The following is a 72,089-nucleotide window of genomic DNA, read 5'->3' as shown; positions in this document are numbered from 1 at the left end:
CGTCAACTTTTGAATCTACGCCTTCTGGTGACCATTTAAGCGATCGAGAGCATAGAAATAATTAAACGCATTCTTGGGAATGCCCATTATGGGCCATGGAAGGCTTGGATATCATTAAACGACATTTTGCGCTACTTTGTGCGATTAAAGGACTATTTGCGTCAAACTGCAAAAGTATGTCAATTCATATGCTAACGGACCTTCCGGAATATGACCATGAGTTAAACATGTCCTAGTTATCCTTTATATAGCTTAGATATAGGCTTAGAAGTGTTCGGTGCGCAAAAATAAACTTTTAAGCCATGCAGGGACTAAAAGTGTCAAAAAGTGCACAAGTTTGCATTTTCGCGCATATCTTACATTCTGGATATATCCGGACATCCAAAAATTTATGTAACCACTAAAATATTTTATTTTAGTGTTCGGCATGTTAAAATTCCATTCGTCGCGTAATTTGGACCGTTTTTCACGTCCGTTCGTGTTTCGTCGTAATTAGACGATCAACGTGACCGTACGGCCAAACGAACCGACATCCGGCATATTTTTTTAGCATGTTTCATGTCCCCTATGTTTAAACATCATATTGGAGCCTTGAAATGAGGTTAACGGACCTTAAATGTATCAAAATGGCAATTATATAAAGACAGGGACCATTTCAGCAATATTGGCAAACTGGTGGCTGGGCCTGAAGCTTAGGCGGGCCGCGTAAGCCCACCAGGATGCCTACGCGGGCCGCGTAGTCTGTGCAGATGCAGAAAAAACTGGTTTGTTGCTGGTTTGTGTTGAAACTAGGTTCCATACTCTCATTTTTCAATCTATGGGCTTGCCCATTGTATAATAAAACCACTTAACACTTGTTGCCATCTGATTATAACTCCCCTAAACTTGTCGCGATCCTACGAGGTCCCGAAAAGTATATATAGGAGATGGGTTTCATTTGTTTTTCACACCTTTCCTTCAAATCTGCTATGCTCTCTGAATTGAGAGGATCTTGAACTCTTTTGAGAACCTCCTTCAGTCCATAGGACCTCTTGTAAGTGTCCTTTCGTGCTTAGTTTAAATTATTTAGCGTTTATAGCCGAAAAGTCAAGCGTTTTCGATAAACGCTTTGACTTTTAAACGGTTAAGCCATTGTTCGCAACGAACATGGCTACGTGACCGTAATTAGGTAGGTGTTAAACCCTCAAAAGGGCACCTCCTAATTACCACGTTTACTCAGTCAATTGTCGTGTCAAACTTCTTAATAAAAAGTCAAACGAGTCAGTTTTTACTAATAAATTCATAACTAATAATACAGAAGTTATGGAACATGTTTTAACACTTAAATAACTTGGTAATTAATATAAGAACATGTTTAAACATGTTCAACCCGACGGTTTGAGTATAGGCTCGGTTTGGAACTGAAAGTCGCAAAAGTAGACTTTTGCTTTGACTTTCAGTTCTGACCCGATTTAGCTTAGTTTAGATATGCCTTAGGATTCCTTTAGGACTATGTTATAGGTTAGTATAACCCTCTGAGGTTATACAACTTAGATCCTTAGTTATCCTATTCATTTACATGTTTCCGTTATATGCCTAATTATTGACCGTTATGCCCTTTCGACCTTAAAACAAGAATTTTGAAAATGTGAGAGGACAATAATCTTTATTACTGATTTATAAACTTGTCCTTAAATTTTGACATCAGTTTGAGGTCTAGATTAGGAGCTCAATAGCGTAATTAGAAAGCTTTTTATTAATTAAACGGCGTAATTAGCATAAAGCCTATCTAAACCCAATTTTTGATACCAAACTTTTTACCTACTGATATAAAATAATATTTTGGGAATTTTGAATATTTTTATTTATTTTTAGGCTGAGCATAACATAGGGTTCTAGCTTTGATTCAGTAATTGTCGGTTTTGCCCTTTTGGCCTATAAAATGAGTTTTACAAATCATTTGATATCAAGCCTTTTTTATACTAATCCTATATGATAAATAAAATAATTTAAGCCTTCTGGAATGATAAAAATATCAGCTTTTCTTATAAAACCCGGAAATCGCTTAAAACCGTCTTTTTACGCGTTTTAAACCATTAGTATGTATTAAAACTATTTTTATCATATAAGACTTGATACCTACTGATATTTTTAGTAAATTTTTATACCTTAACAGTAAGCAAAAGTTTTAAACTCAGATTTCCAGATTTGACCATTAAACCTTATGTGAAATTACCAAATTGCCCCTTAGGTGCATAGTTTGGTTATAAACAATAAATTTCACATATATGTAATACCCTACAGATATAACTTATTAAATTAAATATTTCTACTGATCAAATCAGACCTGAACCTCAGATTTATATTTAATCTCTTTTATTGCCTTTAAAATGACCAAAATACCCATACGGGGCATAATTTGAGTTTAAATCCAAATTGGGCATAATGGAAGGTATCTTACTGATATCACAACATATTTAAGGCATATTAACCAAGGGAAACCTGTATATGACTCTTATGGTTACCCGTTACGCATATTTCGTGTTCGGATCGGTTTATGTAACTAGTTTGCATAAATTGACCGAAACGGGTCAAACCTTATCATTTTTGCCTAAAAATCCAGAATGTGTTTAGTTTACCCATATTATACAAGTCTCCAAACTTGTCGGGTCTAAATCACATTCTATTCTGGTCTTCGCTTAATCATGCGTTTTGAACCGTAAACCTTTCCTTAAAACTAACCGGTCTAAGTTACGACTTAAATAAGACCCGTTAGGAATCTAATAGGTTAATAAACCTTTGTTCCAGATTAAGAGCCCCAGTAGAGGTACTTGTGCTTGCTGATTAGGATATACGGCTGAGTATAAATTGCATTTAAGCTCAGGTAAATACTCTTAACTTATTTTCCCTATACGGGCTTGGGATACGGTATTATAATAATACCGCTTGGTCGGGTTATTGAATGTTTAATCGTATTGTGATTAAATTATTGAGGTAACCCGTTTTAATCTGTATTGTTTGAAATAAAAGCCTTTAGGGGTTAATGACCATGTCCCGCATATCCTTGGCATCATTATAATAAAATGGCCACGTCTTAAGCACGGGGTGTAGGCATACACCTGATAGTTGCATAAGGGAAACGGTATCTCACTCTCCTGTGGGCCTATACTTGTGGCGTGTCTGTTAATCTTGACTCGGTTTCTAACATCGGGCCCTGAACGTCTAACGAACATGTAAATCTGTATACAAGATTATTTTAACTTATTGTCCCAAGTTATAAAAAGATATTTGTGCCTTGTGCATTCAAATCAATTTTCTAAAACATTTTCAAAATGAGTCAGTTAATTGTATTTACCAGTGTAAACTGACGTATTTTCCAAAAAGATTAAGTGACAGGTACTGTACGTAATTCGCTGGGAGCTCAGGGCGTTAATAGGGAATCTTGCAAGTTCTAGATGCCTAAAGTCTGTTGAACAGTTTTCTTTTATTTGATCCGCCTGTGGATCCATCTTACATTCCATTGTAATATTTGATATTACTTTTGAATCGGTTTGTAATATATTTATCTTTTGCTTCCGCTGTGCATTGAAATTGTGTTGTTTGACTATGATGATATCAACTACGTCACGATACTCCCCACCGGGCCCACCGGTAATACGTGGAATATCGGGGTGTGACACGAACATGTCATCGATCCTTGGTAATGGGTACCGATTCTTAATCGTGACCTTGTTCAATTCACGGTAGTCAATGCACATACGCATTGATCCGTCCTTCTTTTTGACGAATAAAATCGGTGCTCCCCATGGCGATGAGCTTGGCTGTATGAATCCTTTCTCCAATAATTCTTCTAGTTGTTTCTTCAGCTCTTGCATTTCAGCGGGTGCCAAACGATAAGGTGCTTTGGCAATCGGTGCCATTCCTGGTAGCAGATGGATTCTAAATTCGACTTCCCTATCTGGCGGTAGCCCTGGTAATTCTTCTGGAAATACATCTGAAAACTGAGACACTACTGGAATGTCTTTTAGTTCTTTTCCTTTAGTGTTAGTGATTATAGAAATCAAATACACTATAGATCATTTTCTTATATAACTTGCAGTTTTCATCATAGAGATGAATTTAGTGGATCTAGATGGTTTATCTCCTTTAATTGTGATCTTTTCACCCCTTGGTGAATTTACTTGGATTGACTTTTGATCACATAAAATACTGGCTTTATTGGCTATTAACTAATCCATTCCTAACACGACATCAAATCCTGTCAGATTCATTGGGTAAAGATTTGCAATAAATTTTTGAGTAGAAATTTCTATTCTTGCCCCCTGCAAGATTTCAGAAATCCTAACGGTTTCTCCATTTGCTGTCTCTACTAGACATTCTTGTGGTAGTTTAGTTAATGATTGATTTAGAAGTTTGCAAAATGAAGTATTTATAAAACTTTAGTTTGCACCAGAGTCAAATAATACTTTAGCAAAGATATCATTAACTAAAAACGTACCAGCTATGACGTCTGGAATCATCTTGGCTTCATCTGCAGTTAGAAAAAATGCTCTAGCATTTTTAGGGTTCTTGTTGTTCACAACTGGAGCCAATTTTGGACAGTTTGGCCTGATGTGACCTTTTTCTCCACACTTGAAGCACAGTCCATTACTAGATTTCCTCTTGCAATCTTCTTCCTTGTGTCCTGGTGCTTTGCAGAAATTACAGTGAGTGGAGCATCTTCCCGAATGCTTCTTTCTACAGGTTTTGCAGTATGGTGCAGAGGTAGAACCTACATTCCTACGGTTGGAATTCCCAAAACGGAATTCTTGAGTAAGCCTTTGAGTTAGGTTTCTCCTCTGATCTTCTTCTCTAGTACGCACTAGTTCATCAGTCAAGGTATTGGCTAATTCTACAGCTTCTTCTATGCTTTGAGGTCTAGCTGCCTTGACTACATGCCTAATCTCTCCAATTAATCCCCTGATGTAACGGGAGATTAATACCGGTTCAGGTTATGCAAGGGTTGGTACTATTCTAGCATATTCAAAGAATATAGTAGTGTACCCCTTACTATCTACCCCGGTCATTCTAAGGTTCAGAAATTTATTCGCTATTTGTTCCTTTTCATTGGGAGGGCAGAATTTCCTTTCTACCATATTTTTGAATTCCTCCCATTCCATGTTGTATACCCTATCACTTCCCCTTGACTGGAGGATAGTGTTCCACCATTCTGGGGTTGAGTTCTTAAACAGATTAGAAGCAAACATTATCTTATCTTCTTCAGCACACTTGCTTATTTTTAGAACTGCCTCAGTCTTTTCTATCTAGCGTAGAGCTGCAATGGGTCCTTCATTGCCCGAGAATTCTATTGGTTTGCAGGACCAGAATTCTTTATAAGAACAACCATATGGCATGGTTCTTCTTGTTTGGGGAATGGGCACTTGAAGTACGGGTCCATTGTTCACGCTGTGTTCTGGTTCAGTTGATCGCTTACTACTATGCTTGCTTTTATTTTCCGCTTCCTTAACATTTTGAATAATAAATGGCATCGCATCTATGATTCCTTGTGCCACTATATGTTGAAGGGCACTATTATCCACTTGGTTTCCATTGTTATTGTTGTTCGGATTCTCATTATTCAGGTTATCGTTATTCGAGTGGTTATCATTCTGGTTTTCCTGATTCACTTTGTTGTCCATCTGAATTTTTAAACATTTACCACATATTAATATCACCAATAGTATATGAATATAGTCAATCACATGACACGCACTTTGGTCAAAAGCGTCGAGCATTGCGACTTTACTCTATTCATATACTATGCGTCTATTACACACTAGTACTGAAATTAAATTACAGTATCGATTGAAATTTGAAACTACACTACTAGTAATAGGCATCCGACATACACACATATTTTATTATTATATTATATTATTATAATTTCTACCATCTCCACCATCGTTTCAAGGATATGGATTCATCCAAAAATCCATATTGCGCTCGTCATATTTCCATACGAGACGCTCTCCCACCTGTCTCATTCTTTCACTACTCTCTAGAATTTCCTCACCAAAAGTCCTAAGTTCTTGTACGTTGTCTGCACTCATTGGGGGTGCAGGTTCTAGGACTAGGTTAGGAATCTGGGGTGCGGGTTCCTGGTACGGGGCCTGGTATGGGTAAGGATTCTCTAAAATCTCCCTAATGAATGCATCGTTATCATAATAGGGATCTAGAGGATCTAACCCTGGATAGGCTCCTAGGTTGGGCATGGGCATATCTTCATGTATCGGGTAGCGTTGCACATAGTCCATGTTGCCGTCCCACCATGGGTCGTAATTTGGGTCTAAAGGATTTGGTGCAGGTACCCTAGGTATTTCCTCCGGATTAAAATCATGCATTTTTACTTGGTTTTCATGGTTTTCTATCTCCATGGGTTGGTCAGTAATTGGTGGTTGTGGTTGGGGTGCTAACATTTGCTCCAGGTTTGGGTCAGCTGCAGTGGTTGCTAAGATATAGATATTAGCTATACCCCTATTAAGCATATCCTGAGCATAAGCATCGGTTTAGCTTTTAGCTGCGGCTAGTGCTCTCTGGTCTTGTAACTTTTTCATACGCTTCCTACGCTCGTGTGCTCCCCTACTGAACCATCCCCTCTTTTTATGAGGAAATGGCTCTTCAGATTGAGCCTTAAATATGAATATTCCTTCTTCTGTATCAGCAGAGTACCCCGAGAGGGCAGGCTGAGAAGAGGCACCTTCGCTTCTAGGCGAACCAGACAATTGACGGCACGCGTCAAATGGTCCTTGGTCGCTCATACTGTAAAACTAAAAAAAAAAGTCAGATAACACATAACAAGAAAATACAATTATGCACGTATTCCTATAATTTATTTCCTAACACTTTAAATTTTGATGTCAGCTGAACACTTCTGTGGCTGAATCAATTTCTTAGCTCTGATACCACCTTCTGTGACAACCCCTGTGTGACAACCCGAGTTTCTCAAGGTCTCTACTCGACTTAACTTATCACTTATTTGCAATAGTGTGTTTCTTAGATATATTGATGTATTAATAATGTGTTGGTGAATTTTGAAACAATAAAATGAGCCATAGCCGAAATCACCCCTCAGCCGAAAACACACCCCACGAAAACAAGAAGTGTTTTCGTCACCCACACCTTAACGAAAACACAAGGTGTTTTCGTCCACCATGTGTCCAACGAAAACGGAAATGGGCTTCGGCCCAGTAGCGAGCAAGATATTAACCTTTTTACGTTAGAATTATAATCAGTAAACCCTAGAGTCTCTTTCTCCGAGTGATGGCATTAGCGATTCCTCCAAGCTTCCTCTAGTGATCAATCGTTCTTTCTGTTTCGGTTAGTTGTACTGTTGTTTATTTGAGCATGACTTTTGATAAATAATTGCATGTCTTGCATATGTATATATATATATATATCTAATTAATACGTTCTGTGCTTTGAAAATACATGTCCATGGATCTTGTAATATTATTAGACTTATTTGATTGATTCGTTAACTAATCTGGATGTAGGGTCGGTTGTCAATATGAGGCCGATGTATTGTAACAGGACTCGTGAATAAAATTGATGATACTGGTTGTCTAAATGTTAGCAGATTAGGGTTCCTGATAATCACAACAACTTGCTAATGCTGAATAATGGTTGAATGTTATTCATGATTGTATGATGATTGCGGATGTCGAATGATAACTGAATGATGACCGTATGATGGAATTGATGTTATGATAATGTAATTGTTAGTCGGATCAATAAGGTTCCTCCGGTATAGTAATTGTTAATGATGATGTTGAGGTCCCAGACGAAAACACAAAAATAGACGAAAACACAAAGTGTTTTCGCCAAGCATTAAGTCCGACGAAAACCCTTGGGTGTTCGTCCAAGGTGATTTCGTCCCTAGGTGTTTTCGCCAGAACAGGGATTTCGTCATGTGGTGATTTCGCCAATGAGGGTTTTCGCCCACTAAGTGTTTTCGTCTAATGACCTGTAACTCTATAACTCGTATGTTAAATCGGTTAGATGGTTAACCCTGTTAAGTATTAACTGTGTTAAGTAGGTCAAGTGTGTTATGTATGTTAACTGGGTTATGTTAACTATGTTATGAATGTTAAGCTCATTATGTATGATAACTCTGTTAATTTTGATCTAACTCTGTTATGACACACTGACTATGATAAGTGTGTTAACTCAACTATGCATGTTAGTTCTATTGATCCTAGTTAACGCTGTTCACATAGTTAAGTGTACGAAGACTGTTAATGAATAATTGAGTTAAAGTAAACTGAGGAAGCCTATAATGTAAAATTTGAATTTCATGAATCGATTTACTGCTTATGGGTTACATGATGATAACTGTCAAACACACCTTGTGACATAGAGTGTATATGAAACCTTACAAACATGTACTGATTGTGTATACGTGCATAACTATAGGACTTGACTGATTTCTTATGAGCACATAGTTTAGCATACCGAGCAAACCAAGGTGAGTTCACACTCTTACCAAGGCATGGGATTCCCGGTGGGTTGGGAATGAGATTTGTATGACTACCCGTACTTTCATCACTACTAGACTACTTACCACTGTCCTCGGATTGGGAAGGACGCCAGTGCTAAAACCTACGTAAAACCTACGTACCATTGTCCTCGGGTTGGGAAGGACACCAGTGTTAGAACCTACGTAAAACCTACGTACTATTGTCCTCGGTTGGGAAGGACACCAGCGCTAAACCTACGTACTCGCTACGTACTACTGTCCTCGGTTAGGGAAGGGCACTTACGTAAAACCTACGTAAACTCATACTTATCACTGTCCTCAGATTGGGAAGGACACCTATAGATACAACTAGTCTAGTAACATACAACATGGGAAGCCCCCACTTATTATTGTAAAAATTTAGAGAGACAAGGATAATGGGTAACGCATGGTTATGAAACGAACTTACGATTTCTGAAACGAACTCATTAACTGAACAATCAACTGTGAACTCGCTCAACTTTGTTGTTGACTCTCTGTTACATGCCTTGCAGGTCTTTAGGTACTTATGGAGCTTGCACAGGGAGGCGCGGTCGTTGTGGGACATGGACAGTGGATGCCATGTTAAAAACTTTATGGCATTTTGAACTTAATACTTATGTTGGGTTTTACATTTATGCTTCCGCTAAACACTTAACTATGTTTTAATTTGGACACCTTTTGTATTGATGGGTTGAACTTTATCTATTACTTGCAATGTTCAATATGATTGGTGGCTTGATCCTGGTCAGTCACGCCTCCAAGCGGTGTTATTCCGCGAGTGGATTTTGGGGGTGTGATAGATTGGTATCAGAGCCATTGGTTATAGTGAACATGGTTTTAAGAAAGGGAAAAAGTTTTTGTTAAAACCAGACTATAACCTGTACAGTGCTCAACGATCCACAACGACACTTTGCTCCACGTGCAAGACTCAACACTATAGGTGACATGGTTATGTTAATATTGCCTACTTATTAGTACATAGAACTTTGCTCATAGTATGCTTAGATAAACGTAACAACTGTTGCTTGAAAACACATGTGTGCTTACTCTCTTCTGTCATCGCACTTTCGTGAACCCCTCTCACTCATGTTTCCTTTGGTATGAAGATAATGAGTGGACGTATCAACATGACTCAAGCCCAGTTGACGGCTTTGATCAACGAACAAGTTGCTGCGGCACTTGCAGCCGCTCAAGCAGGAGGTATACCCTGCAGTCGCAACTCACTCTAGGATCTTTAGATCCTACCCTTATAGACCAACTCTTATGTTTAACCTTGTCCTGTTCTTATACACAACAGGTCAGAACGCTCAGCCACCTGTATGCACATTCAAGATGTTCATGGACTGTCGTCCTACTACTTTCAGTGGCACTGAAGGGGCCGTTGGACTCCTCCACTGGTTCGAGAAGCTCGAGTCGGTCTTCGAAATGTGTGAATGCCCTGAGGCTCGCAGGGTGAAGTATGCCACTGGTACCCTCGAAGGCATTGCGTTGACTTGGTGGAACGCGCAAGTCCAAATGTTAGGGCTGGCAGCTGCTAATGCCACCCCATGGAACAACTTCAAGGAACTGATAAAGCGAGAATACTTCACTCGTGATGACATCCACAAGTTGGAAGTGGAGTTCTTTAACCTGAAGATGACAGGGTCGGAGATAGAGGCGTATACGAAAAGGTCAAACGAACTGGCCATCTTGTGTCCAACTATGGTGGATCCTCCCATCAAGCGTATCGAACTGTACCTCAAAGGCTTAGAACCAGAGATTCAAAGCCATGTGACCTCTGCTAATCTTGCAACCATCCAGGATGTTACTCGTCTTGCTCATCGTCTCACAGACCAGGCAGTGGAACAGAACAAGCTACCTAAGCGTATCGGTGCTACTACCACTACTACTTCTGCTATTCCCAGTGACAACAAACGGAAATGGGATGGAGCCTCCAGCAAGGGTTCGACTACAGTTCAGTCCCAGGCACAGCAGCGAAAGATCGATGACTACCAGAGTCCTGGTCAGCAATCTTCTGGTAGTCAAGGGCAGGGTGGATATCGAGGAAATCACCCAAAGTGCAATAGATGCAACAAACACCACAGTGGTCAGTGCAACAAGGGTCGTTGTCAGAGGTGTCTCAAGATGGGTCATGAAGCCAAGGATTGCAGGAGCTCACGACTTACAAATCAGAATCGTCAGCAGCAACAACAAGCACCGTAGAATCAGCAACAACAACAGGGCAACAAGGGATGCTTTCATTGTGGCGCTGAAGGTCACTTCAAGAGACACTGCCCGCAGTTAAATCAGAATCAGATTCAGAACAACAACCAGGGAAACGGGAACAATAACGGGAACAACAATGGGGGAAACAATAATGACAACGGTGCTAGGGGTCGTGTGTTCGTGCTGGGTCAGGGTGAAGCAAGGAATGATCCTAACTTAGTAATGGGTAAGTTCCTTCTCGACGACTTTTATGTTACTGTTTTATTTGATTCGGGTGCCGATACCAGTTATGTATCTCTAAAAGTTAGTCAAATGCTTAAACGCACACCAACTCTTTTGAACACCAAGCATGTCGTAGAGTTAGCAAATGGTAAAAGTCTAGAGGCCACACACATAGTTCAGGGTTGTAATCTTGTCCTCGCTGGTCAGACCTTCTCTATCGATCTCATTCCTATAGTTCTGGGTAGTTTCGACATCGTCATTGGGATGGATTGGTTATCCCAACAGCAAGCAGAGATCCTATGCAAAGAGAAGATTGTTCGTATTCCCCGTTCTGGTAAAGAACCTCTCGAAATTCAAGGCGACAAGAGTGGTGCTGTGGTGGGCATCATCTCATTTCTTAAGGCCCAGAAGTGTTTGCGAAAGGGCCACACCGCTATTTTAGCACTTGTTACTGACGCATCAACGAAAGAGAAGAGATTAAAGGATATTCTAGTAGTACGCAACTTTCCTCAAGTGTTTCCTGAAGATCTACCTGGGCTACCGCCTCATTGCCAGGTCGAATTCCAAATTGAGCTAGCTCCTGGAGCAGCGCCAATAGCTCGAGCGCCTTATCGTTTAGCTCCATCAGAACTGGAAGAACTGTCCATGCAACTGCAAGAGCTCTTGGATAAGGGCTTTATCCGTCCTAGCTCTTCGCCATGGGGAGCTCCAGTATTATTTGTGAAAAAGAAAGACGGTACTTTCAGAATGTGCATCGACTACCACGAACTCAACAAGGTGACCGTGAAGAATCGCTATCCACTTCCACGCATCGATGATTTGTTCGACCAACTGCAAGGGTCGAGCTACTACTCGAAGATTGATCTAAGGTCAGGTTATCATCAACTGAGAGTCCGGGACGAGGACGTCTCCAAAACAGCATTCAGAACTCGCTATGGCCACTACGAGTTTCTGGTCATGCCATTCGGGTTAACAAACGCGCCTGCAGTCTTCATGGATCTTATGAACAGAGTGTGCAAGCCTTACTTGGATAAGTTTGTTATTGTATTCATTGACGATATCCTGATCTACTCTAAGAGTCAGGAGGATCACGAGCATCATCTACGGCTTATCTTAGAACTCCTTTGAACAGAACAGTTGTACGCCAAGATTTCAAAATGCGACTTTTGGCTTCGTGAGGTCCACTTTTTAGGCCACGTGGTAAACGGGAATGGGATTCACATTGATCCATCAAAAGTTAACTCCATCAAGAACTGTCCTGCACCGCGTACACCAACGGAAATCCGCCAATTCTTGGGTTTGGCGGGCTACTACAGAAGGTTCATCAAAGACTTCTCGAAGATTGCAAAGCCGCTTACTCTACTGACTCAGAAGGGGGTCACCTATCGTTGGGGTGATGCTCAAGAATCAGCGTTCCAACATTTGAAGAGCAGACTTTGTAGCGCACCTATTCTCTCATTGCCTGAGGGCACAGACGATTTTGTGGTTTATTGCGACGCGTCAATTCAGGGTCTTGGTTGCGTGTTGATGCAACGGGATAAAGTCATTGCATATGCGTCACGTCAACTTAAAGTTCATGAACGAAACTACACTACACACGATCTAGAGCTGGGAGCTGTTGTTTTCGCACTCAAGATATGGAGACATTACCTGTACGGTACCAAGTGCACTATCTACACCGATCACTAGAGTCTCGAGCATATCTTCAAACAGAAGGAATTAAACATGCGACAGCGACGATGGGTCGAGTTATTGAATGATTACGAATGTGCCATCAAGTACCATCCGGGCAAAGCAAACGTTGTGGCCGGCGCCCTCAGTCGAAAGGATACTGTACCTAAACGCGTGCGTGCGTTACAACTTACCATCCTGTCTAGTCTTCCTGCACAGATACGAGATGCTCAGGAAGAGGGATTGAAACCAGAAAACGTCAGGGCTGAAGCATTACGCGGCCCAAGGCAACGATTAGAACAAAAGGAAGACGGCGCCTACTATGTAACAGGACGCATCTGGGTCCCACTCTATGGCAATTTACGAGAACTTGTAATGGATGAAGCACATAAGTCTCGTTACTCGGTACATCCTGGTTCGGATAAGATGTACCACGATCTCAGAACTACGTATTGGTGGCCTAGCATGAAAGCCCACATAGCAACTTACGTTAGCAAATGTTTGACTTGTGCAAGGGTCAAGACCGAATACCAGAAACCATCGGGCCTACTCCAGCAACCAAAGATACCACAATGGAAATGGGAGGAAATTTCCATGGATTTTGTTACTGGCCTGCCTAGATCTCAAAGTGGGAATGATACTATTTGTGTGATCGTGGATCGACTCACTAAGTCTGCACACTTCTTGGCTATCAAGGAAACAGACAAGCTCTCTACTTTAGCAGACATTTACTTAAAAGAAGTGGTTTCGAGGCACGGGGTGCCCACCTCTATTATTTCCGATCGTGATGCGCGTTTTTATTTCTGAACTGTGGCAAGCAATGCACAAGTCCTTTGGCTCACGATTAGACATGAGCACAGCTTACCACCCGCAAACGGATGGGCAGTCTGAATGCACCATCCAAACTCTAGAAGACATGCTCCAGGCATGTGTAATCGATTTCGGCAACGGCTGGGAAAAACATCTCCCGTTAGTGGAGTTTTCGTATAACAACAGTTACCACACCAGCATCCAAGCCGCTCCATTTGAAGCATTGTATGGGCGTAAATGCCGATCACCTCTTTGTTGGGCAGAGGTGGGTGATAGTCAGATCACGGGTCCAGAACTTGTAGTAGACGCAACGGAAAGAATTGCTCAGATAGGACAACGAATGGCGGCAGCTTGTGACCGTCAGAAAAGCTACGCTGATAAGCGCAGGAAACCACTCGAGTTCCAGGTTGGGGATCGGGTGCTAATCAAAGTCTCACCTTGGAAAGGTTAGTTCGTTTTGGCAAACGAGGCAAGCTCAATCCGCGATATGTCGGACCGTTCGAAATCATTGAGAAAATAGGCAAGGTGGCCTACAAACTAAACCTACCAGCAGAACTCAGTGGAGTTCACAATGTATTTCACGTGTCAAATCTGAAGAAATGTCTATCAGATGAGACCCTCATAGTTCCTTTGAAGGAGCTCACTATCGACGATCAGTTGCGATTCGTCGAGGAACCGGTTGAAATAATGGACCGAGACGTTAAGGTCCTCAAGCACACTAGAATACCTCTTGTTTGAGTTCGTTGGAACTCCCGTCGTGGCCCAGAGTTCACCTGGGAACGAGAAGACCAAATGAAACTCAAGTATCCCCAGTTGTTCGGGAACAATGCAACCACTACTGAGGCTGAAGCTACTGCTGAATTTCGGGACGAAATTCCAAATCAACGGGGGGATGATGTGACACCCTAAGAAAACCAGGAAACAACACAACTAGCTTCCTCAGTAACCGCACGCTAAATTTCAGGACGAAATTTCTTTCAAGTTGGGGATAATGTGACAACCCGAGTTTCTCAAGGTCTCTACTCGACTTAACTTATCACTTACTTGCAATAGTGTGTTTCTTAGATATATTGATGTATTAATAATGTGTTGGTGAATTTTGAAACAATAAAATGAACCATAGCCGAAATCACCCCTCAGCCGAAAACACACTCCATGAAAACAAGAAGTGTTTTCGTCACCCACACCTTAACGAAAACACAAGGTGTTTTCGTCCACCATGTGTCCAACGAAAACGGAAATGGGCTTCGGCCCAGTAGCGAGTAAGATATTAACCTTTTTACGTTAGAATTCTAATCAGTAAACCCTAGAGTCTCTTTCTCCGAGTGACGGCATTAGCGATTCCTCCAAGCTTCCTCTAGTGATCAATCGTTCTTTCTGTTTCGGTTAGTTGTATTGTTGTTTATTTGAGCATGACTTTTGATAAATAATTACATGTCTTGCATATGTGTGTATATATATATATATATCTGATTAATACGTTCTGTGCTTTGAAAATACATGTCCATGGATCTTGTAATGTTATTAGACTTATTTGATTGATTCGTTAACTAATCTGGATGTAGGGTCGGTTGTCAATATGAGGCCGATGTATTGTAACAGGACTCGTGAATAAAATTGATGATACTGGTTGTCTAAATGTTAGCAGATTAGGGTTCCTGATAATCACAACAACTTGCTAATGTTGAATAATGGTTGAATGTTATTCATGATTGTATGATGATTGCGGATGTCGAATGATAACTGAATGATGACCGTGTGATAGAATTGATGTTATGATAATGTAACTGTTAGTCGGATCAGTAGGGTTACTCCGGTATAGTAACTGTTAATGATGATGTTGAGGTCCAGACGAAAACACAAAGTGTGTTAACTCAACTATGCATGTTAGTTCTATTGATCCTAGTTAACGCTGTTAACACAGTTAAGTGTACGAAGACTGTTAATGAATAATTGAGTTAAAGTAAACTGAGGAAGCCTATAATGTAAAATTTGAATTTCATGAATCGATTTACTGCTTATATGTTACATGATGATAACTATCAAACACACCTTGTGACATAGAGTGTATGTGAAACTTTACAAACACGTACTGATTGTGTATACGTGCATAACTATAGGACTTGACTGATTTCTTGTGAGCACATAGTTTAGCATACCGAGCAAACCAAGGTGAGTTCACACTCTTACCAAGGCATGGGATTCCCGGTGGGTTGGGAATGAGATTTGTATGACTACCCGTACTTTCATCACTACTAGACTACTTACCACTGTCCTCGGATTGGGAAGGACGCCAGTGCTAAAACCTACGTAAAACCTACGTACCATTGTCCTCGGGTTGGGAAGGACACCAGTGTTAGAACCTACGTAAAACCTACGTACTATTGTCCTCGGTTGGGAAGGACACCAGCGCTAAACCTACGTACTCGCTACGTACTACTGTCCTCGGTTAGGGAAGGGCACTTACGTAAAACCTACGTAAACTCATACTTATCACTGTCCTCAGATTGGGAAGGACACCTATAGATACAACTAGTCTAGTAACATACAACATGGGAAGCCCCCACTTATTATTGTAAAAATTTAGAGAGACAAGGATACTGGGTAACGCATGGTTATGAAACGAACTTACGATTTCTGAAACGAACTCATTAACTGAACAATCAACTGTGAACTCGCTCAACTTTGTTGTTGACTCTCTGTTACATGCCTTGCAGGTCGTTAGGTACTCATGGAGCTTGCATAGGGAGGCGCGGTCGTTGTGGGACATGGACAGTGGATGCCATGTTAAAAACTTTATGGCATTTTGAACTTAATACTTATGTTGGGTTTTACATTTATGCTTCCGCTAAACACTTAACTATGTTTTAATTTGAACACCTTTTGTATTGATGGGTTGAACTTTATCTATTACTTGCAATGTTCAATATGATTGGTGGCTTGATCCTGGTCAGTCACGCCTCCAAGCGGTGTTATTCCGCGAGTGGATTTTGGGGGTGTGACACCACGATCCCAAATCCCCAGGAACGGGCGGCCGCGAGCCAGTTTCGGTGGTATCATGTTATTGTCTAATCTTGCAGCGGATTTTTTCATCTGGACCGTAGTTAGGAAATATTTTATCAGAGTAAAATACTACACTTTCACAATATTAAACACATGGGTAAAACCCAAGTTTTCAGTACACACATTTTCATAGGAATACACCTATTTTTATTTAAGAAAAACATCTATTTCTTTTAGGTAACTTTATTGCCACTTTTCCAAGCCTTCAGTGCTGTCCAGCTGGCTTCTATTTGGCTTTCACATATTGTTACCTGAAATGCGTTTTAAAAACATTTTGTCAGTGGGAAATACTGGTGAGTAAATCCTAGTTCAATCAAGTTTTAATAAAAACCATTGTACAGTATTGAGGGCGATCTCGCAATTACATTTGTTTCCAAGATATAACAATTAACATCCGTGGTACTGTCATACTCAACTTGTGGAAATGTTACCCCTCCAGTAACAAATTTTGTATTCAAAACCCCAACATACTCACGATATTTGTATTCTTACAAATACTCAATAACTGCTTAATATATATATATATATATATATATATTTAATTAAGTGAGGTTTTGTAAAAACAGTTTGCAAAAAGGATTACTCACATTGCTGCTTAGATTATCCGTAAGGGTTTTCCTGCTGATAATCTAAAAATTACACAAATGCACGCGTTTTAGTATAATAACCCATTTTAACATTACTAATACCCTCCCCGAGACGGCATTCCAACGACTACGTCGGGCAGAACCACGACAGCCGTTACGGAACCCTAGATCAATTGGGCAGAGTATCTAATACGTCTCCAGGGGTTATGATACTTACATCGGAGCAGAACATCGCTATTTAGGGGGGTATAATACCCGTATATTATGCCTAATATTCAGAATTGAGAGAAAGATTTCGATTTTGATCGATTCTCGACTGAAATCCGATGGCCTCTATTTATAGTGCCTCACTTCAACTTTTACGTGGCCCGCGTAAATGATAACAATGGGCTACGCGGCCCGCGTCAAACCCAGGTCAACGCGTAGCTCGTCCGGATCAGCGACTAGACTTGCCACGATGATGACACGTGTCATCACCGGGCTGCAGCACAATTCTGTATCTCTAGCGGCCCGCGTAAGACTCTTAAGAAGTCTACGCGGCCCGCGACAAACTTAAAAACTTGATTTTTAATTATTTTTGATAATATTTAGGGTATTCGGGGTCCGTTTTTACGTATGGGGTGTATTTTTGGACATATTGGGATATTTTAAAATATATTAGGGTGTCGGAATTAATTTGAGGGTGTCGTTTTAATTGAGGATTGTTATACGCGGGCCGCTACAACCTTGATTTCCGGTTAAAAATGTTTTAACTTTGGCAGTATTAGTCCCTGGTCCCTTGTAACTTTATATAACTTCATTTTTGGCATAAGAGGCCCTTATAGTTAGTTTGTAGAGGATCATGGGAGTATAACCAAACTTCGTTAGGCCCGGTTTCGTTACAAGATCACCGTAAACATAAGTTTCTAAACATTGACACTTTTAACCCAAGTTCTTGAAAACTTGCATAACGATCTCGAAACCACGTGAAAATGATATTACTTATTCTTGAGAGTATATTTGAATATTACAAAGCCTCGGGTTCGATGAAAGGTCACTCAGAGGTAAGAATTAACATGTTGACACGTTTAACCCCTGTAGTTTATAATCTTTCGATTATTTTCATAAACGGTTTCTTATATCCAAATTATTACTTGTTTAAGAATATATTCTTCGTGTGCGGTCATTCAGAGGCACAAGTTTGGCATGATGACACTTTTAGCCTCTTTGGATTCATATTTTCATCGTTTGTCAACTTTAATCATTCAAACTCAATCTTTCACATGATTAAGGTTTAGGACACGTGTCTTCACATAATTGGACACATTTTTTCGTGGTGTGGTGTGCGACTCACATGCGAGTGTGCGACCACACCATAGTGTGCGGTCATGCAGTATGTGCTAGTACGATGTGCCGTCTAACATGTACCCTATAAGAGTGTGCGACTAGGCCAGTGTTCGAATCGAAGTGTGCGGCCGACGAGTGTGCGACCAGCCTATGTGCATTGAGCAGTTGTACGACATGCAACCCTTGAGTGTGCGAGGTGCCATTGTGCGATCAAAGGTGTGCGATCAGTTACTAATTGCCATAAATCACGGAAACAGTTACATCACTTCCATCTATTCGATTAAATTAATCAATTATTTGCAACTTTCCAAAGATTGTATAAACCCTAGTTCTAAACCGTTTCATCTTATCAACCTAATCATTAACCACAATTAATCAACATGATTAACATTCCAATCGGATCAACCATACAACTATGCCATCGAGTTCATTCATCTATCATCATTCGTGACCAACATCAATAACAATTATCTAAACTGATCCGTGAACAATCAAAACATTATCAACATGCAAATCACCATATTAAATCCATAAATGGAATTGAGAGATAATTTTACATCTAACTTATAATAAAAGACTCCAAATATTGTCAGATGACATTCTTTCCTTCAACCTCATAAATTTTATTTATATTTGTTTAATATATTTTCTAATAATATTAATAGCTAATATATAGATATCACTTATCTTTATCAAATATTAATAAATAACTTCAATTAATGTCACATAACATTTTCTCATTCAAATCTAATATCTAATAAATTATTAGTATCTCTTGAACTAATATAAAAAGAATTAATAATTCACAAATATTAAACTAATCAAAGAATAAAAAATAAATTGAAACCGTATCATGTATTATGCAGATAATAAATAAGTATTTAACTATTAATTACCTAGAGTTTACTCTATTAATATAAGATAGTTTATTCAAGTTTTACAAATTTTTTTTTTTTTTTTTGTAATTTATGGTGTTGTAACTCATGTATAGGATTTTATTTTTCTTTTTTCATTTCTAAATCAAAACTTTTCTTCTTTTGCAATATAGACCCTTTGTTTTTCCTATTTGACTGGCCCGTTGCAACACATCTATTTTTCTCCGTTTGACTAGTTCGTCGCAATGCGCGGGTCCTGGATTGACTTAGTTTTTTTTTATGTTTTACGCTTCGGTTTAATTTTTCTGCAACGAGCGTGCATGATCCAAAGATTTTACGTCTCCTTTTCGCTCGACATTGTTTTTTTTCTAATTTTATTTATTTTGTTTTTACGAGTTTTTTCCGTTGTAAGTGATCACTGACAGTGATATAACATTGGTAATACTTGACACAATTTTACAACGAACCGTTGCAACGTCGGAGCTTAATAGTAGTTATTCATATTTTAATTTGTATTATTAATTTGTCATATGATATATAATATTCATAACCAAGAGAGAGAATCTTAAAATTATATATACTTAAGTGATAGTGATATCTATTTTATAACTATAATCACACTCACTCTTCGATTTTCTTTACTTAGAGAATTATATTATACTAATTTTTTAGGAGAAAAAACACACGGTGGAACAATAATCTATTGAAAAAAAGTACACCATTGTTTTAATACACTTGAGGTCCTTGTGGATATCGTCTTGCTAATTAACAACTTAACAAGAATATCAATTGTCTTACTTGGTATTGTTTTTTTAAGCTAGGATTTAATATGTTTTGGGGTAGCTTAAAATGTAGGTATGTCAATCGTGTCGGGTTGATGGGTTAGCGGGTTGACAGGTTGTGGGTTGACGGGTTGAAATGTTCAACTCAAACCCGACCGATATTTTTATTCGGGTCAAAGATTTTAACCCTAACCTGACCCACATAAATTCGGGTCAACCCGAACTTGACCCGTTTAACCCGTATTTTTAAATGAGTCATACAATTTGACAATTTATAAACGAGTTGTTGGGTTTTAAACGGGTTATCGATAATAAATTTAATGATGAGTATGAGTGTGACAAATAAATAATATAATGTGTTTTTATATCTAACCCTGTAAAATAGAATCAGAAAAAACAAAAACAAAAATATAAAAGTTTTTTTTTTCTAAATAGTTAAACGGATTAATGGGTCAACCCGCTTTTATACATGTCAACCCAAACCCGACCCGCTTTTACTACGTGTCAACCCGAACCCGACCCGTTTTTAAACGGGTCGTATTAGTCGACCCAAACCTGCTTTTTCATGTCAGGTTGACGGGTCGTGTTAAGAATTGCCGCCCCTATTAAAAAGTATACGACTATTTCAATTATGTAGCTATTCTTAAATTAAATAACGTTTATTTGAAAAAAAAAATGAAACTATGCAACAATTATCAATCACTAAGGTCATCCAAGAACTAATTAATGAAAAGAAGAATTAAAATATTTTTGGTGTTATGTCATGATAATAGGGAATAAATCATAGAATCTATACTATATAATAAAAGAAACCAAGTTTGGGACACATGTCATTCATTGAAACCATCTATTTTTTATTTTTCTTATCTTTATCTCCTACTTAATTATAGATGATTAATATTAATTAAAAGATAATTATAAAATTAAATTTAAACAATTCGTATAGGAGATAATATAATATTTTGAAATATTTATTAGATTTCAAAAAATATAATTATTAATATAATATACAGAGTTAAATGTCATTTTAGTCCCTGTGGTTTGGGTCATTTTGTCAGTTTAGTCCAAAGGTTTTATAATACACATGGTTTATAAAGATATAATAAGACCATGCGTAGTGGTAAGGGTGAATAATGCCCCCACCCTTAGGCATTTTCCGCCAAGTTGCAGTACAGTCAGCAAGGGGCATTATTGGGCGTTTTTCTAAAATGGGTGTAGGGGGGATGTGGGCATTATCTTAAAAGGGTGTAGAGAATTAAATAAAAATAAAAAACCCAACAAAAAACACTATTGGCCAAGAAAAAAGAAGATTAAATGTGATTGGTGCTTCAAATTTGGGCAAAACGTTATTTAAAAAACGCCTAGGGGGGAAATTGATCAATAACGCCCAATAATGTCCAGGGGTGGGGAGGTGGCGTGATTGGGCGTGTTTTGTGGCAAATTTTGAAAAAATAGCGCCTACTACGCATGGTCTAAGATATAACTTTTTATTGATTGGTATATAAAGTTACATGTGCTCAACCCATACAATACACGAGGTTCTTAAAAATGTAACTTTTTTCATTATTTAATATATAAAATTAAATTTACTCAACCCGTACAATACTTAGGGTTCTTAAAGATATAACTTTTTATTATCTAATTTATAAAATTACATTTATTCAACCCATGTAATAAATGAGATTTTTAAAAATATATTTTTTATTATTTAGTATATAAAATTATATTTATTCAATCAGTGTAACAAAACGAGGTTTTAAAAATATTTTTTTTATTATTTGATATATAAAATTACATTTATTCAACCCGTATATTACACGGGGTTCTAAACTAGTAATTGTATATATTAATAATTCTAAGAGAAATATTCAAGGATAAATATGGAGCAATCACCAATAAAAAGAATCTATACATATAATAAAGTAAACCTGTTTTGGACAGGTGTCACTCATTTAGAGGGTTCTTAGACTTTTTTTCCCGCTCAATGCCTCCCTCTAATTGATCCCCGTGAGTTTTTTTTTTTTTTTTTTTTTTGTGTGCCCGATTCCGATTAAAGAGATAGATCCGACCCGGTTTTCCCCTCTTGCCTTAACTGGATCCTCACAAACCCTAACCAGTTTCTCTGCCTCTCTACCCTTATTCTCTTTCAAATCTCTGATAATCTCGTGGAAGATGAATCCGATAATCTCAACCGTCTTTCAAATCTCTGATAACATCTGCAGGTAAGTAATCTCCACGATTTGTTTTATATACAGATTGTTTTTTTTTTAATATTCGTAATCAAATCAAGAGGTCAGGTTTAGGGTTTAAAGTAGTGATTTCATATGTGTTGTTGAGGAAGATGATGTCCTATTTAATTGTTGTATTGGTTCTAGCATTAAAATGACAATTAGTATTGCCAAGTGGACTTTCAAATGTTTAAGGATATAGTTTTCTAGCAAAGTGTTTGTTTCCTTCGGTAATATGTTAAATACCCTACTTTTATTATCATGTTTTGAAGGGGCTTTTTTCCCATGGTGCTCTAATGATATGAATACCAGAACCAGAGGCCCTTTTGGTACCATGAGATAAAAGGCTGATCTGAGCCACGGTGCCAACAATAGCCTTGAACATTGTTGCAAGGCTACTGGGTCTTCTTAAAGAGCAGCCGTCCATCCGATCATTGCAAGGATTAAGCGGATAAATCGATCAGATCCTTCTGTTGTTTGATTTATTTGGATCTTGTACTCACCCAAAATCCTAATCCTCATTGTAAACCATCATGATTTTGGTAGCCAACATCGCCATAGATTTTGTTGTTGAAATGATCTCTATCTCATCTCTTTCAAAATTTTCCTCCCAAAACATGATCATAGCATCATCAGCAACATAATCATGGTGGATGATCTCGAATCTCTGGAGACCGTAAGTTAATTGATTTAAAAGGTATGGTTTCTCGGCTGGTATCGGTAAGTCGCCGATATAAGGATTTTTTTTAATGTCATGCAAAATTTTCCACAAGGATGATCTACGAGAAGCAAATGATAAGTAGAATCGTTCAAATAGTGGACCAGGCATTTTGCTATTTGTAACCATGATTTAAGGTTATAGGAACTTTTTAACCTGTATATGGTTTTTTAATGCAAATTAAAGATCATACTTGTAAAAATGCAGAAGAAAAGTTTAAAACTTTGACAAATTGTAAAAATATAAACATGGCATACTCAATTAAGTAAAAAATAAATGATATTATAAAATCAAGAAATCCTTTTCATAGTCAACTAATACAAAATTGATGTTTTTTGGTATCAGTCAAAGCCAAGATTTTATTATTCGATGAAGGCGACTAGAGGGAGTTTAACATCCATTCTCTGGAATTTCAGATATGATTATTGAAGTAGGCTTTCTTTACTACAAGATTGTAAGTTTTTTATTCATTTTAGGATAAGTAAAATGCTAATCACTTGGCATTATGTGTATGATACTGTAACTTCAATAATTACTGATATGCTTCAACGAATCGATCATTTATTTATATGTGAAGTCAAACTTGAAGACTACTTTGGACTGGATGTGGTGTGCTTTATATTTACATTCATCAGGAAGATGATACGGGCTACTTTTTTTCTAAATAGTGACAAGGTTTTCATATTCTAGAGCTATTTTTTTTTTGCTTCACCGACTTCATGTTCCCCTGTGTATATGTGTGGTTAAGGTTGGCAAAAAGGGGTGGCTCGAAATAGGTTTTTGGGTCAATACGGGTCTAAGCAAAATGGGTTCTTCACGTTAAAGTGTGGTTTTGTGTGCAGGCATGTTCAATAAGCTCGCAAGTCGAGGAATATGCCCTTTTACTAATGCAACTATACTTTAAAAAGTGATCACTTGCTTGAACCATCGTACAAGGTTTTTGTTTCAAATAAAGTATGAACATGCAAACAACTTCATTTTAAAAGAATCAGTGAATTTGACAGTTTTATTCATTTAAACTTTAACAACCACTTTACAAAAATGAGAATAGGTGTTCAAAATATTCAACTGTTACATTTAGCATGTTGTCATGAACTAAAGATTTCTTTTGCTATTGTTTTGGAAAGACTTCATGGTTTTGAGTGGATGCAGCAATACAGGAAGCTAAACTTTGGTCCTTGTGATAATTATAAAGCTAATGCGAAAAAATATCCATTCTAATAAGACACTATAAGTATACATTGGCTTACTTAGAATTAAGACATCCGTTTGTAATTCTATTATTGGTTCTTTTAACAAAAAATGGATGAGTAGCTAAAGTTACAGTATGAATGAGTTAATTTGATTTTGTGTTCAATTTAATCATATAACGGCCAGCTTGAAAAGGAACAAGTCAAATGGGGTGTGGAGAGTCCGAACTATTCTAAACCCCGAAGTACAAAGGTCCATGGAAGCGAATGTTTGTGGGTTATAATTTAAAGCTTTTTAGTATTTTCATTTGTTAAACCAATTTCAATTAATTGCAATTTAAAGCTTTATAAAATTTTTATTTGTTAAACCGCGTGTACACGCGGGCTCTAACCTAGTCTTATAATATGATTCGATCACCACTATCCATTTGCTGCTGATAATTTTGATTCGATCTTATTTTAAGAATATTCAAGTAATATTACCACATATAATAAGCAACATTTTGTTGCTTTTGTTGTTGTACCATAGGTATAGGGAGTGTTTCAAAATTTTCATTTCCAATCCAAAGATTTTTATCTTTTATTTTTATTCCGTTAAGTTTTTAATTTTAAACTCAAAGTTTTCCATTATTTTTAATTTAATTCCAACACTTTTTTATTTTTAACTTTGGTCACATATACTTTTCATCTTTTGCAAGTTTTTCGTTTTACGTTTCGTTTAAAATTTCACGAGTTAACACGCCGCAACTGTGTGTCTTTGTGACTCAACGTTTTTTGTTTGTTTTCCCATTTGACATGCCCGTTGCAACATGTCTATTATTCTACGTTTGACAAGTTCATCCAATGCGCGGGGCCCTAAATCAACTTAGTTTTTTTCTTTCTACGTTTTACGTTTCGGTCTAATTTCTTCACATTAACACACCGCAACGTGTGTGTGTGTGATTCAACGATTTTACGTATGTTTTTCGTTCAATGTTATTTTTTCTTTTTTTTTTTAATTTTATTTTACGAGCTCTTTTGTTGGTGGTTGTGTGGCATTGAGGATACCTGGCATGTTTTACAAACGTATTTAAGCTATTACTTTTTTTTACTAAAAATAATTTGTTTCGAGTTCACCCTCACACCTCCTTTACTTAAAAAACCTATTTTTACGTGCATATTTTTATGTACGTGTCGGTATGATTTCGATTTGCTCTACGTTTTGACGTAAACTTTTTTTCTGGAAACGAGTCAGATCAAATATAATACTTTTTGTTTCAAAAAAACATCTTTTATGTGCATATTTTATATACGTTTCGGTATAAATTCGAGTTGACGTATTTTTCAACGTAAATTTTTTTGGGAAATGAGTTAGGTCAAATATAATCTGTTTCTGTGCTTATTTTAATGTTTCGTTAATTTTGTTTCGTACCAAGTGGAGTCAAATTGTGGTTTCTTATTTTCAAAAGTTCTAATTAATCTCTTTTGGTTATAGGTGTCAGCTTTTCCGTTATACCCGTTTCGTTTTCTATGTATAAGTTGGATCCTATATAATACGTTATGATTGTACGATATAAATTTGATTTACTTTATGTTTTGATCTAATTGTCATGCTTTTATAGGTTACATTGAGTTTGATCATATATGTCGAAATGCACGTTTTCATATGGTTAACGCATCACATAACGTTTAAACTAACCCATTCGATGTTTGCAATGTACCCGCGCCGCAACGCACGCGGGTGTTATTCCTAGTTGATATTTATTTTACAACTATAACCACACTCCCTCTTTAGTCTTTTATGAATCATCAAAACCGTAATAGATTAAAAAACATGTGTCATGAAAAGTAAAAACCTTACACACAACAATTAGGGATCAAGGTTGGAGTGGACTCTATTTAATTTGATCCTATGGAAATTAAAATCAAAAGTGACGATAGGAGTTTAAAGGACGGTGATTCACGATGAATGAAGAATTGATACAAAGGTGAGAGATGCTAGTCAAAGTGAATGACTTGTTGAAGAAAAAGTTTTTTTTTTTTTTTTTTTTTTTTTTTTTTTTTTTTTTTGATGAACTTGTGGTAACAAAAAAAGCTTACGAGGCCAAGAGTGGTGTATAGGATATGGGTCACAATTTTATTAATAAAACCAATAAAAAAACAATAAAGATACTCTTTTTAAACATTTAGGAAATTGTAATACATGAACCGTGTACAAATTCAAACGAAAATAATATGAACTACAACATATTTAATAAATCAATCGATTCAAACCAATATCTTCAAAAGATAAAGTCTTCAACTTGATCTTTAGTAACGTATTCTTGTAGCGTCCTTAGCAAGATCTTCAAAATATAGAGTAATCAAATTTGTGCTCGAACAAGGCCTTCTTGTAGTATTCCTTGCTCAAGAAAGAACAAACGATGTTGACGGTGGTGGCTGAGGTACGTGTTCAACACGCTTCCCTTAAAACAGATTCCACGCCTCTACTAAAGACGACACGTATGTTTCCCAAGGTACAACAGCCGAAACAGTCTGTACTGTCGGAGATGGTCACGCGCCCGAGGTTACATCGGATAAATTTATAGTGTTAGAACTTATGGAACGAATAGGATGTGATGGTGGTGGAAAATGAGTAGAGAGTACTCCTCTCTCTAGTTAGTCTTCAAATGCTCATCGTTTTCTTCATGCATATATGTGTATTTTTCTTGTAGTTTTGTTCATCTCAAATGAGGCAGATAGCCTACTATTTTATAAGAATTAAGGATGAGGGAAAAGTCTCACTTAATTAGAGACATAAAAACTTAAATTAATCGAGAAATAAAGACTATACTTAAAAAATATAAAACTCTACTTAAGAGTTTAATCTTTAATTCACCATATGATAAGTTTCATTAATATTTATAATTTATTAAATTATAAATTCATAAAATATTCATTCACCAAATTTCCAACATGGTGATAGCATGAGGTAGTCGAGAACAAATAAGGGCGCTCGGGTTCTTGAAACGAATCAACCGGGAACGACGAACAAGAAGTGTAATGCTCCGCATTTTCTATAATGTAATATTTAGAAAGTTGTATTCGCATTTTATTTTTAGAAACTTGTATTCTTACTTCATTTCAATCCTTCTAATCTCGAGACTTTGATCATAATGGAAATCGTATTTTTATATCAACCTTGTTTAATCATACATACATGCATAATATGTAATCAGTCGCGAAATACACGTTTTAATTTAAAACCGAGACATACATCGAGATTATATTTTCTCGGAATCACATTCAAACATGTATCATACTTATAATATACATGCATACACCTTTATAGCATAAAATAACCAACAATACAAGTGCAAGGACTAAAAATGAATATTTCCATCTCATCGTCCACTTTCTTTAATGTCCTAACCTCCAACCAACTCATTTAATACCCCTCCTAACTCCCAACCACCTTCATTTAAACACCAACCACTTAACTCTCTTATAAATACCAACCCTAACACCTTCCAAACACTTGCACCACCTCCAAATTACTTCCAAACTCACTCAAATCTCCAAGATTTTCACATTTGGGCAAAAAGTTTAAGAACCAAAATTGGTAACTCCGGTGTTCCAACAACTCAAGACTCGTCAAACTCACTAAGTGGAAATTTCTTCGCAAACTGTCAGTATACATGACCCTTTTTTTTACTTTTACACTTTTGGGTGCAATACGTTTATTACTCATAGACATACACAATCACATACTTTATGCAAACACAAACAATCCAATCATACAAGCTTAAATACGTGATACTTGATTTGTATTCTTGGAACATTCTTATGTGATTTACTTGTCACTAACTTCGTACGAGCCTCCCCTTAACATGTATAGCGCTATACGAGTAACGCACCGGCCGTATTCTTGAGGTCATGTTAAGTTAAACACAAAATGGTCTTATCGTTGCTACGATAAGATTACGGTAATCAGAGGATTGACTTGTATAATTGCATGCCATGTTTACATTAATCTAGTTAACTATTTTGTCATGCGGATTGTTCAAACTTTTATATATATGCTAGTACTCAAACTTGTATGCTCGCCAATACTTTTGTATTGAACTATACTTTAAAACGTATTGCAGGATTTTGATGATGATGATGACGCACAAAATCTAGTAGGATGCCTAGAAACACACTTTAAACTTTAAATAGTTGTTGTATTTTATTTTGTTTCAAACTTGTTGTAATTCTATTTCAAACAATGTACTTGATATTAGTAATGAAATGAAATTTGTTTATTAAATACTTGTCATATTTAGTGTTATGAAGTCTCGAGCAATCTCGTTCGTCTCACTCCGATGTTTTCGCCATCGGTTGGGGTGTGACAAGAAGCATGACAAATAGGGCTGGTATGGAACCTGATCAAGAGAGCCTAGTAAATTCGATCAAAAGAAGTGATCAAATTCGTAACCAATTGGGTTATATCCGTACGAAGCTATAATTCGATCAAGGAGAAGATCGAATCTGTTAGTAGCTGAGTTGAAACTTCTGTGTGAAGACAAGGAGAATATCAACCAAACGAAGACTTAACCCAGTGAAGAAGAATTAGATCAGAACTAAGTCCGATTAAGATTAGAAAAGTACTGAGCAGGCGAGACCGTTTTGGGTTGTGTGGAAGCAACTAATCTCGTCGAAAGCGAAGACGTTAATCACTCTATTCAAGTGATCAGAAGAGGTGCAAAATCTTGTAATTTGATCGATATGTGATCAAATCCAACAAGATCTGTGCGAGTAATCAAGAAAATGTAAATCTTGTAATTCGATCAAGGAGTTATCGAATCCGGCAAGATCAGTCACACATTAGTTGGTATTTTTGTGGGAGTTTCTACCGATATAGAAACCCGTTACCACAAAGAGTTTATACCAAATGTCAAGGAAGAGTTCATAGTCGAAGAACAGCGGATCAACCTGTGTTGTGTAGTTTGATCATTCGACTCAGATTTACTCACAACATGTGATTGTTACGATCAGATTTTCGGACAAGATTGGATGTGAAGCGGGTCCAAATCAGAATTAAGGAGGTAAATGAAGAGATATTTCTGATTTGAAGGATTATACAGAAAGTTAACAGATAATTCAAGTTAGTTAGAGATAAAAAAAATAGTTTGGTTTATTTCTTAAATTAGTTTGAATTGTCTATTTATTAGATAAGTATATTTGATTAGTTTATTTAATTATTTTAAAAGAGTTTGAGTAGATTTAGAATTAGTTTAAGTTTAGTATAAATACAAGGTTATGTGTTCAATTTTATTTGTCAAGTTAAGTTTAATAATAAAGAATATGAGACATGTGAGTCTTTAAATCGTTTGCATTTGGTTTTGTATGTTCATAATTGGAAGTCTGAGCTAACACTTATGTGGGTTTTTTTGGTTGAATGAGGTAACACCCCTTTCACCACACCATGGTTATATCACACCTCATATAAGATTTATTAATCTATGCTAAATAGTGTTGTCGAAACATTGCATCTAACTCACTCTTAACATTGCCTTAAAAAGATTTTCATCACTATTCATAATTTAAACATTGTATCACTATTCATAATTTTTAGCGTTGTATTAAACACGTAAATATTATCTATTCTTATGTTCCTGTTAATTGTAACTACCTATTAAATGCATTTCAACCCTTGGATTAAGCTGAGAACAAATCGTGACCGTAATAATTCATCATAACCTTCTAGAAGGAGAAGTTGTAAGGCGGTTTTTCATTCCACTAATTTCTCCCACGTCTCTACGATCACAACTACCCTAATACCCCCCACATCAGTCATTAATGGATGGAAACCCACTTCTACACTCCCAATTCCTTCTTCCTCTCTGAATCCCTATTCTATCGTTTGTAGTTCGTTGAGTTTCAGAAGAAATCGAGGATCAAAAAGGTAAGAACGATGGAGGCTTGTCAACCGCCAATAAGAAAGGAAAGTCAGCAAGGCAAGAATCCTATATATTCCAGTCGTTATCAATTTAGAATTTTTGTTTTCTATTCTAGTGTTATTTTTTAGTTTATGTAATATTATGATGTGTGATTATAGGTTTGTACGAGAATGGGTTATCAAGAAGCTGAACACATTAATTTCCCCATGAAGCCATGTTTCCTCTGCTAAAATCCTCAGTTTTTTGCTTTCCTATTGATTTTGTTTCAATTGATTTATGGTGAAACTGAATCCAAATCGAGATCCTTCTCTATTTTTTTTTTTTTTTTTGCTTATTTGAATGCTGAAGGTCAAACGACACTTAGTTGTCCTCATCTGGTGGCTTTGGAGTTTGGGTTATGTAGAAAAAACTCTTTGCGTTATGTATTCGAACGCCAAGTTCACTATGGACTTCCTTCTGTAAGTTTCGGGCCATGTACCAAATCATCCACATTTAGTTTGGTAATCATGCTACTGAAAGGTCATGTGTTAAAAATGAACACATGGTGTTTCAAAATCCCTTTTTATACTCTTTGTGTCAAGGTGGGGGTGTTTATGTATGTGAATGCCTGTTTATTGCTTATGGTGTTGACTATCAATGTTCATGACTGAGTTATGCTAACCTTTACATAATAGCAACAAGGATGGATTTTTCTTTGCCATTGTATTTAGGGCAGTTGTGGGAATATACGGATTGACACGACTTCACCCATGTCTCTTGGCCTCATGACAGACATACTATTTAATGTGAAGGCCTGAAGAATAAGGTTGCTGGTGGGAAGCGGGTGGAATACGCTGAAAATGTAACAAGTGCAACATATCATACGCTAATCGGCTTATGGTACGCGGAGCAAGAATAGAAAAAATGTTGTTTTCCCTTTATGAAGTTTAATTCATGGCGTTTTGTTTATAGGTTAATCTTTTGTTTAATACGGTTTCTAATAACTATATAGGATCACTGATGGAGTTATGGAGAGTATTATCATTGATTGATGTGTAATGCTTGAAATTTTCAGATACGGCTCAAGAAGTGGAAACATTGATGATGATTGTGGATCAAACCATAGAAGAATACAATGCAGGTTTGAAGTGGCATCGTTTTCTTTTGAGTTTCGTATGGTGGGGGTTCACTACAGCCGTGCATATGATATTTTTTTGGCATTGCTTTCATTGAGTCAAAATAAAAAATATTTGGTACATGTCAAATCAGGTTGAGGACAAACTCTGTCCAAAAATTCCAACTATTTTTTAAGTAGTGCATCTTTTGCACTTGCTACGGTTGAAGAAGTCTCAAATTGACTGCTTTTTATGGTACTAGTAAAGAGGATTTTCGGGCCACTACTCCCATTCCTACTTACTCAGAAATGGTATAAAAGTATTATTAGAACTTCTGCTCCTATACTTATAATTTTTTTTTTGTTTTATTTTAATGATATGTCAATTACTAAATATACATGTTTGCTTTCTTTTTTAAAAGAAAACTACTATTTGCTGCTTACAATAGGTAAAATGTTGATATTTGTTTCAACTATACTAATTCATTTGTTTTTCTCACCGCAGCAAGATACTCAATTGATGCATTAAATATTTCAACAATCGTCAGTTAGTGGTTAGCGTGGTATGATAACGGGAAGGTAATGAGCTTTAGTTATATATTCTTTCGATTTCATATATGTATTCAAGTAATTCCCTGAATATCTTAATGATATCCGTCACAATCTCAGGTGCAGGACACGAAGTGCCATTGCATCTCCCTCGGCAAATTTTTATCCTTTTCAGGTCATTTTTGGAGAACAAAACAATGCAAAGAAGCCAGACTCCATCTAGGTTCAGTTTACTATTTGCGTAGAAAGCTAAAACCGTATAAAAATCACTATTTATTGGGTTGCAGAAAAAGAAATAAGGAAATACCCCTTCATTCTTGCTTCCAAGTGATTAAGGAATTCAATCTTGCTTCCAGAGATGGTCTACTCAAGACTTATATTTTTCTTTCTTTGTAAGGCCTCATATCTTTTTTGTTTGTGAAAGTAATTATCTGCAAGTAGAACATAATAAGAAGGAATCTACTTATTCTTATTTGCTCTTATAGACTTATTTGACACATTTTGTGATTTTGTTTATAATTGAGAGAAAAATCTTTTTTCATAGTATTACTATAAAGTATCCACCCACGGGACAGATGTAAGACTAATGTCTAAGGTTATTGTATCTTGATTCTCATTCTTTTATGTTATAATACCACTAATATACCTGTCCACCGGACGGGTATAGAACTAGTTATTAATATCATTGTCATTGCATATCAACTCTATACTTTTCCTACACAAGATATAGTTTATTGAGATTTGTCATCAGGAAATGTCATCTACACAAATGTACATGACCAATAAACATACCTATATAGTTATATGGTATTATGGATGCTTAAAATCCTTAAGCTTCAAATACTTGCTGTAATGAAATCAAATATACTTGCTCAAAATGTAGATGACAAATAAAGACACTCACAGCATCCACATCAAAGTGTCAAAGCACTTGGTCCGGAATCAACGAGAGAGTACGAGAGTTTAGAGTTAGAAAATACAGATTACCTTTTTTGAAATATTAAGTATGGTATTCATACTTTTGGAGTAGCTGACATGACGAAGGTGATCCTTTCTGGACTGGTTGTTTTCAGGCAGTTTTTGATGTAGGTCCCAAGTTAGTTATGAAATTAAAGATTCTCTTAGGTCGGGCTTGGAAGAGTAAGGTCGGACCAAGTGTCAGAGCACTTGTCCGGAAGAAGATGGATCGGTCCGTATGCCTTGGTTTGGTTCGGGGACTTGACGTTGACTCATCAACAAACAACAATAAAAAAACTTCAAAACATGCATACGTAAGGTCCTTCGTATATGGTATAAAGAATTGTTATATGTATTTCATCTTCCAAGTTCGAGGACTAACAAGGAATTAGAAGCCAATTCCTTTTTGTCATATGTTTGGTCAATTTACAAACATTATTATAACAATATAATAAGAGTACACACTTATTGCATTATCCCAAAAAGGACTTCAACATGTGCCTTTCCAAAAGTTTAAATCAACCATTTGACGGATAATATTGGTCAATATTCAAATTCAATAAAAGAACTTCATATACACAACTTGGATGAGTTTTGAAAAATTATTTGGTTGCTTTTTGTTTTATATTTTTTATCTAAACAATAATGAAAACTAAATTTTCATAAACTTTTAATTGGGTTTATTTAAAAGAAGTTAAAAGGTGTGTAAAGTTATTAGGGCCGTTCAAATCGCTCGTCGCTCGCTCGACGCTCGTTCGGAAATTGCTCGGAAAATGCTCGTTCGATTTGACGCTCGGTTGTAAACGAGCCGCTCCGCTCGGTTCGGTTTGTAAACGAGCCAAGCATGAGCAAAGGTCCACTCGGCTCGGTTCGGCTCGAATTATTATTTTTAATTAGTATACACATACACATACACATACTCATACTCATACACATACACATACTCATACTCATACTCATACTCATACTCATACTCATACACATACACATACACATACACATACACATACACATACACATACACATACACATACTGTCACACCCCAACCGATGGCGGAAACATCGGGATGAGACGAAGTGTGTATAGATTGCTAGAGACTTCATAACACTATGTGACAATATTTAATTAAATTCAAATTTCATTGCAATACTAAATTGTCATACAACATTTTAAAGTAGAAATAACAACATTGTTCAAATTTCAACATAACATCAAAAGATAAATAGATTAAAGGTGTGTATCTAGTCCACCCTACACTTGTTTCATCATTCATCCATACTTCATTAATCAACCTGCAACATGTATTAAAATAGAGTTTCAATGCAAAAGCAAAGGCGAGTATACAAGTTTAATTACATAGCATAATAGAGTAAAAACTCAAATCCAACATGATTCATAATGTGTGAATACTAGTATGCAATTTTGGCGTACAATATGATCAAACCCGAGAATACAACGCATAAAAGAGCCTAATCCCAAAAGTTTAGCGGGGTGGTAATGTTTAACTTAACAATACCCAAAAGTATAACGGGCGGGGCGTTAATCCTATAGCGCTATAATTGTTAAGGTGGGCGAGCAAAGTTAATGAGCATATAACGTTCCAAAGCATTCACAAAGCATACGAGAATAACAAGTAATTCATATTAGTTTCATGTTTAATCATGGATAGAGTATGTTTCGTTTGAGTTTAAAATGTTGTTTGCATAATCATACATGTTGCATCCCAAAGTGTAAGAGGGAAAAGGGGATCGAGTATACTCACGGTGGTTGCAAGCTTTCCTACTTGAAATCCCGCGAGTAAGTTGGTGGATGGATTAGTTTGGAGCACCTAGTCCTTCTACACGAGGAAACATAGGTGTGTGAGTTTGGCGTTTAACGAAAGATTATGGATTCGGATTTTAACATAGCATAAAGTATAATATAAAAATAATCATCTTTAACTTTATAACCCTCATATGACACTATGTAACCAATATGGTTGTAATGTTTTCATGGGTAGTGCACCCATTAGAATCATATTAGGGTTTTAGGTCTTGGATGATATTCTACTACTTTAACATATAAACACAAGTTCAACATTAAAGGTTCGAATAGGTATGTATATATATCTAGGTTAAGTATTACATATTATTTAGTCCAATAATTCAAGTAGGAGGTAGAAGATTAGAATCTTCGTTTAGGCACCTCTTAGTGTCATGGATGTCATGTATGGGGTAGGAAGACCAAGCTTCCATTTAGGTACCCCTTTGGTGTTCACCACTTCACTTGATGTAAAAACAACCAAGGAGGGTCACGAACTAAGGTTTGTACAAGTATGTAAATGACCTAAGCTAAGAGAAATCATCAAATCATGTGAGGATTGTATGTTGGACAACCCAAGTTGTTCCATAATCACTCATTCATCAAGGTCTAAGCTTGACATGACTTGTGGGTTAAATACCCTAAACAAAACAGAAAGTTTATGAGGTTTAATCCTCTGATTTTAAGTGTCTCAACCTTGTTTTTAAGCTCAACTAACCATTCATTTGATTATGAGCATTAGGACATAGGTTTGAGATGAGTTAGACTCATGTTTGATAAGTATAAACAAGTTTTTGAATAACTTAAAACAAAACAGAAAGTTTTGCTCCTTTTTAGGGCAATTCCGAGCATGATTTCTCCAAGGAAAAACCAAGGAATCAAACCCAAGGACATAACAAAGCAATAGGAAGAAGAACCAAGTGATTTGGTTGAGAAATGAGCAAGTTACACTCACTTTTGTAAAGATGCAAGAATCTGTCCAAAACTCAGATTTACAGCAGATTAAGAGTGATTTTGTGAAGATTAGAGAGTTGTGAAATTGTAAAATGGGTTGGAGAAGGTGGGTATTTATAATGGAAGAGGTTAGAGGTGATTGGAGGTGATTAGAGGTGGATTAAAGGTGATTGGGTGGGTTTAAGTCTGGGGATTTCGTGCACAAAACTGAAGAAACACACATTCTGCCGAAAACAGGGCCTAGCGTGACGCGAGGGACCTTGGCGTCATGCGGCGCCTCAATATTGACAAGTTTGATTTTGTTACACTTTAGTCCCTGAAGTTTATGTTTGATCCTTTTTGATGCCTTTTTGATAGTTTAGGGACTTGTTTGGACATAAAAGCATAGTATAAGGTGTAATCAAGCACGACGATCATAATCAAAGTATATTTGAGCGTATAAGTGTCATAACCAAGTATCGTTTACGTTCAAAACACGTTTCATGCATAAGTTTAGTTTAATTACAAGTTTAGCACATAGTTTCCGAGAATAACGTTTAAGCATAAATTGATTCACCAAATCGAATGTACGAGCATATATAGAGTGTGCACAACATAAATGTAACAAAATACAAGTTTCATTAATGATCCAAGTCTCAGTTTTACAACGATTACAAAGAAAGAACGATTACAAGAATACAAGGTTTCCAAAAATAGAAATACGAACAAAACTTTCTATAAATGGATAGTACAAAAGAGCCGGGCGTTACAGTCTCCCCTCCTTTAGGAAATTTCGTCCCGAAATTTAGGAAGAGGCAGGGAAAAGGTGAGGGTACTTGGTTGATCGAGAAAACATGGATGTTGAGCGCGAGGAAACAATAACGGAAAATAAAATCAACGTTGATGGACTTGCCATCAGAAATTTTGACTGGAATGACATAGATTCAAGTTTAACAAATACAAAGTTTTACGCGAGTATAGAGGTAATAAGGTTGTTTAGCGAAAAAGCGTACCCTCAACGTCTTCATTGTCGTCTTGGGCTTGCTGTCGTTCTTGATTCCATAGAGGACATTGAGGACGAAGATGAGTAGTGTCTCCACACTTGTAGCAAGCGCGTACCTTATTGACTGACTCTGCGTGTTGAAGCTTTCGTTTCCTTCCCTCGCCACCATTTATTTGGGCTTCATGGTCAGTGGTAATCTAGTTGGCTATCTTGGTGGAGGTTGCAACCTGCTTATCGCGAATGCGATTGTTGTTTAGGGAAGCGGCCAAACGGTAGGCAACTTCGATACTATCGGGTTTGGCTGCCTTGATCGTATCGCGCATACTAGATGGTAACCCATTGATGTACTTCCTTATCTTGCGTTCAGGGGTCATAACAAGGTGAGGGACAATGAAGCTGAGTTGTTTGAAACGGGTGGTGTAAGCTAGGTTCTCATCTCCCACTTGCTTTAGTGCCCAAAATTCTTCCTCAAACTTTTGTTGCTCATGCGGAGGACAAAACTCATCCATCATCAGGGCCTTAACTTCTTCCGTTGCTAACGCATATGCCAGTTTGTTCGAACGGATGTTCCTTTCGTTCGTCCACCATTCGAGAGTTCGGGCTTGGAATACCCCAGTCGCACTACGCGTTTTGAGCTCTTCAGGGCAATCGTTGTTGATGAATGTGATCTCTATGCTATCAAACCACTCGAGCATGGCGGTCACCCCATCATTGCCAGTGAATGGTTTGGGATTGCACGACGAAAAGTGCTTGAAGTTGAACGAGGCGGGCTTGCGTATTTCAACCTTAGAGTCGACGGAAGAGTGAGGAGTTTCGGAGGATCGAATCTCGGAAATGACCTTTGGGACGACACGCGCAAATTGATCGGCCATGAAAGCCATCATCTTCTTCGTGGAACGGGACCTTGACTTCTTAGACGTGTTGGAGTGACGAGTAGACATCTAAGATTCAAAAGAACGAATAGGTGAGACTTGATCATAATGTTTATTTAAGAAAATTGTTTTCATAAAATGATCGATATAGCATAAAGTGTCACATAGCATAAAGGGTTCAAATTGATTCACATAGCATAAAGGTTTAAACGTCTCATATAGCAAAATCGTGAATTTCACATAGCATAACGTGAATAAATGAAAGCATCGTAAATTTAGTTTGTTCACGAGGGATTATTATTGTTTGTGATTGCGATAACGTGCGAAATGATTAAAACAAAATTTTGAAATGAACGAACGTTCAAGTATAAAATCACATATAAATTGAGATACATAAAAGAGAGGCTCAATAAAACATTGGATTGTTTCGGGTAGAGAAACGTTGACTATTCCAAAGTGGGTCGAAAGTTCTTTCGAATTAGAGAAAACGTGCTTTGGCCTATAGGTAAGATACTCTCGTCGAGAAGCGATTAACGGTATCTTACCCTTCCGGTTACTACACATCTCTAAATGATTGAAACAATCGGGACTTTGGCGAGATTGAAAATCGAGGAATGGGACTTAATCGACGAGATGCGGGTTTCACCCCTAACTTGACGATTTCGTACCCCAAATGTGGTTAGTACTCGTCGGGTCAAAATAAAATTTCGACACTTTGACGAGGGTCCACTAGAGTTGAAATGGAAATTACCATTAAGTTGTGGATTTCACTATACAAATTTACAAGCACATCTATACGTACTAGACCAACCACGCCAATAAAAAATTAATAACAAATCTGAAAGTTAAACCCTAAACCGATAAACGACAGGCTGCTTATCGCCTCAATATTTCATGTCGTTACCCTAAGTCGATCGTCTCTGCTCTCAACGTAATTGTTCGTGCAATATGATCATCGCCTCGTCGGCCACAACATTGTTATTCATAAGAAAAATATTATACCATGAAATGTGCATGTTTTTAAAGACATAAAAACTTGAGACCAAACGTTGTCACCGTCTCTCTCAGCAAATTTAAATCGGACAACATGGTTGTCCAAATTGCTCGAACTTCGCTCGACGCTCGCTCGGAATATTTACTGCTCGAAAAACGCTCGCTTGATTTGAGGTTCGGTTTTAAATGAGCCGCTCCGCGCGGTTCGGTTTGTAAACGAGCCAAGCACGAGCAAAGGTCCGCTCGGTTCGACTCGGCTCGTGAACCCTAAAAGTTATTCATAAATTATTTTCCTTGAATATTGAAGTTTTTTTTAATGTGTTTTTTTTGAAAAGTAAACTTCATTAAAACACAAGCTTCTGCCTCAAACCAAGGCAATTTGAATATTGAAGTTTTTTTTAATGTCTAATAAATAAATTAATAAATATGTTAAAATGGTAAAAATTCGAGCAAAAACATAATTAGTTTAAAGGACAAGTGATATGAGGTTTGACTAACAGAGGACACCAAATTTTGGTTGCGTTAATTTTCTCCTCAAAATTATATAAAATATAATTACACATTTCTGCTCAAAATTATATAAAATATAATCACACATAGTTTATTTAGTTAACCCATGGCATTATAGCCTAGTGGCATCTTGGTGGTGGGATAAGGCTTATGATCATTAGACTATCCACATCAAGGATGTTTGTATTGTAGGTGATTCTTGGCCTATGTGAAGGGCATTTGTGAGAGGGATGGATTAGTGGGTGTTGTAAAGGATGACATGGAGGGTGTTCATTCTTAAGGATTCTTGGGGAAGAATTATGAAGAATGGGGGAATGGTGGGTCCTTTTTTTTTATTTAGTTTAAATTTAATAAAATAATTATAATAAGGTTGTTTGTGGGAAGGATATACATGTTATTGTTGTGGGTAAAGAGTGGTTGTGGGAAGAATAAGTGAAAAGCTGATGTCGCATGCTGATTAGGCTGTTTGTAGAAATGATAGCCTTTCACTTATGCGGATAGTCTTAGGTCATGGGTTCGATTCCCACAAAGGGGGTTTTTCCTAAATTTATTGGGTTTCCTTCTGAATTGGTGTATAGGCATTATTATCTAGTGGAGATGGATATGATCGGGTGGTTCTGCTGGTGGCGCGATGATACTCCAGTGGTCCGTAAGTGATCCAAATTTGACGTAAAAAAAATAGTTTATTTTTAGTTAATTTACAACAGAGTATGCGTATTAAAACCTTTTGACTTTTGGATCTACTTTAAAGATGAGCTATGAGGATCGATATGACTTTTTAATCTACTTTAAAGATGAGCTATGAGGATCGATTTTAGAAATATATTATTTGTAAAATTGTTAATAAACAAGTTACTTTCTTTTTAAAATGTTAACACTAAGGGTATCACGCTACTCAAAGTGCTGACATTGAAGTTTTTAATTTAAAATTCTTTTTTATGGTTTTATTTAACATAAAATTTAGTTTTTTTTTCCGTAATGTCGTAAGTACAAAAGAAGCCAAATCAAAGATGATGATTATGTAAGAGCAAACGGATGTATATAAAAAAATATCAAACGTACAAATAAAGAAAATATCATTGTTTTTTTTAATCACAAACTAACTTAATCTTAAATAGTCCTATATATTTTGAATCATTTTAAACGTTCACCTTTTGGATAGAGATGACATATTTTATCACCACGCCATGTGAGTGATAAACCTAAAAAAAATCCTTAATTATCAACACTTTACCATCAGGACATGTTAGATTATACCAATTTCTAAAAAAAAAAAGTTTTCTGAGATCATGTAACATTCAAAAACGACTTTTATATTTTACCATTTTTCAAACCGGACCCTATGAACTCCCAAAAGTCCAAGGCTAAGGCTAATTAAATTAGCAGCAGCACGCCATTTCCCAACACAAATTAACCTTTACAAACATTCATTGTCAACCACTTTAACCCTCCCTCGCGAATTAACCAATAAAACGTGACTGTTGACAACACACGAACAAGGGCGGCCACAACAGCCCTTGTCGTCAACGAAACCAGCTAACAAACCGCCACCTCAAACACCCCTTTTTGTAGCTGTATTAAAACCCCACACACAACCAACCTTTTCCATTTAAACCACCTCCCCTCCCCCTCCTTCTTTCAATCACTCTCTCTTCATTCTTTTTCTTTTCTTTTCTTCCAAATGGAGTCTCTCGTCACCGTCTTTGTTCGGCTACTGCCGTACATTCTTTCCTTTGCAACATTTCTCATCTTCATTGAACAAATCAATTACTTAAAAAAGAAACGCTCGGTCCCGGGGCCGAATTTAGTGTTACCCTTTTTCGGCAACGCTATATCACTAGTACGTGACCCGACGTCGTTTTGGGATCTTCAATCCACCATGGCGAAATCCTCCGGGTTAGGATTCTCAACCAACTACATAATCGGCAGATTCATTGTTTTCATTCGGTCAACTGAACTTTCCCACAAAGTCTTCAATAACGTTCGGCCAGACGCTTTCCACCTCGTCGGCCACCCGTTCGGCAAAAAGCTATTCGGCGAGCATAATTTAATTTACATGATGGGTCAAGAGCATAAAGACTTACGACGTCGTATCGCTCCAAATTTCACTCCTAAAGCTCTTTCTACCTACACTGAGCTTCAACAACATATCATCCTCAAACACTTGAAATCATGGGTCGATTCACCGGATTCCGGGTCCAACCCGTTTCCTCTCCGGTTACTCTGCCGGGATATGAATTTAGAAACGAGTCAGAACGTTTTCGTCGGCCCGTATTTAAGCGGCGAGTCGAGAAAACGATTCGAAATCGATTACAACTTCTTCAACGTCGGGTTGATGAAATTGCCGGTGGATTTACCGGGTTTTGCGTTTCGTAACGCGAGATTAGCGGTTTCACGGCTGGTGAAAACACTCGCTGTGTGTGCAGAAGATAGTAAAACGAAGATGAAGTTAGGTGAAGAGCCTACGTGTCTCGTTGACTTCTGGATGCAAGACACACTTCGCGAAATCGCCGTTTCCGAAGATTCCGGCGAGAAACCATCGCCGCACACCTCCAGCACCGAGATCGGCGGCCACCTGTTTGACTTCCTGTTCGCGTCGCAAGACGCCTCAACTTCGTCACTACTCTGGGCCGTCACGTTGCTCGATTCGCATCCGGAGGTTTTATCTAGGGTTAGAGAAGAAGTCGCCGGAATTTGGTCGCCGGAGAGTGATAAACTAATCACTGCGGAGGAGCTGAGGCAAATGCGGTACACAGAAGCGGTGGCGAGGGAAGTTATCCGGTACAGAGCTCCGGCGACCCTGGTCCCACACATCGCCGGAGAAGATTTTCCGTTAACGGAAACCTACACAATCCCCAAAGGTACAATTGTCTTTCCGTCGGTTTACGAGTCATCATTCCAAGGGTTTATTGAGGCGGACCGGTTCGACCCGGACCGGTTTATGGAACACCGGCAAGAGGACCGGGTTTATAAGAAGAATTACTTGGCGTTTGGAGCGGGGCCCCACCAGTGTGTGGGGCAGAGGTATGCAATTAATCACTTGGTTCTCTTCATCGCGATGTTCACTTCATTGTTTGACTTCAAACGAGAACGATCGGACGGTTGTGATGAGATTGCTTATGTCCCCACCATCTGTCCACGTGACGATTGCAAAGTTGTATTGTCACTTAGATGTAGACGATTTCCATGTCTCTCGTGAGTGTAAAAACATGTTGGTGGTTTGTGTTGGAGTTATACATTTGTTGGATTGTGATTAGGTGATCAGCCATGGTGACTTGTGGTTATTTGTTACATGTGGAATGCCCCGTTATTATTAATTTTTTGGTTAAATGGATTGATGATTGTTTCAATAAGATTCTAGAATTTCATTATAGTATTATCCGTCTTAAAATGTTTTTTATTTTATTTTTTTGTTCAACTTTAGTATAGTTTTAAGCCATCACGAATTCTTGTTTATCTGGACTTCTGGATGTTTCTAATATTATTTTTATTTGTGGCTAACAACCTTAATTAATATATATTGGCCACGCATTTAATGAATTGTAGAGTTGTTTGTAGTCATGATTATACCACATTAAGATATTGTAGGGTATTATTTTGCGGTATAAGTTTCATGTGTCTTGGGAACTTACTAGTTAATTACAAAAATATTAATTGGTTTTAGTGAGTCTACTTAATTAGATAAATTTAAAGTTTTGGTCTATTTATTGATGCCTTACCAATCACCAACACTTTCACAAGTGGCTTATAGCCTAGTGGCATCTTAGTAATGAGATAAGACTTTGTGACCAATGAGTCCTGGTTCGATTCCTATAAGAGGATTTTTCCTATATTATTGTGTTTCCTTCTAAATTGGTGTATAGACATTATGCCAAGTAAAGATGGATATGATGGGTGGTTCTGCTGGTGGCTTGATGATACTACAGTGGTCCGTCAATGATCCAAATTTACCGTTAGAAAAAACCAACACTCTCACAACTGTCGGCTTCTGTCATTGCTAGTTGCTACGCTGCTCATGCCTCTCTAATTTTAATTTTATTTCTTCATTCACTCCATACTTTCGATTTCTTTATCGTTTATTTATCCCCGACTCTCTTTGGTTGTTCTATTTTTCATGCAAGTTTGAATATGTGTTAGGAGAGTGTTTTTCAAGCTTATGTTAAGTGTTTTTATTCCGCATGTTTTTAATAGGTTATTAATTTGTTAAATCAACTCTTAGTGTGTATATGTGTTTTTTAAAACATGAATATAAGTTCAATAAAACCGGAAATAATTTGTAATTGGAATACTTTGCATCAGTGTTGGAAAAATAGGGATTAGGCGACTGGTCGGTGACTAATTGCTAGTCGGACTGCCACTTACTAATTTTTTGATAATTGGTGAATTAATCGCTAGGATTAGCCCTATTCGGCTCTGGTCGGCTGGAATATGGCCCTAGTCGGTTGGAAATCGGATCTAGTCAACCGGAAATAGGCGATTCCTTATTTGGAAAGTATTGTTGTAATTCTATTTTTGAAAACTTGTATTTGTATTGTACCTTATTTCTTTTCAACTTTGTAATCCAGGACTATTGATCATAATGAAATTCGAGTATTTTATTCACACTTATGTTGTACATTTTAGACTTGTTTACATGTTCATACTGAAAATCAATGTTTTAAACACCATTATACATGTTTTATACTTGTGCATTACACGATTATACTTGTTACATCGAAAACCGGCTAAAATACGCGAAATAATCAAACTTGAACCTTCGAGCAAAGGAGACAAGCACCTTCGCACGAAGAGACACTCTCTTTGTGCGAATGGCCATTCGCTCCAATCCCAATCGTCCAAAGCCACTCGCACGAAAGGCCCTTTCGCTCAAAGTCACTTCTCAGCTTATCAATACGTGCCTAACCCCATTCATTTCACCTTCCCAGTCACCCAAGACACTCTCAGACGCTCTGAAACTTCTTTCACGAACAGAAGCATTTCAGGTCATCTCGGTGTACCAATCCTCAGCTATTCGGATCCCGGTTTAGTGAAAACTACGCAAAACCGTGAGTATACTCGATCCCATTTTCAACTTTATACACTTTGGGTGCAACATGTACAATTATACACAAACACACAATCACTATTAAACTTGTTACAAATCACACTCTATCCATTTTTAACATAAGACTTGTTTTATACTTGTTAATCTCACATGCTAAGTATACTTGTGTCTATTTGCTCATTAACTTTGCAAACATACCTTAACAATTATAGCGCTATAGGACTAACGCCCCGCCAGTATTCTAGTGGTATTGTTAAGTAAACTATGTTAGACCATCTTCGTTCCGACGATGTTTGGTAATCAGGATTGCGTTAAACTCGGGTTTGACATATAGCTTACACTTGTTTAGTATGTTAGTAACAGGAAACTTTTTTCATTATTATGCTATGTATTAAACTTGTATACTCGCCAACTTTTTGTTGATCATTATTTTAATACATGTTCAGGTCGCTAGTTGATGACACGAAGAAACTATTTAGGGTGGATTTAGATACACACCTTAAAGATGAACTATTACTTTGTTTCATGCTTTATGTTTGCTACTTGATGTATTTGAATTTTGAACAATGTATTCCATTTTAGTACTTATGAAATTTGGATCATTTAATTATTGTCACAACTAGTGTTATGATGTCTCAAGCAATCTTGTTTCCGTCCCACTCTGATGTTTCCGCCATCTGTTGGGGTGTGACAGATTGGTATCAGAGCCATAACTATAGGGAATTAGGAAAAGTTGCTATGCTTTTGACCTAGTCTATAGTTTAGGAACATCTCTTGTTTGTGCTTAAAACTATTTGCATTCTCTCTTATTTGCTTTTCATCTATTTATTGGTCTCAAATATACATGTCTTTCCTAAGGCAAACACAATACACATGTGAAGACTTGAAGACACTCTTATATTACAATCGAAATGACTCACCAAAATAGGGGTGATTCCCACATTTGGTGACGACTTTCAATCTGCAATACATGTTATTTTGCATGAAATTTCGCCATCAAGTCAGGAGTGATATCAATATCTTGATGGGAATTTCCGTTTCATATTCTAGTGGATCCTTATCGACAACTTGAGATTATATCTTGTTTCGTTCGATAAGTACCAACCACATTAGGGTACGATGTTACGAAGTTAGAGGTGAAACCCACATCTTGATAACTAGTCCCACTGTTCGATTTTTTCAGAGTCGCCAAAGCCTCGAAATCCTTAAATTGATAGGGAGATGTGGTAACTGGAAGGGTGATTACCGTTAACCGCTCCTCGGTGAGAGTATTATACCTATTAGGCGAAAGCATGTTACCCTAACTCAAAAAGGATCTCGATCACTTTGGAAAAGTCTTAGTTTCATTCCGAGACATTCCATGTTTCATATTGAATCTCTTTTATGTTCTATCAATTTTAATGTGTTTTACATTTGATACGCTATTCATTTCAACGTTGAAGACACGAGTCGCACTTACCTTGCAATCTCAAACAATAATAATTCTTCGTGAACAAATTAAATTTACAATTCTTTTATCATTATATGATGTGAACTACTTTAAACATTTACATGCTACGTGACATATTACATGATACAAACTAATTTTTCCAAAACATTATGATCAAGTCTCATCCTTTCCTCTGTTTTGATCCTCTAGATGTCTTCCAACCGTTTTTCCAACTCCAACAAGGGATCCAAGGCAAACACCAATAAGAAGATGCTCGCATTCATGGCCAAGCAGATGGCTCGTGTGATACTTGATATCGTGAGCAAGGTTACCTCAACCAATACCCCTAACTCCTCTGTCGATTCCAAGGTCGACCAACCCAAGCCTGTTTCGTTCAACTACAAGCACTTCGCTGCTTGCAAGCCTCAACCCTTCACTGGCAACGATGGTGTTACTAAGATGCTCGAGTGGTTCGATAGCATCGAAGCGACATTCATCAACAGTGAATCTCTTGAGAACCTGAAAACCCGAAGTGCTACTAGTGTCTTCCAGGCGAGAGCTCTCGACTGGTGGACAAATGAGCGCAACATCCGCTCCAATGAAGATGCCTACGCCCTCTCTTGGGCTTAGATTAAGGAAATGATGATGACCGAGTTCTGCCCACCCCACGAGCAGCAGAAGCTTGAGGGAGAATTTTAGCACCTCAAGCAGGTCGGTGATGATAACCTTGGTTACACCACCCGTTTCAAGCAGTTAAGCATCATAGTACCTCATCTGGTTTCAACTCCTTAGTGTGCTATCAGGAAATACCTGCAAGGTTTACCCTCTTCTATTCGCGACACCATTGAAGCCACAAGACCTGTCACCATTGAGCTAGTCTATCGCCTAGCTACCAGCCTCAATAACAACCATGTGAGAGATAAACAAACCACAACCCCCGTCACTACCAAATTCGTTAACCAAGCTACCACCGAACCCAAAGAACCCAAAACCCAGTCGCGTGATAACAAGGGTAAGGAATGCGAGTCTCAAAGCCAGAGTTGCAACACGATCACACCTGCTGCCAACCTAAATCCCCCACAAGAACCCACCAGAAAGCCTTACACTGGGACTCATCCTAAGTGTAACACCTTCCATTACCATCACCCTACCAACATGGCATGCCGCCATTGCACCAATTGCAATCGGTTTGGGCATGTAGCTGCGATATGTCATAATGTTCCCACACCACAAGGCAACCAACCCTAAACCAAAACAGTCAAGCTCCTGCCAATAATGTTCGAGCATGCTACAAGTATGGAGACACCACTCACCTTCGACCCCAATGTCCTCAACTCAATCAGGAACAACAATAGCAGCAAGTACCACGTGGTCATGCATTTAACATCAACACGAATCAAGCTCAGAACGACAATGGAGCGGTGAATGGTAAGTTTCTTGTAAATGACTTATATGCTTCTTTACTATTTCATAATGGTGCGGACAAAAGTTTTGTATCCTTTGAATTTGAATCAATGTTAAATTGTACACACTCTAAACTCCCAAAGTCATTCACTATCGAAGTTGCCAATGGCAAGTCTATTACCGTTGATTCTGTTCTTCGTGATTGTTTCCTCACTCTTGACGATCATGTATTCCCTATCGACCTCATACCCATGCAATTAGGTAGCTTTGATATCATAGTAGGCATGGATTAGCTTCGTAAGAACCATACTGAAATCGTTTGTCATGAGAAATTCGTTCGATTGCCTCTTCCTTCTATTGACACCCTACAAGTTTATGGCGACAGACCTTTAAAGGGACTTAGACTCATGTCATGCACACAAGTGAACAAGTACTTACATAAATAGTACTTTGCCTTTTTGTCACACCCCGATATTTCCACATATTACCGGTGGGGAGTAACGTGACGTAGTTGATATCATCATAGACAATTAACACAATATTATAGCACAGCGGAAGGCTTGGTAGATAATTACTATTACAAACCATAATGTCCGAGTGTTCGAAATAAAAGAATATACAGACTGGTTGTAATAGAGATCCACAGGTGGATCATAAAAACAAATACAAGAAACTGAAATAACAGACTTCAGGCATCTAAGGATTTGCAAGATCCTCTAATTTGACACCAAGTAGCTCCAGCCTAATTTCGAGAGGTACCTATCACTTAGTCTTTGGAAAATACGTCAGTTTTCACTGGTAAATACAATTAACCAACTCATTTGAAAAGAGTTTATGAAAATTGATTTAGGCGCACAAGGCACAAAACCATTTATAACTTGGGACAATTTTTATTAAAATCTTGTATACAGATTTACATGTTTGTCATACAAATGGGGCCGGTTTGGAAGCCGGTCATGATTAACCGACTCACCACTATAAAACCCACAAAGGAGTTATCCCCAACATGTGGGTTATTTAGCATTTGCATCTGTCAGGTGTATACCTACACCCCGTGCATAGTAGGAATGGCAATGGGCCGGGCTTGGGCCGGGTATTGGTAATCCCAAGCCCATACCCGGTTGTAATTTTTTGTCCCATACCCGGCCCGTTACCCGTCGGGTATCGGGCATACCCGCGGGTATCGGGTATACCCGTTAGTTTTTTAAAAATACCCGTTGGGACAAATGTGCAATTTTTACTTTGATTTTATATGATTTACTATTTTAATGACTATAACAAATGAAAACATAATTAATAACTTACATATCATATCCAGACCATAGATACTAAACTAAATTAAAACAATTACTTAATTAAGTAATTGTATCATGACCACCTAATTGCATAAAACATCCACATAATAAAAGGTTATAGCCTCCATATCCAATATACATGTTTAAAAATAAGTTATATGTTCACTAAACACTTGCCAAATCCATACCCACATATGACTATAGAGAAGGTAATAAGTACATGTACTAAGTTTATATATATGGAAATCTATAATATGATAGTTTCGAGTATTATTCGGGTAAATGGCATGGGTATCGGGCGGGTATCACTAAATCCCATACCCGTACCCATACCCGAATTTTTCTATTTTTAAGCCCGTACCCGGCCCATACCCATTGGGCTTCGGGTATACCCGGCCTGTATGTTTCAGGTTTCGGGTATACCCGCTGGGCTTGGGCTTTTTTGCCATCCCTAGTGCATAGGTCGTGGCCATTTTCAAATGAAATGAGCCGAGGATATCCAGGACACGGTCGTATTAACCCCCAATGTTTATGTTATCAAACAATACAGATTAAAACGGGTTATGCAATCTATTAATGACAATCCGATTAAATGATTCCATACCTGACCAAGCGGTATTAAATTATACCGTATCCCAAGCCCATATAAGGGAAAATAAGTTAAAAGTATTTACCTGAGCTAGATGTGCAAAGATGCTACTCAGCCGTATAATTCCTAAGACCTTATGCAAATATCTTCTACTGAAGCTACTTAATATGTATAGAAGGTTTATTAGCCTATTAGGATACTAACGGGTCTTTATCTAAGTCAAAAACTTAGAACGGTTAGTTTGAAAGATACTTTACGGTTCGAAACGCTAGATTAAGCGGAGACCGGAATGGAATGTGATTTAGACCCGACAAGTTTGGATACTTGTATAATATTGGTAATTAAACCCATTCTAGATTTTGAAGATTTAATGATAAGGTTAAACCCATTTCAGCTAATTCATGTAAACTAGTTACATAAACCGAACCGAACACATAAATGCATAACGGGTAACCGAATGAACCATATACAAGTCCCATATGTTATTATGCTTAAAATATGTTAAAATATCAGTAGGATGTTAACATATATGCCCAAAAAGTATTTAAAACCAAATTAAGTCTCGTAAGGGTAATTTGGTCATTTTGATATTTATAAAAGAAGTTTAAAAGTAAACTGATGTCCTGGTCTAAAACATTCTGTAAAAATATTTATTTTATGATGTTAAAACAGTAGGATATCATTCATATGTGTAGTTTATCGTTTATGGCCAAACTATGCCCCGAAAGGGTATTTTGGTCATTTCACATATGCTTTTAAGGTCATAATTGGAAGTCTGAGTTCATGACTTATACCTACTATAAAAATATTAAAAATTATTTATAAATTTAGTAGTTTACAAGTCTTGGGTGCTAAATATGGTTTTAAACCATACTATGCACCTAATTAGAGTAAAAATCGTTAATTGACGATATATGCGATGTTTATGTGACTCTGAGATTTTGATCAGCCTTGAATGTTTAAAATATTTTATTTTTCATATCAAATCAGTAGAAAAAGGTTTGACATGTTAGTCATATGTAAATCACATTTTATTAGCAAAAGGGCATTATTGTCAATTATGGAATTTATACAAGAACTCTAAGTTATGGTCAGTATATAATCTGACCCAACATTCCAAAAATCCCTAAAAATGATATTATAACAGTAGGTAATGATTTTTGGGTCAAAATCTATGCTTAACCATGAATTATGCATAAAAGCGTAATTTAGTCTTTGTAAAAGCTAAATCTGCGATAATTTGCATTACATCAGTTTGAGACCAGAAAACAATGTCAAATTAATTTAGACATGTCTATATATTAGTACTTAACTTATTTGTAAGCTCACATATTCCAAAAATCGCATTTTAGACTATAAGGGCATAATGGTCAAAATTAAGCATAATAACAAGAACATGCATATAATTCAGAATATTAAGTGACCAGGTAATATAACCTCAGAGGGTTATACTACAACATTATATGGTCCTAATGGAAGCTTAAAACATAAAGGATTTAAGCTTAATCGGGTCAGAACTAAAAGTCAAAGCAAAAGTCAAGCTTTTGCGACTTTCGGTTGCGAACCGACCTTAAACTCAGAATTGTCGGGTTGAACATGCTTAGACATGTTCTAATAATATTTACCAAGTTATTTAAGTGACAAAATGTGATTCATAACTTCTACATTATCAGTTTTAATTATTATTTGAAAATCTGACTAGTTTGACTTTTTGACTAGTTACTTTGACCCGACAATTAACTAAGTAAACGTGATAATTAGGAGGTGCCCTTTTGAGGGATTAACACCTACCTAATTACGATCACGTAGCCATATTCGCCTCGAACAATGGCTGGACCGTTTAGGTCTAAACAGAAAGTCAAAGCGTTATTACAACTTTGACTTTTGGTCTTTAAATACATAAAAACCAAACTAGAGTGGCTAAGGACACTTACAACAGGTCCTTGCACGAAGATTGAACTATGGTGGGCTCCCTCTTGATCAGGAATCCCAAAGAAAGCTCAAGAATGCTCAAGCTAGTGAGATAGAGTGAGAATTTTGAATGTGCAAGGAATGTGGCTGCCCAAAAGAGCCTATTTATAGTGCATGGAGTCTTCCTAAGATCATCACAGGTGTTAGGGATGTTGTAGGATGGCTCCAGGTGTCCAAGGTGGTATTAAAAACCATCAACAAGCCATAGAATTCAAATTAGTTTGGTTTGGAGCTCAAGGAAGATGACAACCTGCAGATGCCATGCACATTCTGTCGAAACAGAGCCGTCGTGTCGCGCGACGGCATAACAGGGACGTGGTCGCGCAGCGTGACCCTATAGGGTACCAGCAAAACAAGTTTGAAACTTATCATGTTCAGTCCCTGCACCTTTATATGCAATGTAACTTTCATTTTTGGCACTTCTAGTCCTTATAGTTAGTTTGTAGATGATCTAGGGAGTATAACCAAACACCGTTAGGTCCGGTTTCGTTAAACGATCACCAAAAACACTAGTTTCATCTCGTTGATGCTTTTAATCCTTATTCTTGGGAATTTGCGTAAATAACACATAACGATATCGAAACCTCGTGAATTTGTTATCACATATTCTTGGGAGTATAATCGAACATTACGAAGCCCTGGGTTCGTTAAAAGGTTACTCAAAGGTAATAATTAACATGTTGACACGTTTAACCCCTCTGTCTTGTAAACTTTCGATTACATTCACAAATGGCTTCATACGTCCGACAATTTACTCGTTTAAGAATATATTCATCATGTGTGGTCAATCAGAGGCACAACTTTGGCATGTTGACACTTTTAGTCTCTTTGCATACGTATTTTCATCGTTTGACAACTTTAGTCCTTGTAATTCAATCTTTCACATATTTAGGGTTTAGGACACGTGTCTTCACATAATTGGACACATTTTTACGTGGTGTTACATCCTCACCGCCTTAAAAGAAATCTCGACCCCGAGATTTACCGAAACAAGTGAGGGTACTTTTGTCGCATAGTGGACTCAACCTCCCACGTATATTCAGGGCCTCTACGAGCATCCCATTTAACTTTCACTATAGGCACGTGCTTCCTTCTGAGCTTTTTAACCTGTCGATCCTCGATCGATATAGGTCTTTCAACAAACCTCAGCTTTCATCAATCTGTACGTCTTTATCAGACATTGCTAGCGATTCATCAGCTAGACATTTCTTTAAGTTACAGATGTGGAACACATTGTGAATTCCACTAAGCTCCTCAGGCAAATTTAGCTTATAAGCTACACTGCTGACACATTTGATGATCTCGAATGGTCCGATATACCTTGGGCTTAGCTTGCCCTTCTTACCAAAACACATCACACCTTTCCAGGGTGATATATTTAGTAAGACTTTGTCACCTACCTCAAACTTTAGAGGTTTTCTCCTCTTATCTGCATAGCTTTTCTGCCTATCTCTGGTAGCTTTTAGGCGATCACGAATTTGAAAACTCTTGTCCATTGTTTCAAGGACTATATAAGGTCTGAGTTTTTCCAACTTTCGCCCAACAACCAAGCGTTTTGCATTTCCTCCCATACAATGCCTCAAAAGGCATAGCCTGTATACCAGAATGGTAACTATTGTTATAAGAGAACTCAATTAAAGGTAGGTGGTCATCCCAGCTACCACCTAAGTCAATAACACATGCACGAAGCATGTCTTCCAACGTTTGAATTGTACGCTCACTTTGTCCATCCGTTTGGGGATGGTAAGCAGTAATGAAATTCAAACGAGTTCCTAATGATTGTTGGAAACTTTTCCAGAAATGAGAAGTGTATCTAGTATCTCTATCGGATATAATAGACACTGGCACTCCGTGGAGAGATACAATCTCATCCACATACAACTGAGCTAGCTTATCAGAGCTACGAGTCTCCTTTATGGGTAAGAAATGAGCTGACTTAGTCAGTCTGTCAACTATCACCCATATAGTATCGTTTCCATGGCTTGTTTTAGGTAACTTGGTGATAAAATCCATGGTTACCATCTCCCACTTCCATGTGGGAATTTCCGGTTGTTGTAGCAAACCTGATGGCTTTTGATGTTCAGCTTTAATCTGAGCGCACGTCAGACATTTAGCTACATGTGTGGCTATAGATTTCTTCAAACCTATCCACCAATAATTGGCCTTTAAATCTTGATACATCTTGTCACGTCCAGGGTGAACTGAGTATCTGGAGTTATGAGCTTCTTGAAGGATTACATTTCTAAGTCCTCCATGAATAGGAACCCATATTCTACCATTTAATCTAAGGATTCCATCTTTGCCAAGTGTCAACTGATCAGCAGTTACACCTAACTCTCGTTTGGAAAGTTAGCTTCCAATACAACTTCCTTCTGAGCGGCCAACAACCTATCATTCAAGTTGTTCTTGAGTTCGATACTCTTGGCATTAATCCGTATAGGTTTAATCCTTTCTTTTCTGCTTAATGCATCTGCGACTACATTCGCTTTACCAGGATGGTAGCGAATTTCACAATCGTAGTCATTCAAGGTTTCCATCCAACGGCGTTGCCCCATATTGAGATCCTTTTAATTGAACAAGTGTTGGAGACTTTTGTGATCTGAATATATCACACATTTGGTTCTATACAAGTAATGTCTCCACAACTTAAGTGCAAATACAACGGCACCCAACTCCAAATCATGGGTGGTGTAATTCTTTTCGTGCACCTTCAATTGTCGTGATGCATAGGCAATCACCTTGCCTCTTTGCATAAGTACACAACCCATACTGGTGTGTGAAGCATCACAGTAGACAACAAACTCTTCTACTCCTTTGGGCAATGTCAACACAGGAGCATTGCTCAATTTCTGTTTAAGGATGTCAAAAGACTCTTGTTGTTTAGGACCCCAATCAAACTTCACATTCTTGCGGGTCAGAGTAGTTAACGGTGCAGCTATCCTTGAGAAGTTCTCAATGAATCTTCCGTAATAACAAGCTAATCCCAGAAAGCTGCGAATCTCTATAGGTGTCTTAGGTGCTTCCCAATTCATGATTGCTTCTATTTTAGCGGGATCCACTTGGATACCATGCTCGCTCGAAACATGTCCAAGGAATTGGACCTCGCGAAGCCATAATTCGCATTTGGAGAATTTAGCAACAGCTTCTCCTTTTGAAGCAATCCTAGGATACACCAAAGGTGTTTCTCGTGATCAATTTGATTACGAGAATAAATAAGTATGTCATCTATAAAGACGATGACAAACTTATCTATGTATGGCTTGCAGACTCGATTCATGAGATCCATGAATGCTGCAGGTGCGTTAGTGAGCCTGAAAGGCATCACTAAGAACTCATAGTGGCCATATCTTGTTCTAAACGTTGTTTTAGGTACATCTTCTATTCTAACCTTGAGTTGACGATACCCTGATCTTAAGTCAATCTTCGAGAAGAAGCTTGCCCCTTGGAGTTGATCAAACAGATCGTCGATCCTGGGCAATGGATAACGGTTCTTGATTGTCACTTTGTTTAGTTCACGGTAATCAATGCACAGACGCATTGAACTATCATTCTTCTTTGCAACCCTTTTCCAATAAGTCATCCAATTGGGTCCTTAGCTCTTTCATTTCTGTATGGGCTAGACGGTAAGGAGCTCGTGCAATCGGTGCTGCTCCTGGAAGAATGTCTATCCTGAATTCGACTTGCCTCTCAGGAGGTAATCCAGGTAGTTCATCAGGAAAGACATCATGGTATTCAGAAATGATTGCAATGCCTTCAATCCTTGGTTTCGGTTCATCAACTGTCACCTGTGCCATGTAGATGACACATCCGTTCTTCAGACACTTGGATGCTTTAAGTATAGACACATTGTCAGGCAAACCATAGTGTGTATATCCATGAATGGTGATATTCTCACCAGAGGGGGTTTTGATGTTAATTAGTTTCTTATCGCAGGAAATCTAGGCTTGGTTATGTGACAACCAATCCATGCCTAAAACTACATCAAACCCTGTTGTCACACCCCAACCGATGACGGAAACATCGGGGCGCGACATTGAGCGAAACAGATTGTCCAAGAGAAATCCATAACAACTAATTTACTAGATAATTAATATTATATCCCATACCATAACTCATCCAAATAAACTAATTATTACAGACATAGATATCTCAAGACAAAACATTGTTTCGACAACTCAGAATTAAATTGTTTGTTTCTAGACTCTCACTCCTACTTGATTCCACAAAAGCAGGTAAAGCACAACATTCCTAGCATCTTAAGCACCTGTCACATACGTTAAAATAGAGGTCAATACACATATTGTAAAGGTGAACATACAAGTTTAGTAGTATAATAGATAGCGAAAACATTTACGTATAACCAACATGTAACATGTAGCAAAGTGAAGCTAGTTGGTTATCGACAATGAAATATGCAGAGACATGACTGCGAGTTGTAGAATGCGCAACATATATCACCACTGTGACACATGAAGAAATAACCTTAACAACCCCTGTCCACGACAGGTGCTGAGTCCAAACTATAGTACTATCGTTGCTAAGGCCTCAAGCAACAATCACTGTGTAAACATAACATACAAGCATTCATCGAATAATACGTATAACATGCAGAGCGGTTAGCGTATAAAGTGTTTACGTTGTGTGATCGATGTGATTTGATATAAGTTAACGTATGTAACACCCAAAAGTGCGTAAAGCAAAAGGGGATCGAGTATACTCACAGATAGTGTTTAACAAATAAACACTCTCTTGGATTGAAGGGGGCGCTGAGAGATTAGCCTGAACAGTTAACGATAGCATAAGCGAAAAGCGGCGCGTAAAACGGTGCAAGTGGAACAAGTGACGAATGAACATCCGATCGGATGGCAATCCGAATGGATGGTCATTCGATCGGATGTCTATCCGTTCGGATGGTCATTTGTTCGGATGGCCATTCGGTCGGATTGACACTCGTTTGGGATGGATGTGTTTTTGTATGATGGCTTTGAAGTTTTCGTTGTAGCATTTTGAAAACAGAGAAGTATCTCTACCTTTCAGGTCGTTCGATCGAACGGCAGTTCGATCGGATGGCGATCCGTTCCGGCGAGACATTTCTTTGGAGAACAAGTTCACAGCAGGGTTGTCATTCGATCGGATTATCTTCCGATCGGATAGCAATCCATCAGGAACTGTTGATCTTTGAAAATTATAAAAAGTTTAAGTGTTGACGACCAAGTGCAATCCGATCGGACGGCAATCCGTCCAACAATCTGATCATTTTGAAACTTGAGGAATTTTGTTAAGTTTGAAAAGTTTTGCGGTTTGATCGAGACGGTATGACAACGTGTTAAACAACGGAAGCTCCACCAAAACCCATGTTACCCGATCGAACAGGAATCACCTTAATCCGATCGGTTTAACTGTTCTTGAAGGTTGTTCATGTTCAACCCGCAATCGGTTGTCTCTTAGATAGAAATCAGATCTTGGACCGACACTTCACTAGAAAACGAGTAGAAGGCCTGAACGAGCTCCGATTCTATCGATTTTGAGTGCATTGAGTGTAAAAGAGTTGAAAGAAAGTTACAAAACCATCTTTCAATCCTTTTAACCTTGAAAATGTTTAGATCTATGCGAAAACAATGTTTATTCATGTGGAAATCCTTCAAATCTGAGTTGTTCTTGGTGGAATGAGGTCAAACTTGAAGTTCCTAAGAACTCCATGATGACATCACCCCAGAACACCTCAAATCCGCTGATTTCACGGTTAAAAGTGAAGGTTTAATGGTGAAAAAGATGAAGAAATGCGTGTAGATCATAGAAGTACAAGATTTGGGGAAGAAACTTACAAGAATCGCGAGAAATCGAAAGAAAAGTGGGCTGGAACACTGGTCGAACGAGAGAGAGCTGTCACATCACTGTTGGTGATGTGACAGGGGTATTTATAGGTTGCCAAAAGAGGAAAGTGCGCATAGGTGACAGATCGGATGGCACATCGATCGGATGGCCATCCGATCGGATGGTCATCCGTTCGTATGACCATTCGGTCGAATGGTCATTCGATCGAGTGATCCGGCGAGTTGGTTTTCGGCGTTTTTTTGTGTGTTGAGCGTTGCGTTGCGTTTAAGCGAGTAACGATTAAGCGACACGATAGATTAACGATAGCCACACAAATACTATATCTAACATATAATCATCCTAAATAACTTGCGTTTAGCGTTTGCGATTTGCGTTGCGATAGAGTTGCGATTGCGTTTTTGATTAATCACCACAAACATAAAGTAAACATGCACAAGTAACACATAAGAAGCACACACACATAAAACAATACCCGGAACGCATAAATCAGGTTGCGAATGCGATTGCGATGCGGTTAGCGATAAAGCGAATAACATGCGATTTAAACCTTGTTTATTAATAGATACTCCACATAATACAACTAATGTCAATAAAATAAAAGATTCGATTACAAGTCAATGAAGTACAATCAATAGTTAAGCAAGGATTGACAGATCGCAATTAGCAATCTTTTCTTCCTTTGACTTTGACTTGTACTTTGACTTTCGAAACACGGGGTGTTACACCTGACAATTTCATAGGCAAAAGAGATAGCGGAATAGAATGATTCTTAATGGATATAACACATCCATCAAGAAGAGTTGAAGCGGTTTCTAAGGTACCATCTGCGAGTTCTACTTCATATTTAATGTCTAGAGTTTTAATAGGCAGATTCAACAATTTACTAAACTTATGGTCTACAAATGACTTATCAGCACCTGAATCAAATAAAACTCTAGCATAAATATCATTAATGAGGAAAGTACATGTTATAACATTGTCATCATTCACCGCCTCCCTGGCGTTCATCTGAAAAACCCTAGCACTGGTTTTCTTCGCCTCATCCGGCTTCTTGGTATTTTTAGGGCAATTAGTCTTGATGTGCCCTTTTTCATTGCAACCATAACAGGTTGCATCCTTTATGTTTCGACACTCCAAGGTTTTGTGCCCTTTCTTTTTGCAGATTCCACAAGGCTTGGCTTGTGGATCCAGATTGCACTTTCCAAAATGTCTTTTATCATAAACCTTGCACCTAGGCTTGTCTCCAGACTGACCTTTTTGAAACCAGAGTTTCCTTTCTTCTTTTTGTTCGACTGGTAGGACTGGTCATCCTCCCTCTTCCTCTTCCCTTCCTCAGTGGTCTTCTTTGACTTACTCCTTTTAACATCGAGAGTAAGTGACAGTGATAGATCTACAGCCGATCTATAGGTAGTAGGCTTAGAAGCCTTGACATTTCCCTTGATTTCAGGGGCTAAACCACCAATAAAACGCGCAATGCGTTTAGGCTCTGGGGTAACCAGATACGGGACGAGTCGAGACATTGAATTAAAACTGGTCACACAAGACCTGTAATCCAAATCTTTCATAACTAGAGTGAGGAAGTCAGTCTCCACCCTTTCCACTTCATGTTGTGGACAGTAAGTGTCTTTCATAAGTTCAACAAATTTATTCCAAGAAAGGTTATACAATGGAACTTTTCCTATAGATTGCACTAAGGCTTTCCACCACGTCAGGGCATCACCTTTGAAGGACTGAGATACAAATCGATAGCTCCCTTTTCCCCAGTAAAATCTCTTGGTTTACAAGAGATGAAATATTTGTAAGTACAACCCTTGTTGTACCTGGGAGCCTGATCAAAGACAATTTGCTTCTGAGGTTCACTCTTTTGATTGGATGAATGTTGAGATTCATCCTTTTTCAACGTATGCGATTTCGATAGGGACTTTGAATGAGTTTTTGATCGAACATTACTCGGTTCTTTAAACATATTGTTCACAGCTTGAGTAACTACTGTGTTTATCATAGCTTGAAGTTCAGCGCCAGTAACGTTTATCCTAGGGATGAGCAAATCAGACCCGGTACCGGGTACTTTTTCGGTATCGATTCGGTACCGACTTTTGACATTTTCGGTACCGGTTCGGTACCGGTATTTACCGGTTTTTACCCTTAAATACCAGTACCGTACCGGTACCGAACCATACCAAACCGGGTATATTCGGTACCGGTACTGGTACCCACTTTGGGGGATTTTCGGTACCAGACGGTACCGAGCTCATCCCTAGTTTATCCTCGTATCATTAATTAGCTTCATCTGAGCCAGCCATGATTTGAATACTAAAATCAAACAATAATGATTTGTTTAGATTATATAATGAATCATCGTATTTGATGATTAGATGGTCATGGTATTAATAAACCATATAGACCATTTTAGATAATAAGTCAAAATTTATTTGATTATGATTTGTCTAGGTTACAAATGAACCATTATTGGCAATCAAGTAGGATATAATCCTTTATATTTATCAGACAGGGGACATAAGTCACAACTGTCAATGTCATAAAGATATTTTCATATAGCACAAAGGCTCGTCTCAAAGGACATTTAGATGGCACAAAAGGCCTTGCCACTAGGACAATTTAAAACATAATCAACGATCTCTTGGATCAGAGATTTTAAGGGTCGAACATAGTTCATCGCCTTTTAGACAAGAAGTTATAAAACATAACTATCTTTGTCATATTACAAATTGGCCCGTAGGCAAAACACCTCAAATGGATGTTTTAATATAGACATCTTTTTTGATGTTAATAGCCATGATTCATATTGATCATTTAGGCCATGGAAGTGACTTAGATGAATCCAAGTACATTTGAAAGCTAGTGTTGTCTCTCAAGTCACACTACCAGGAGGGTTAACATGTTTTTAGATGTTAACAAGGAATTATTGTCTTAAAAAGGTTATACCATTATAGCCATTAATATTTTGGCTAGGTTATACCTTTAAGAACATCTTGTGAAATTTCTTTGGCAGATCAATTAAAAATTGAAATGATATTTGCATGATGATGTAATAAAATACACATATATAAATTTCAAAAGAAATTCCATTAAAATACTAAACGATTACAAAAAGTGCCCTAAACGGGTCTTTGAAATAAACAAATTGTCCACGCAGGGACTAAAGAAAAGAAACAAGTCCAAGCAGGGACTAATACTGAAAAGAAATGTTCACGCAGGGACTTAATTGATACTACAATACAAAATAAAAAATAAAATCTTCTACTTCTTCTTTCCCTTGATGAAGTTCGCAAGATCCCTAAGGAATTTATGGTTCTTTCTTTCTCGTTCCTCCGCTTTTTGTTCAACCTCCTCCAACCTTTGTAAGATTTATTGCGTTTGCGGTTGTTGAGGTGGAGGTTGAGGTTGCTGCTGATAAGAAGCGTATCGATACTCTTGTACGGGATACCCAGTTGGGTATGCTGGTGGAAACGGTGAGGGATAAAGAGCATTAAAGTGAGATGCCTCAAGATATGGATCATGGGCAGGAGCTTGATATTCATAACCAGTAGGAGCTTGATACACAAATGGGTTAAACCCAGACGAACCTGGGTAAGTAGGTATTGGGTTTTCATAACCCATTGGCGGTGGCGGTGGTGCAAAGGTAACTGGCGGGGGATCAATTTCCGGCACCACGTGAGAAGGTCCACCCATTTGTGGATCTTTGGGGATTGGAGGGTAAGTACTTGAAGCTTGTGGGGAACTGAATCTCGGTCCCCCTCGCACGGACATCCGTGCGTTCCTCCTCTGCCTTGGTGGCTCAGGAGGTGGTTGTGGTGGTTGCTGAGGTGGTTCCTCAACTGGCAATGGTGGTGGAGTTACCGCCTGAAAGTGTGGTTCCTCCATTGGAGGATGTGGTGGAGAGTTATGAAAAGAAAGGGTGTATTCCCACTTGTAGCTGTTCCACCTTTCGGCCCATGAATCGGGGCCTTGGTATGGCGATCCTGCAAAAGATGAACCACTTGAAATGCTTATGGGATGCGTAAGTGTCCCAGTCGGTGGCATTGCTGGATCTGGATCACTATCCATATCCATGTCCTGCGAGAAATGATCTTCGGGGCCCAACGGGTTATATCACGGTGGTTCATTGATATAGTCATTTGGGTTAAATTGACCCGGTGAATAAGAATGGTGAGAATCAGAATGGTGAAACGACTGTGAGTGCAGCGAATGTTGCGAGTGATGTGAGTGATGAGAGTGGTGAGAGTGGTATGAATGCTGGGGCTCGTCTTGTTGAGGCGGGCCAAATGAAGGGTGGTATGATGGTAAAGAACCTAGCGAAACTGAGTGTCTCGCGGTTCGAAAGAGTGTCTCCAATCATCTCGTGAATCGGATCTGCTAAATGACGCTGAAGGCGTGCGTCTGTGTGAGGGTTCTGCGTGACTAGATGGTCATCCCCTCATGGGACCTTTTCCTTTTCCCCTAACACATGGCGGCATTTTATAAAACCTGTCAAAACAAGAAAACAATATATAAACGACAAAAGGAATGTTAAGAATAAATCCTAGGTCATTTTCCTAGACTCGGAAGTCTAAGGAATGTGCTATTTTGTCATTGAGATTAAACACAAAAGGCTAGTGTTTAATTCACTCAATGTTGGCTCTGATACCAACCTGTCACACCCCGATATTTTCACATATTACCGGTAGGCCCGGTGGGGAGTATCGTGACGTAGTTGATATCATCATAGACAATTAACACAATATTATAGCACAGCGGAAGGCTTGGTAGATAATTACTATTACAATCCATAATGTCCGAGTGTTCAAAATAAAAGAATATACAGACTGGTTGTAATAGAGATCCACAGGCGGATCATAAAAACAAATACAAGAAACTGAAATAACAGACTTCAGACATCTAAGGATTTGCAAGATCCTCTTATTTGACACCAAGTAGCTCCAGCCTAATTTAGAGAGGTACCTATCACTTAGTCTTTGGAAAATACGTCAGTTTTCACTGGTAAATACAATTAACCGACACATTTGAAAAGAGTTTATGAAAATTGATTTAAGCGCACAAGGCACAAAACCATTTATAACTTGGGACAATTTTTATTAAAATCTTGTATACAGATTTACATGTTTGTCATACAAATGGGGTCGGTTTGGAAGCCGGTCATGATTGACCGACTCGCCACTATAAAACCCACAAAGGAGTTATCCCCAACATGTGGGTTATTTAGCATTTGCATCTGTCAGGTGTATGCCTACACCCCGTGCATAGGTCGTGGCCATTTTCAAATGAAATGAGCCAAAGATATCCAGGACACGGTCGTATTAACCCCCAATGTTTATGTTATCAAACAATACAGATTAAAACGCGTTATGCAATTTATTAATGACAATCCGATTAAATGATTCCATACCCGACCAAGCGGTATTATATTATACCGTATCCCAAGCCCGTATAAGGGAAAATAAGTTAAAAGTATTTACCTGAGCTAGATGTGCAAAGATGCTACTCAGCCGTATAATTCCTAAGACCTTATGCAAATATCTTCTACCGAAGCTACTTAATCTGTATAGAGGGTTTATTAACCTATTAGGATACTAACGGGTCTTTATTTAAGTCAAAGACTTAGACCGGTTAGTTTGAAGGATACTTTACGGTTCGAAACGCTAGATTAAGCGGAGACCGGAATGGAATGTGATTTAGACCCGACAAGTTTGGATCCTTGTATAATATTGGTAATCTAAACACATTCTGGATTTTGAAGATTTATTGATAAGGTTAAACCCATTTCGGCTAATTCATGTAAACTGGTTACATGAACCGAACCGAATGTATAAATGCATAACGGGTAACCGAATGAACCATATACAAGTCCCATATGTTATTATGCTTAAAATATGTTAAAACATCAGTAGGATGTTAACATATATGCCCAAAAAGTATTTAAAACCAAATTAAGTCACGTAAGGGCAATTTGGTCATTTTGAGATTTATAAAAGAAGTTTAAAAGTAAACTGATGTTCTGGTCTAAAACATTCTGTAAAAATATTTATTTTCTGATGTTAAAACAGTAGGATATCATTCATATATGTAGTTTATCATTTATGGCCAAACTATGCCCCGAAAGGGTATTTTGGTCATTTCACATATGCTTTTAAGGTCATAATTGGAAGTCTAAGTTCATGACTTATACCTACTGTAAAAATATTAAAAATTATTTATAAATTCAGTAGGTAACAAGTCTTGGGTGCTAAATATGGTTTTAAACCATACTATGCACCTAATTAGCGTAAAAATCGATAATTTACGATATTTGCGATGTTTATGTGATTCTGAGATTTTGATCAGCCTTGAATGTTTAAAATATTTTATTTTTCATATCAAATCAGTAGAAAAAGGTTTGACATGTTAATCACATTTTATTAGCAAAAAGAGCATTATCGTCAATTATGGAATTTATACAAGAACTCTAAGTTATGGTCAGTATATAATCTGACCCAACATTCCAAAAATCCCTAAAAATGATATTATAACAGTAGGTAATGAGTTTTGGGTCAAAATCTATGTTTAAACATGAATTATGCATAAAAGCGTAATTTAGTCTTTATAAAAGCTAAATTTGCGATAATTTGCATTACATCAGTTTGAGACCAGAAAACAATGTCAAATTAATTTAGACATGTCTATATATCAGTACTTAACTTATTTGTATGCTCACATATTCCAAAAATCTCATTTTAGACTATAAGGGCATAATGGTCAAAATTAAGCATAATAACAAGAGCATGCATATAATTCAGAATATTAAGTGACCATGTAATATAACCTCAGAGGGTTATACTACAACATTATATGGTCCTAATGGAAGCCTAAAACATAAAGGATTTAAGCTTAATTGGGTCAGAACTGAAAGTCAAAACAAAAGTCAAGCTTTTGAGACTTTCGTTGGCGAACCGACCTTAAACTCAGAATTGTCGGGTTGAACATGCTTAGCCATGTTCTAATAATATTTACCAAGTTATTTAAGTGACAAAACGTGATTCATAACTTCTACATTATCAGTTTTAATTATTATTTGAAAATCTGACTAGTTTGACTTTTTGACTAGTTACTTTGACCCGACAATTAACTAAGTAAACGTGATAATTAGGAGGTGCCCTTTTGAGGGATTAACACCTATCTAATTACGATCACGTAGCCATATTCGCCTCGAACAATGGCTGGACCGTTTAGGTCTAAACCGAAAGTCAAATCGTTATTACGACAACTTTGGACTTTTGGTCTTTAAATACATAAAAACCAAACTAGAGTGGCTAAGGACACTTACAACAGGTCCTTGCATGAAGATTGAACTATGGCCGGCTCCCTCTTGATCAGGAATCCCAAAGAAAGCTCAAGAATGCTCAAGCTAGTAAGATAGAGTGGGAATTTTGAATGTGCAAGGAATTTGGCTGCCCAAAAGAGCCTATTTATAGTGCATGGAGTCTTCCTAAGATCATCACAGGTGTTAGGGATGTTGTAGGATGGCTCCAGGTGTCCAAGGTGGTATTAAAAACCATCAACAAGCCATAGACTTCGAATTAGTTTGGTTTGGAGCTCAAGGAAGATGACAACCGGCAGATGCCATGCATATTCTGTCGAAACAGAGCCGTCGCGTCGCGCGACTGCATAACAGGGAAGTGGTCGCCCAGCGCGACCCTATAGGGTACCAGCAAAACAAGTTTGAAACTTGTCATGTTCAGTCCCTACACCTGTTTATGCAATGTAACTTTCATTTTTTGCACTTCTAGTCCTTGTAGTTAGTTTGTAGATGATCTAGGGAGTATAACCAAACATCGTTAGGTCCGGTTTCGTTAAACCATCACCGAAAACACTAGTTTCATCTCGTTGACGCTTTTAATCCTTATTCTTGGGAATTTGCGTAAATAACACATAACAATATCGAAACCTCGTGAATTTGTTATCACATATTCTTGGGAGTATAATCGAACATTACGAAGCCACGGGTTCGTTAAAAGGTCACTCAGAGGTAAGAATTAACATGTTGACACGTTTATCCCCTCCGTTTTGTAAACTTTCGATTACTTTCACAAATGGCTTCATACGTCTGACAATTTACTCGTTTAAGAATATATTCATCATGTGTGGTCAATCAGAAGCACAAGTTTGGCATGTTGACACTTTTAGTCCCTTCGCATATGTATTTTCATCGTTTGACAACTTTAGTCCTTGTAATTCAATCTTTCACATATTTAGGGTTTAGGACACGTATCTTCACATAATTGGACACGTTTTTACGAGGTGATACACTTTTTAGCCCACGTCGTGGAAGAAAAGGACAAGGGAAAAGACATAAGTGACGTTCCAGTGGTGCGTGCTTTTCCTGACGTCTTTCCCGAAGACCTGCCTGGTCCTCCTCCTTCTCGTACTGTTGATTTTCCCATTAACCTCATCCCTGGTTCTACCCCCATCGGTAAAGCTCCCTACCGTCTTGCACAATCTGAAATGCAAGAGTTTTCAAGCCAACTTCAAGAGTTGCTTGATAAAGGTTTCATACACCCAAGTACTTCTCCTTGGGGCGCTCCTGTTATGTTCGTCAAGAAGAAAGATGGTTCGTTTCGAATGTGTATCAATTATCGTGAGCTTAACAAACTCAATGTCAAAAACCGTTACCCTCTTCCTCGCATCGATGACCTTTTTAATCAACTCCAAGACGCAACGTGCTTTTCCAAAATCGATCTTCATTCAGGCTATCACCAACTTCGAGTCCTCGAAGAGGACATTCCTAAAACCGCGTTTCGTACTAGATATGGTCACTACAAGTTCGTTGTCATGCCTTTTGGTTTGACCAATGCACCTGTGGTTTTCATGGACTTAATGAACCGTGTGTGTAAACCCTATTTCCCCGTTTCGTGATCGTATTCATCGACGACATCCTTATCTATTCGAAGACTCAAGCTGAACACAAATGTCATTTGCATTTAATCCTCGAACTTCTACGTGCCGAGCAACTATACGCCAAATTCTCCAAGTGTGAATTTTGGATAAAAGAAGTTCAATTCCTTGGACACGTCGTGAGTGAAAAATGTATTCACGTTGACCCCTCTAAGATCGAAGCTGTCAAGAAATCGATCGCACTGAAGTCTCCATCTGAATTCGTTCGTTCCTCGGATTAGCGGGTTACTACCGCCGATTCATCTCAAACTTTTCGAAAATCGTCGTTCCCCTCACTTTGTTAACCCAAAAAGATAAACATTTTGTTTGGGGTCCCGAACAAGAGGAGTCTTTTCAAACACTTAAGGACTTGCATTGCAATGCTCCTATTCTCGCTCTTCCTGATGGCAACGATGATTTCGTGGTGTATTGCGATGCATCTAACCGAGGTCTTGGTTGTGTTCTCATGCAACAAGACAAGGTTATCGTGTATGCTTCGAGACAGCTAAAAATACATGAGAAAAACTACACTACACACGATCTCAAACTTGGCGCAGTTGTTTTTGCGTTAAAGATATGGCGACACTACCTATATAGTACCAAGTGTGTGGTCTTCACCGATCATAAGAGCCTACAACACATCTTTAACCAAAAAGAGCTAAATATGTGTCAATGTCGTTGGATAGAATTGCTTAACGACTACGACTGCGAAATTTGCTACCACCCTGGTAAAGAAAATGCCATGGCTGACGCATTCAGTCGAAAGACTCATGTTAACAGTATTCGTTGTTCTTAAATCTTAAGTGACCTTCGTAACCGTATTCATGAAGCCCAATATTCGTCTGTCAACGAGGAGAACATGTACAACGAGATGAAGTGTGGTGCTGAAAATCAACTTGTGACTAAATCCACTGGAATCCTCTACTACCTCGATCGTGTCTTGTCGCGACCCCCGACCCCACCCTGGGAGCGGTTGCCGCAATCCTGACTGGTGGTATTAGTGTTTATTAAAATTGCAGCAGAATAATTCATCAGGATCGTAGTTAGGAAATAATTTAAGAGTTTGTAAAACACCAAAATATTAACCTGGTTAGTGCTAAAGGACTTAGGGTGTAACGAGTTTTACAAAAAAAGGATTGTGACTGTAATTATTGAAGTTAAAGGGCATCCATTGCAATCTAGTATAAACATAAAGGACGAAAAGTGTAATTCCCGCCCCCCCCCCACATATATATAGGGTCAGGATTTAGGGAAAACGGTGAAAAGGATTGTGACTAGATTGGCACGGTGGCGTTTTCGTAAATAACATCAATTTTATTATGTGGATGCGCTTCATTAAGGGTAGAAAGGTCTTTAGACTTCTCTACACAAAACGCCAAACTCATGAATAAAACGCCATTAAATCCCCGCCTTAAAATACAAAGCACACATCATCTTAATCTAAACGCCATTAAATAAAAAACGCCAAACTTTATTTTTAAACGATAAAGCTGAACAAACAGTAATTGAAACGAAGGAACTCAATTACTAGCATTTATTATAATAAAATCCCGCCTAAAATACGTGCCAAAAAAATCCTATATAAACAACGTCTCAGACCTTCGATTAAACACACCAAACCCAAAACACCATATTTTACTATATACCATTCATCTTAGAAATGCCAAAAAACCCAAACATCAAAGATTCCAATCGACATTTCTTTGAGATACACTATTTTATCAGTAAACTTTCACTTAATGTGATGGGCATAATCCTTATGTGGGGATATTGTCCATCTCATTGAGCAAAATCTTATTGAGTCTATCCTCAATATAAACGCCAAAACATACAAACCACAAAATTGCAAAACGTCCTTTCTTGGAGATTCAGTTTTGTTCTCAATAAAGTTTCGCTGAATGGGGTGGACAACATTGTTAGACATCTTTCTTAACTGAGGATTAGCAATGTTGTCCATCTCATTCAGCAAAACATTATTGAGTTTAGCATGACGAAATTTAGAGGTTTAAGGAACTTTTATTTAGTGGGGTTGTTTTTTTGGCGTTTGGTTTGCGTGTCCGATCTTATATTGTTTGTTATGTAACTTCGAAGTAACATGTTATGAACAATAAGTAGAAAAAAAAGATGGAAAAAATGCTATATAAGAGATATAAAACACCAAATTCCAATCTGTGTGTGTTCTGTAACAATGAAGAATACAAAAACGCCAAACTACTCTTCACTTGCTCTCGAAGACCGTGTCGATTTTCTTTTAATTACGGCCTTTTTGCATGTCGATGCGTAATGTCCATAGCCTTTGCAATTATGACACTGTCTTTCTTTGGCCCCGGGTTTCGACTTTGATTTCATTTTCTCGATTGCTATCTCCTATTTAGATTTCAGGCGCTTCCGAGATCCAGAACCTTTGGACTTATACCCAACAGGGACTCTTATCGGATTCTTGTCGTTTTTATATTGGCCGGTTATCTCCGTAAATCTATCCCTGGTACTAGCAGGAGGAGCAACAATCTGCATATCTTGAACCTTCTTCATAAAAGAGTGAACATGATCCTTGTATAAGGATAGCTCATCTTTATTACCAGATAAACGGTTCAAAGTATACTCCGTTGAAAAAATAATCTCTCACATCATACTTTGCACATCGGGATCAAGCTCGATCATATATTCACGACTAATTGAGTATTCGGAAGAGCAGTTTGGGGAAGACTCTTTACGCCATCTATTCAAAATGTATTATTTTGGAAATTCCCTAATATCCAAACTTCTCAAAACATAGAATATATGTCTACATAGCAAACCAAACTGCTCAAAACGCCTGCATGAGCAACTGCATGTGCAATCAGACTTACGGTACGTTACCTGAAAAAACGGCAAAAACAATATCTCTATAACGCCATGCAGAGAATGTTTGTATAAAACAAATTACAAAAACCAAAAACCAGATAAAAAACAAATTAAATGTTATAATAGAATATGATAAACGCCATGTACAGAAAACTCCATATAAAAAACTAAAACGCCATTGTTTACCTCAAATAAGGATGTATAAGGCTGTTGGAAATCATTTATGTAAAACTTAACAAAACCATCGGGCTGATCTTCGTAACGTTGATTTATGCAATCCACAATTCCGATTAGCTCAGCTTGAACGTCACAAAAAATATTTTTCGTGTATATGTCAGCAGCTTGGCCCTCCAACACTTGGTAATTACTCTTCAACTGGGGGCGTTTGTATCGAGATTCACGGTCATTTTTCCGGTGTGTGTGATGCTGTGCTTCTATTGCAGTTTCGTAATGAGTCATGACTCAACCAGAGTAGCTTTTGAATTGCACACTTGACCAAAAAAATGATTCTCACTCTCTAACCTCGATGTCCTCCGCATAAGGCCCGACAGCTCTTCCATTCTATAGTATGCAGGTGTTGGTGCATATTTGTGACAACAGCTTAGATTTGGTCTTTGGATATCTTGTAATTAGTTAAACGATAAACGGTTAGCGGGTTTAGCTTTGTATTAGTGAGATTATAGAGTTTGGGCTAAACTAAACCCAGTTTGGGTCTAGGGAACGAATTGGGCCTTGCCCATGTAGGAAACCCTAGTCCAATTAGTAAACCTTGTGTTATATAAACAAGGTTAGGCTTTAGGGTTTAGGTTAATCAGTTAATCAGCCAAAACAGTGTTTGAGAGAGCAATTTCGTGAGGGACTAGGTCTTGGACGAAATTAGGTGTGTTAGGGTTTAGATTGATTGTAATTCTTGTGAGATTGATAATCAATAGAAACCCGGTTTGATTGGAATTGCTGTTTCTGTTTCCTACACGTTTTCTGCTATAATCTGATCTAGAGGATTCCGCACTCTAGGTTAGATAGACAATTCTGTGAAGATCCATACACATCAAGGGGACTTACAATTGGTATCAGAGCGTTAGGCTCTTGAAGGCTCGGTTCAGAATTGTTTGCTGCAGAAACAAGGAGTGAAATTTTCGAAATTTTTGAAACCTGAAAATTAGGTTTTTTGAAATTTTCGAAATTTTTGTGTGTTTGATTCTGATTTTCGATTTTTGTTGGCTGTTTTGATCTTCTGGTTTGTTTGTTTGGTGTTTTGCAGGTTTTGGAGATAGTTTTTGGTTGATTGTGTGAAGAATTTTGGGTGAAAGACTTGAAGATTCGAAGACTGTTCTTCGTGTTCTTCGTGATTTTTCATAAGTTCTTCATAATTTTCGTAATTACTTTGCTGATTAGGTTTTGTGATTTTGCAGATTTGTGTTAGCATAATCCAGAAAATCATCAAAAATTTCGAACAGATTGAGTTTCCATAGTTACTGGGCGAAATTAACTGTTCTGGCGAATTTGACTGATCTGCGAAATATAACCAGCAAACTTACCGGCGAAATTAAATCCAAAGGCGACTTTGGTAACCGTGAAATTTTCCACAGCGAAATCATCACGGTTTTTCGGCGAATTTACTGGTCGTCATACTAGCGAAATTGACCAGCGAATTTGGCGAATTTTGGAGCGAAATTAATAGACTTGACCTGTCAGCGAACTACACCAGCGAACTTGACTTGTCAGCAAATTTGACCTGCGAATTAAAACTAGCGAAATTGACCTTGAACCTAGCGAAATTAGGAGAGAAACTAAGAGGTGGAATTTCAGTTGGCAAGCGTCGGAAAATTTTCAGTGTTTTGCAAATAGAATTTGATCCATAGCTCGTTTGACAGAACCGTTTGCGCTGTTAGATTCCTTGGATTTTTAGGACAAAAAAAAATGTCGAGACGATTCTGTTTTTGACATTATATATCTTGGATTCGTCCTTTCGAGACGATTCTAACGGTGTAATTTGGTAACCACTGTTTTCGGAAAAATTTTGTACGGTTTTATCAGTGTGTTACGTTAAAAATGTCGAACATGTCTAGTTTGAATGAGCTGTTGAGAATGGAGCATGAGGTTGGCACTACCAACAAACCGCCTAAGATGATGAAGGTGGAAAACTATCTGACATGGAAGGATCGTTTTCAGTCCTTCATTGAATATCAGGATACGCGCATGTGGATATGTATCGTAGATGGGTACACGAACCCTACACACGACTTTGAGGGCAGACCACGAAGAACAGCGTATGTTAACATGCAAGATAATGACAAAAAGATGTATGAGGCTGAAAAGAGAGCCTTGGCTGCAATCAAAATGTCGTTACCTGACAGCATCAAACATACGTTCAAAAAGTACACTAATTCAAAGGACATGTGGGATGCTTTGGAGAAAAGATACGCTGGAAATGCTGATGTCAAGAAAAACAAGATTGATCTACTGAAGAAGCAGTTTGTTGTTTTCAAGTACATGAAGCATGAGTCACTTGAAGACGTCATCACTCGTTACTACCATCTGATGTCAGAAATGGAGAATTATGAGATCGATTGCTATTCTGACGTAGAGAAGAATGACAAGCTGCTAGATGCTTTGCCTACCAAGTGGGATATCTACACTCTTATGATAAAGGGTGAAGCTGATTATGAAACAAAAGAGTTGGAAGAGGTAGTAGGAAAGTTGAGAGCTTATGAACTCAGTATGAAGAAGAAAGATACTGGATATGATCAGGTTCAAGATCCAGCGGTTTACAATGGGCTTACATCTTCTTCATCTCACAACGCTTCTAGCGACTCTGCTACTGCATTTTTATCATGTGAAAATGAGCAGGTTATGGTGAATCAGGATGGTGATGTGTGTTTTGTTGCTGCTTCAGGAGGATCATCAGGAGTAAAGAAAACATCAGCTTCTAAGCAGAGTAGTAGTGCTAAGTCAATGCCAATGAGTGTGAAGTCTGCTGAAGAGCATCTGGCTCTACTTGCTTCGTTTGTTGCTTCTTATGAAAACTACATTCAGGGGAAGATATTTGATCCTGCTACTTTAGATGAAGACTACGATCAGATTGACCCTGATGATCTTGAAGAGATGGATTTGCAATGGCAAATGGCCATGATTTCCAGACGAGTGAAGAGGCTTATGAATAGAACAGGAAGGAAATTTGTAGGACGAAGTGTTGGTTTCGACAAGACCAAAGTGAGTTGCTTTAACTGTCAAAGTTATGGGCATTTTGCTAGGGAATGTCAGAAACAAAAGCAAGAAAATTCGAGTCAGAGTTCAAACAACAGGAATGCATCAAACAACTCTAGCTCAAAGGCTTTGATCTCTACAGCACGAGAAGGTTCGTATGACTGGAGCATTCATCTAGAAGACAATGAGAATGCCACTCAGGCATTCATGGCAGAGATCGTGCCTATTGATGATGATAAAGCTAGTGAGGGAGATGCTGAAGTGAAAGTTGATGCTGAGGTGAAGGTTGAGAATAAAGCTGAAGAAAAGATGGGTGATCAGACATCAGTTGCTGCTGAAGATGAAAAGCGAAAGTCTGACCATGAAAGAGAAGCTGAAGAAAAAGATGCTAAATACAAGAGAATGGAAGCTCAGCTTGCGGCTCTAATGGCCAACCTTGACAAACAAACAGGAGAGGTAAAGTCTAATTCTGTGTGTTTGAAATGCCGTGAACTACAGGGTGAGGTTGACAGGTTGTCCACACACAACCAAAGTTTGGTAAGCGAAATGTCTAACATTAAAGAATCAAATTTTTTCGCTAAAAGAAATGAATCTCTATACTTGAAGAAAATTAAAGGTTATGAAACTGAAATTGATTCTTTAACCTGCAAATTAAATGAAAAACTTCAAGTCATAGACTTAGCTCATGACATGATGGCTGAGAAAACAAAAGAGATTTCTGATAAAAACAAAGAGTTGTC

The 72,089-nt window shown here is 37.9% G+C and overlaps 2 protein-coding genes across 2 annotated transcripts; one reads left to right on the top strand and one right to left on the bottom strand.

Annotated features, from left to right (window-relative positions):
- Nucleotides 1–40,346: 40,346 nt before the first annotated feature.
- Nucleotides 40,347–42,179, top strand: LOC110937398 (cytochrome P450 710A11). Its single transcript, XM_022179823.2, has one exon. It carries the CDS (start codon nt 40,485–40,487, stop codon nt 42,000–42,002), a length of 1,518 nt encoding a protein of 505 aa, XP_022035515.1. The 5' UTR covers nt 40,347–40,484; the 3' UTR covers nt 42,003–42,179.
- Nucleotides 42,180–59,739: 17,560 nt separating this feature from the next.
- On the bottom strand, nt 59,740–60,444 carry LOC110933958 (leucine-rich repeat extensin-like protein 2). Its single transcript, XM_022177157.1, has one exon. The coding sequence runs from the start codon at nt 60,442–60,444 to the stop codon at nt 59,740–59,742; it is 705 nt and encodes a 234-aa protein (XP_022032849.1).
- Between the last annotated feature and the right edge of the window lie 11,645 nt (nt 60,445–72,089).

This window comes from Helianthus annuus, chromosome 4 (assembly GCF_002127325.2).
Source record: "Helianthus annuus cultivar XRQ/B chromosome 4, HanXRQr2.0-SUNRISE, whole genome shotgun sequence".
In the NCBI taxonomy this organism is placed as follows: Eukaryota; Viridiplantae; Streptophyta; class Magnoliopsida; order Asterales; family Asteraceae; genus Helianthus; species Helianthus annuus.
This window is presented reverse-complemented; position numbering and strand designations above follow the sequence as displayed.

Bases quoted from the DNA above. Each gene is read 5' to 3' on its own strand.
- LOC110933958 (XM_022177157.1), bottom strand. From the start codon at position 60,444: ATGGATATGGATAGTGATCCAGATCCAGCAATGCCACCGACTGGGACA.
- LOC110937398 (XM_022179823.2), top strand. From the start codon at position 40,485: ATGGAGTCTCTCGTCACCGTCTTTGTTCGGCTACTGCCGTACATTCTT.